Below are 72089 nucleotides of genomic sequence, written 5' to 3'. Positions count from 1 at the left end.
TACCCGTCCGCCCGAAGGTGATAGCTCACGTCCGGACGTGGAACAGATCCTGTCCGGACGATAAAACGCCGTATGTTCGGACTCCAAAAAAGGCACCGTTCGAACTGCTGAACTCCACCCATCTGGACGCCAAGAGAGACCGTCCAGACGCTCCACACTGAAACACCAGGAAAAAAACTGAGGAAAATTTGACAAAGATCAAATTTTCTCAAGTCAGTGTCAGAACATGCATGTATAATCAACTGATAACACAATCAGATAGCATCTCAAAACTAAACATAGATATAAAAGAGAGTTGAGATTTCAATTAGAACAAATATTTTTCCTGGTCATAGAAAATTCAAATAGACAACTTAACTCACTCAATGCATGTATGTGTGTGTGAAGACTCTTTTCCCACAAGGTATGACTTTCGATGACATGACATAGAGCAACTCGATTTTCTAGACAGGAGAGAAAATCAGTGACAGATTAGCCAAAAGTCAAACCTTATAACTTGATAGGGCCTAGCCACCCTCATCTGATACACTCCCCCTGAGATGCAGCACCTAAGTGATTTACTTGTACCATGAAGGACAGCGTAAATGCTTTACTTGCACGTAAAGGGCAAGGTATAAAGCAAATGTAGCATATAAGCAGTGAATATATACTTTAAAGTATAGAATTCATATGATTAACTGCTTGTTTCTTATGATGCTGCAAACTGTAGGGAGTGCCAGATTTTTTAGGCTCTAGGTTCAACTAGCATGAGGTCAATTTGGTCATCTTATCAAAGACTTCTTCTCTTATCCAAAATTTCTAAAAGCAAAAGGTCAGAGAAGGAAAGATGTACCTTTAGGGGAGCCCGGGATAGTGCACTTTTTCATCGCGTGAGGAAAGAAGCTATCCTACTTTTGCAAAAACAGGAAAAACACTTGGCCAATATAGTCATAAACTTTCAATTATATCTAAGCAGAGTAGATTAATGCTCACATAATTGAGATATCAGGTGAAAATACATACACTATCTGATAAGCCAGGAAAAAAAATATGCTGCAAATTCTCCCCATTTTTTTTTATTTGAAACAAAAACAACAAGCAATATGGAAATGACATCATATGCAAAGGCAAGATCAAACCTATGGATGCTCGATGATGCCAATATAGAAAAACAATCGCTCGACCTGCTTTTTCTGTCTTCCCCAAAAAATACCTGCAAAGTTCTCTCAAGAGACATAGGGGGCAAACACAACTGGTTCCTAGATTGCATATAAAGATGTATCAAGTTAAGATAAGCAATCAAACCTGATGCCATAGGATTAGGAACCAAATCCTAGGCATGAACACCCGAATCTACTAGGTGCGTCGGTTCCCCCTCATGGGGTAGCTGTCCTTTTCGACCCAAGCCTGCCTTCCATTGGGTGGTTGCTGGTAGGACTGCATCATCAACTCCATCATGTTCTGCATCCAGATAGGAGGCTCACTGGAGTATTGCTTTTCTTTCATCTTTTGAGGCCTTCTAAACTGCTTGGGTTTACTCTTGTAGGTGCCACTGTGATTGGCTGGTACAAACCGCTGCTGAGGCGGCTGATGCTGAGGAGCATGAGGCCAAGGGGCTTGATACTGATGCCTTGGTGCTTGTCCCCATGGTGCTTGGTAAGACGCCTGATGCCATGGAGTCTGATGCTAGACTACAGGTCTAGTGCCATAATGAGCTTGTCTGGGCACTTCTTTCTTGGCTTTGGCCTTTTGTGCTTTCAGGAGGGAGCACTGAGGGCGAACATGCCCACTGAGACCGCAGTGATGGCAAATGGGAGATCTTCTGATGGGATGAGGCTCCTGAGTGACTGGAACATCATCATTGACCTTTTCCTTCTTTTTATCTTCAATAGTGGGAGGAGGCTTTGGGACTGTAGGTTTCACAAACACAGTCTTTAAGGAAGAAGGAACATCAGAAGAGGGAGCTACATACCCGAGGCCAGTCTTGTCATTTGGGCTCTTCTAGATAGACAGCATACGAGTCAACTTCTCATCAGTGACTTTCTCTAGCTGGAGCTGCGTCTGTAGTAGCTTTTCCTCGAGCTCTTGTACTTTGAGCAGCAATGAACTCTTCTCGGTCTACAAACTATTCAAATCATTAAGGTGCTGCTTTCGGCCTTCCCTCAGCTTCTCATACTCTATGTAGAGTGTCTTGTAGGCCTCCTTGAGTTCTTCCTCATTATCGCTATGCTCCGAGTAATACGAGTCTTCTTCTTCAACATGTGGGGCTACAAAGGTCAGAAATTTTTCAAACTCTGGAGCTCCTTCTTTTGACTCATCACTGAGAGTCACATTGTATGCTTTCCCTTTGCCCTTTTTAAGATTCCCGCAATCAGCCAGGATATGCCCAAAGCCTGAGCATTCAAAACATCGGGGTCCTCTGGGATCTTTCTTATCTTTTTCCTCAGGTTCAGCTTCTCAGGGAGATTTCTTTACTCTTTCAGAAAACTTCTTCTTGAACCGATCATCTTTCATCAGTCTTCTGAAATTTTTGGCTAACATAGCCACAACCTTTTCTTCATCCTCAGAGTCATCTCCAGATGATGCTTTTACCTTCTTCTTGGAAGCCTTTGGAGCAATGGTCTTCAACTTCTTGACCGGGGGCAGAGACAACTCATATGTTTGAAGAGATCCCACCAGCTCTTCAATCTTCATCTCCTCAAGATCCTTACTTTCGTCAATGGTAGTCACCTTGATTCTGAAACGCTCAGGCAAAGATCTTAGAATCTTTCGGATGAGTTTTACATCCGAGATAGGTTTCCCAAGACTCACCATGGAGTTCCTCAGGTCACTCATCTTGGAGTAAAACTCTCCAAAGGTCTCTTCTTCCAACATCTTAATTTCTTCAAATCTTGAAATCAACATTTGAAGTTTGGCAGATTTAACAAGTTTCGTGCCTTCATATGTTGTTTCCAAGATTTTCCATGCTTCTTTGGCTGATTCGCAGTTTGAAATTTTGCCGAATTCAGAAGGAGAAAGTGCTTGGCATAGAGCATGGAGGGCTTTATCATTGGAAAGTCGGGCGTTTTTCAGAGGGACTGTCTCGAGGGTTGTATCCTCTGGTTTCAACAATACTCCAACAGTCAATAGATTTTAAAAAGAATCGCATCCGAGCTTTCCAATAGCCATAATTTGTACCATCGAAGGTAGGAACAGAATTAAGAGTTTGAGACATAGTAGCAAATAGAAGTCAAAGATAAATGACACTCAAGAATTTAATCTTCTCATAGTGTACCAAGCTCTGATACCAATTGAAAATCGAAATTGACTTCTAAAAGTAAAGTGTGTGCACAAGTGTCAACAAAAATTAAACACAGCGAAAAATAAAAGACACACAGATTTTTGTTGACGAAGTGGAAACTCAATCAAGAGAAAAACCACTCTGGGGCAGCCAAACCTAGGATTTCCACTATTCAGAAAACAAAGCTAGATACAAGATAGTAACACTCACATTAACCCGATGCAGTGGTCGTACCTTGCTCTTTGACGTGTAACCCAACACGAATGCTTCCCAACCAGGTCTCCTACCTGAAGGGGTCTTCAATGGAATCCTTTACCTTAAAGCCGACCTCTAAGATAGACTTCAGATGTAGCGCAACACACTTGTAACGGCTTCAAAGGGATCTTGAACTTCTCTGAGCTCTTGTGGAATTCAATATCGAATTCTTGTAGTTCTCAATGCCTAAGGGCCTCTATTTATAGGCTGAGGTGCAGAATGGGCGACTGCTATAATATGTACGGACGCCGTCCGGACGGCTCAGGTTCACCGTCCGGACGGACAACTGTGCGACAGGATTTTTCAAAAATTTTGCTGAAAATCTTTCCTGTTTAAGAGCTGCATCCGGACGGTGAGACACTGACGTCCCGACGGTCGCATGCCTGTTGCAAGTAATTTCCATATAAGGCTTAGCGCGTCCGGACCAAGGGGATGAACGTCCGGACGGCAATTCTTCAACATGCAATTTCCATATATGTTATGCGTGCGTCCGGACCATGAGATGCAGACGTCCGGACGGTTGAAGTCGAATCGGCAATTTCCTTAACTGATAAGCGCGCGTTCGGACCAATGCTGACTGACGTCTGGACAGTGATATTTGAATTGCGATTCTTGCCTTATGTATGAGTGCATCCAGACAGGAAACCACGTCGTCCGGACAGTGTATCAATCTTCCCATATCTGTACTTGGAAAGAATCTGAAGCTGATCGATCACTGGTGGACGTCCGGACGGGCTGCGAAGATGTCCGGACGGATGCAAGCTGGAACAGAAGCTTCTCGATACAGTGGAGGGTCCGGATGGAAAGATACGTCGTCTGGAAGGATGATGCTGGTCTGTCTGGTGTCCGAACGGACAGGATGAACATGTCGCCCGGACGGATGGAACAGTAGACAGATAGGCGTCCGAACGGGATGACACTTCGTCCGGACGGCTGACAGGGAATCTTCTATCTTCTAACTTTTTCATAGTGCAAAGTCTTCTAAAAATGCTCTGACAAGTGGAATCCCTGTTTACAGCATCTTTACACATAAGTCATTTTGTCCAAACACAGAATGAGGCCAAAATACTAACACAAGATACTAAGGACAAGATAGTCATTATCAAGAAGAGGATGGCAGTAGCACAAAGTGGACAGAAGAGCTACGTTGATAACCAAAGGCGAACATTAGAGTTTGAGGTGGAAGATCAGGTGTTCCTAAAGATATCTCCAATGAAAGGAGTGATATGATTTGGCAAGAAGGAAAAGTTAAGCCCTCGATTCATTGAACCATTTGAAGTCACCCAAAGAATTGGAAAGTTAGCTTACCAAGTTGCTCTACCACCAGATTTGGTAGGAACACGTGACATCTTCCATGTGTTGATGTTAAGGAAATAACCTCGATCAGGTAGTAGAATATGAGCCTTTGGGAATAGAAGAAGAGCTAACCTACGAAGAGAAGCCTGTACAAATCTTGGATCACAAGGAGCAAGTTTTGCGCACTAAGACGATTCCCATTGTGAAGGAACTATGGCGCAATCATGGGGTAGAAGAAGCATCTTGGGAAGCGGGGCAGGATATAAGGAACCACTACCCGCATTTGTTTGAGGATCATGTGTGTATTCTATAGAGGAGGAATGTTTTCTTGTCCAGGAAGCATAAGCAGTATGACGAGTATACCTATAGACCCAAACTGTGTATGCAATTACTCTTTTTGTGAGCTAATGATTTAGGAGTCTAGATAGATGGAGATTGGTAGAGTGTAGGCAATATCAATTACGATGCTCTTGATGACCTATGAGGTGATTACCCACACCTGTTCGAAGATGAAGCAACGGAGATACCACCAAATGGATGGGACAAGATTAGTCAAGAGACTACTGAGCATAGGGACAATGCGACTTTGGATACAAGGTAATATTACTAATTATCCTTAAGTATGTTTTTACAAAATTTTGAGGACAAAATTTTTATAAGGAATGGAGAATGTAGTACCCCAAATGATTATAAAGGATAATTTGGTCTTAAATTGGGATTTGGAATCTTTGACTTTTTAGTTGACTAAACCATAAACGTTCGTGGTTTTTCCCTCAGGAATGATCATGGTCCCTACCACGAATGATCCTTGATGTGTTATACTGTGTGTCTAAAAGTACATCCCACGCCTTCAGCGTGTGTGTTAGACCGTACAACAAACAATCGTGGCCATACGCTGAACACTTGTCTAACCTTAGCTTTTCACGAATGTTCGCGATACGTTTAGCAAACGTTCGCGAAAAGCCAGATCAATTGATTCTTATCCACTTCGACTTCTTCACTTATAAAATACCTCCCACACTAGCCCTCTTCATCTCATTTTCACCCATTTCAATTAGTAAATCCTTGAGTGACAGTGAGAGATTGTTTTGTAGGAGTTTTGGACAGAGGGAAGGAATTCTCTTGGTCTTTCACCTTCAAGAAAGGTAACCTCTTAACCTAACTCGTTTCTTATGTTGGCCATACACTGATTAGTTAGTTTCCTAGCATAGTTTACAGTTTTGGTATATCTCTATCTAGTTTTACATCATTGCTTAGTTTTTTTGGTTTAATGCTAGATTAACGTTTGATTAGTTTGTTTAGTGTACTTAGTACTCCATGGAGTTATTATGGTGGTTAGGACTCCGTTAGAGATCATGCTAAGACCCTAGAACTTGCTTAGAACCAGTTTTATGGCATTTAGGTTCGAATTTGGGATTCTGCCCAAATGATGAACGTTCGCCCTTCACTAGATGAAAGAACGGCGTCTGAGACAAACGTTTGCCATTCGTTGGATGAATGATTGTCAGACGAATAGAAACCTTAATTTAAGTTGTTTATGATTTTAAGACCTGGTTAGCTCGAGTTTAAGGCTGATGTTAGGTTTTTCTCAGATTTTGAGTTTGTTGAACCTCTAGGAGATTTGTTGGAAGAGCCATGCGGTACAAGTGAATACAACTCACATGGATACTTGTTATTGTTATTTTCCGCATAGCACCAATATTTTGTATATCAAAACTACATGTTTACAACTCACATGAAATGTCATTTTACTATTGTGAACTCTATTTTGTGAAAATATGTGATTAATGGCAAGATAATGAAATGATGAAATTATGAAAACATGCATGTAAAATACTGTGAAGACTAAATTGCATCGTATGACATAATACACCATCTCGTGCAGAAAAAGAGCCATGGGCTTACTATTATACGGGTTATTTTTTATGGTCAAAAGTTTATAATGTTTTATGATAGGCCTTGGATCCAATGGTTGTTTTGTGACTGGGGCACTATGCTTGAATGGGGGACACGGTTACGGCTTTGCTAGTAGCGTGGGCCACCAGAGGTCGGACTCTGTTACGTACCTAGAGTATGTGACAAGGGCATTATTGAAATTATATTTACGCCCTCTTTAATAGAATAATTAGGTTAGGTTTTTAAATAAGGCAAGAGTCGTAGATTATTATTATTATTAGGTAAATAAGGAGTATTGCTCATAAAACAATATCTCCAATAGGAAAATAAGGGATTTGTCTCCCTTTAGAATTAATGTTTATTATTTAGGGTTTGTAATATTTATTTAATTATCGTCCTGTAATTCAAGCTTTGTAACCCTATTAATAGGGGTATTGAAGGATGAAATGGAATCAAGAAGAAAATTATTATAATTCAGCCCTTGTAGTTGATTAGGAGATTTTTAGGATTTCTCGAATAATCCTAACTTTATAAGGCCTAGGGTACCTCGAATACCCTACTATCCCACGCATTTTCCCATCCAAATTATACACCATTCATCCCTCGTTACAAAAGTCCGTAACAACATGGAGTTTTTTCCAAGCGAGCGATGGACAGAGGAGGAATGTCGAGCTTCACTGGCGAAAGAGGAAGTTCGTCCGAAATTTTCTGGCCAAGGAAGACCAGAGATTGCATCCGTGATTTCCGGATTTTTTGGATTGGAAGAGGAGCGAAATCGGGTGAGGAGGGACAAGTATCGGGGCAGCATGCAAGCAAGGATATTGTTTGGGGGAATCAATGTCTGTGACGCTGAGTCATCAAATAAAAAAGAGGAAGATACCCTCCACGTCAGCAGCAATTGGAGCATATTTCTAGGACCTTGATGACAAAGTCCTTTTGAAGAGGGTAGGAGTGTTATGTACCTAAAGTATGTGACAAGGATATTATTGGAATTATATTTATGCCCTCTTTAATAGAATAATTAGGTTAGGTTTTTGAATAAGGTAAGAGTCGTTGATTATTATTATTATTAGGAAAATAAGGAGTACTGCTCATAAAGCAATATCTTCAATAGGAAAATAAGGGATTTGTCTCCCTTTAGAATTAATATTTATTATTTAGGATTTGTAATATTTATTTAATTATCGTCCCGTAATTTCAGCTTTGTAACCCTATTAATAGGGGTATTGAAGGATGAAATGGAATCAAGAAGCAAAATTATATTCAACTCTAGTAGTTGCTTTGTGAGTTTTTTAAGGTTTCTCGAATAATCCTAACATTAGGAGGCTCAGGGTACCTCGAACACTCTACTATCACACACACTTCCCCATCCAAATTATACACCATTCATCCCCCGTTACGGAGGTCTGTAACACCTTGGTATCAGAGCCGTCGTTCCTACAATGGCGGGTTACTATCTTCCAAAATTTGATGGTCAGAATCTTTCGGATTGGATGTACCAGATACAACAATTTTTCAACCATTACGATACTCCCGACTATCACAGATATATGGTAGCTTCATATCATATGGAATGTGAGTCTCTAACTTGGTTGGAAGAAATGGAATTGCGGGGAGTCTTTACAAATCTTAAGGATTGGAATAGTTTTGTTAAACTAATACAAATTAGATTTGGGCACCCAGCCAAAGATCCATCTTGCCAAAAAAATCTTCCAGAAAAACCACATCCCCACCAAAAATCAACCCATCAGTAGAACCACTGCCTAAACCCACAGCCCCACCAACACCTCCAAAAATTCCAACCATGTTCACCCATCACCTAACCATTCCATCACTCACAGTACCCACCCTCGAAACCTCAAAGCCCAGCCACCCTCTTCACGATTTGTTCAACCCAACGTTCTCAACACATCAAGACCGCCCACTGTCAGCCACAAAACAAAAGACCCAAACCAAGAAAATCACCCCCACCGTTGAGACCCTACCTCTTTCACACTAATTGGTCCAGAAGAAGGAAATGTGCAAGGTTCAAAACAAGACATTTCCTGGCGAGAAGAAAGCCCCTTGCAGTGTCTAAGTTCGGCGTGAATGGGTCAGGCCGTGGGAAGAAAGACCTGGGCTTGGGCAAAAGAGGACGGAAGAAGAAGAGGCAGGGGCGGCGAGACAACGTCTGGGGCTTCAAGGTGTCAAAAATTTGGCGTTTAGTGAGGAAGAGGCTCGAGGAGCAAACCGGGCCGTGGCTCAGATCATTGTTCCCTGGCCAACGGCAAGACCTAGAAGCTGGAATGATGGAGGGAGGTCCGACGGAGTGAGCTTCTTCACCGGGCTATTTTTCCCATCACCGGTGGCCACCCAGACGCCCCCAGACGATGATGAATCAAAGGACGGAGATTCTGGCATGAAGAATGGCAGCCCAGACCTTGCCATCCAAAACAGGGAGTTTCCTTTGAGAGAGGTGGACAGAGGCGCCCGTTCCGGCTTGACTGGCAGAAGAGGAATGAAGATGGGGTCGTCCGAGATTTTCAGATTTTCTGTTGCAGGAGAAGTGAAACTAGAATTTGCTGCTGGAAAAAAATTGAAAAGAGTTATGGCAATATCCGAGATTTTCGCTGGAGGAGGGAGGAATGCTTGTGGCTCGAGAGGCAGCATGAAATCAGGGCTTGTCGTAGAAGGAAATATTATGTCCAATCCATTTGCCCCTAAATGGAAGATTGTGGATGAGAAAAATAAGGAAGCCATGATTTGGGGGAAAATAATGACCCATGCGGCACTGGCTGAATATGGAAAATCTTTATACACTTTTTTTTTTCCAGTGCTACCCCCCATGTGGACCACATCGGCAGCTATGGGAATCATCTATTTAGGACCTTGGGACAAGGTCCATTTGAAGAGGATAGGAGTGTTACGTACTTAGAGTATGTGACAAAGGCATTATTGAAATTATATTTACGCCTTCTTTAATAGAATAATTAGGTTAGGTTTTTAAATAAGGCAAGAGTCGTAGATTATTATTATTATTAGGCAAATAAAGAGTATTGCTCATAAAGCAATATCTCCAATAGGAAAATAAGGGATTTGTCTCCCTTTAGAATTAATATTTATTATTTAAAGTTTGTAATATTTATTTAATTATCGTCCCGTAATTCTAACTTTGTAACCTTATTAATAGGGGTATTGAAGGATGAAATGGAATCAAGAAGAAAATTATTATAATTAAGCTCTTGTAGTTGATTAGGAGGTTTTTAGGATTTCTCGAATAATCCTAACTTTAGGAGACCCAGGGTACCTCGAATACCCTACTATCCCACGCACTTTTCCATCCAAATTATACACCATTCATCCCCCGTTACGAAAGTCCGTAACAGACTCGGTCGGGCTGCTAGTATATGACGGTATGCGTATATATTCGGGGTACTGGTGTTATATTACAGGTCCCTCGGGACAATGTCATTTCCTTCTGAGAATGGGTTAATATCATGGTAGACTATATGGAATTGAACTATGATATGATACTCTTATTATAAACATAGATACATTATAGCTATATTACATATACTATCATTTTGTGCAATGAAATAATATTCTCCTGCATGTGATTTGAACTTAAACTGAGTTCACCAAATGATAACCTGTGAACCATGCGTATTATTACTCACTAAGTCGTGAACTTACACTTGTATCTTTTCTACATATGAAACATGTATTATATTATAGATAGTTTTTGTGATGATAGGTTCAGAGTAGCATTTGATCCTGTTGGAGGGAGTGCTCAAGATCATCTTTGAGGAGTTAGATCCCATTTGGCTAGCGCGGATGTGGTGTGGATTAGTGAATCCCTCCATGATATGATAGATATCATCTTTATGTTGTATTTTGTTAAGTGTAGGCTTTGACCTTTGTTGGTGACTCTTAGACCTTTGGTTTTGGATTTGTACCTATTATTTTGATGACTGGTCTTTCGACTGTATTTTGGAAGCTTCAGTTGTTGTTATCTATGTTATGATGATGTTTTAAGGTTACTCTAGTTATTCTTGTGATTGTGGATTTTAGAATGCTATCTTTATTCCTTTAAGTGAAAGTCTTCCATTGGGACGTTACAAGAAATTAGTTAATTTTATTGGGACGTTACAAGAAATTACTCACACAACACAAGAGAATAAGGAATGATCTTCTCACCTTCCGGGGCTTTGAAAATCCCAACGCAACCTTTGGAACTACTATATGTTGCCTTTTTTGTTCTTCTTTCCGCTTCGCACTCTTAAAACGTACAAAAGGCTTAGGAAAACAAAATGAAGCCTAGGGTTATGTTAAAAAGGGGTATTTATAAGATACACCATCGTTCAAGAGCCCTAAAAATCACATGAAGTTGAGCCGAGAATTATGTCCTAAAAGATGGGACTAATCCGTAGGGTTTTTGGGACCTTGAGATCGATCCTGGGGTCCTTGAGATGTTTCAGGTCCAATCTTCCATCCGCTTAACTCAAACTTGATCCTCACTACCTCTAGTGTCCAAATTATTGATATCTTCTCCCTAGTTTTAGGCCAGGGTGTTACAAAATACCTTAACTAATCTAATCGTACTTTGTGGATGAGAGTCTTAACATGAGAAAAAATCTACCAAAAAATCTAGAGGATTTTCTCAAAATTAAAAAATATTGGTATCTACTTTCCAAATTATAAGTAAAGGTAAAATCTCCAAATTTTATCTATACAATCTTTTCTTTTTTTAAAGTTGGTTCCAATGTCGTTAAAATGAGACATTTGCATTTATAAAGAAGTGAAATGCCTTTAAACTTTAAGCATAGTGCTCTATACATTTGAATTAGAATATAAGAATTCTAAAGTTAACTATTACTAAGGTGGGGAGAGAAAGTTAGGCATTTTAAAAATAAATAAATCAAATCTATCAAGGATTTAAACCCATCACAAGTGACTAAATTAATAATAAGAATCCTTAATCCCACATATCATATATACACAATAGATTGACCCCAAATATCATATGCTTTCATTTTCTTTTTAATTTACTTAATACTTACATTATTCTTTAAAAACATAGCATCAAATGGATCCAAGATCATAGATTATCCTAGATCCCATTTCTCATCTATGCTTTTGTTTTCCTTTTTCTCCCTTCACATATTAGGTAGGATTTGATTTGTTGCAATTGATGCAAGGTAGGCTAAATAATGTGCTACTAACATTTTTTAAATTCCTCTCTTTGTAGGATTGATTAAATGTTTCCTATGAAGTGGGTACTCTAATTATGACATACACTTAGTAATCCATGATCATAATCTGTGATATAAAAAATGATTCATTTTGTCCAGACATCACAAAATCATGGGAGCCCAAGTGTTTAACTTAACATAGAGAAAGAGAGCTATTACCTTGTATGAAGGCTCCAAAGCTTGACATAAGTTTCACTAACCATAGCACAAATCAATCACACATACACCCATTAATAGTTGGATATCCCTTGATATATCTTTCAATGGTGATGGAAAAATCAAATAGAAAAGTCAATCGGATACTTCAAGGGAGCCAAAGCCTCCTAAAATTCATACAAGATGAAATATGTTGAATAAATTGTACGGTGCTCTTATTCAATAATTCTAAGGTTTTTCTAGAAAACTCCTTACAAGCTGTAAAGGTAATTAGGGAAAATAGCCCTAATTTTCTACATAGTTTTGAAGGCAAGATACTATCTAAATCAAGAGATTACACTATTACGAAGATAAGGATACTCCCCATTTTTCTCCTAATTAAAGATTTGATTTGAAAGGAAAAAAAAATACTTTATTCTAGCCAACTGAGCTTACTTTCTTCTTGCCAGATGAGCTGGTTGATAACAGAACTGGTGATATTTTCATCATTCATGTAGGGGACTTTTGTTTTTGTTAAAGCTAAAAGAGACATTGAAGCATAATTTTTCCTTGAGCATGCAGAATACCCTGTCACTTTGATTGTTGTTAACCATGTTGAGTGGCAAAATGTCAATGCTTTTCTCATGGAAAATGCGGCCCAAGGTCATGCTTGTAAGGATTGCAAGAATTATGAGAAGGAATACAAGTTTTAACATTATAGGAATGGCTTCTTAGGATGTCAAAAGGAAATTGTGTAGGATATTTTAAGATGATTATATGAATGGCTGTTCTGTGTGCCAATCTATTTATAGGGGAGTGGAAATGCTAGCTAATTTCAACCTCTTTTGAAAATGATCATAGTTTTTATGAAGACTTTAAAATAGCATTGTTCTTCATAAAGTTTGAACTTGGTTTAAGAATTTTATTTTTCGTTGTGCAAATATGTTTTTGCAAATTAATTCCCAACATATGATCCTCTCTCTCGCTGGCTGTGTTGTAGAGCATTATACCCACTAAATGTTCGGCGTGAGAGCTGTAAATGAGAGGCTGAGAGCTACTGGGGTGCCGCGCGAGAATTAAGAGGAGAGACCTAAGGGAAGAGAAAGAAAGAGAATAGGATAATAGGATATAACGTTATACCCTATACCAAAATGATGTCCTTTTGGTATATAATATATATATATATATATATATATATATATATATATATATATATATATATATATATATATATTAAAAAAAGGGTATGTGATTAGCAGCTATTATTGTCTCCGCCTTCGCCTACCCTTTAAAACCATTGACCGACTGATCGCACTGCCCTAGGTAGTTATATGGTTTTGCCAACCGCCTACCAAAGCGGTTATGTGGTAATATGGTTAAGAGTTATTAGCGGTTAAATAACCACTCCACTTGTACATCCTTATTTAAATCTTGCCCCCTCTTCTTTTTGTAACTCACCTCACAAGTCTTTGGCTGGTTTGGATTTTTTCAATTTTTATGCTTTATTTTTGCTGAGAACAAAAATACTACTTGTAAAAAATGTAGGTTTTTCATTTTAAATTGTTGGCAATGGTTTTTAGCAGCATATGTAGATTTTGGATGATTTTGAATCACTTCTCAATATGATATTTGTTATTGTCATTACATATTTTTGTACTAATTAAACATTGAAGAATATGTTTGACATTATTTTTAAGGTTTTAACCAAATAATAATAAATAAAAAAAATAGAGAAATGATACAAATCTATTTCTAGAGAATGGTTGTCTAACATGTTAAAAAAAAAAAAAAAAAAGATAACGATTTTTAAAATATTTTACTTTGAAACAAATGTAAGAACAAACAAATAAATAAATGCTCAGAAAAGAGAAGAAATCGATTCCGTTTGTTAACACACTCTTTTTCTTTTTTCTTTTTTTCCTGTTTTCTATTTTAAAAATATATATATATTTTTTTCTTTATATCACATTAAAATACCTTTTCAACTCAAAAATAAAAAACCACAAACACTTAATGTTGGTATAGTTTTCGGTTTGTTGACGTGTCGCCTTTTGATTCGCTTTTTCCAAGATCTGCAGAATAGTAAACAACTTGTTAGGGGTGCCGACTAATCCCACTCCGATGCCTGAGTCAGGTTCTGGTAGACAATTTCAGGGAGTAACGAGAGCAGGGTAAAGTTGAAGAGATTAGAATTAATTTCGTAATTGGGTACTAACCAATTTATAGGCACACAATTATGAGATAATTTGAGTGTTCTGATACAATTCAATTTGGAGTCTCATCTCTAGATTGTATGAGATCAAACTTATCTTCCCCAAGAGTCCAGTTCGAGTAGGATACTTCATGTCAGCTGATTTCATATAAGTATCAGGTATCGTATTCCATATTTTATGGGATAAGGGCCTATCCCTGGAAACCCGAAATAGAGTCATTCTGCGCCTTGTTAAGTATTCTGGGATAAGACCTTATTCCATAAATCCCGGCTGTAATTTCTGGATGAAACATTTCAACATGTTTCATCCATATTGCCTCGTGGCGATCCCGAGAAAGTCATTCCCGAGATTAAATGGATATGGGCCTTTGGTATGTCCTTCTACCATTCTCGAGACGATGATGTTCCGGGATTGTTTGGGTGTTCTTATTCCCGGTTCCTGTGACCAAGGACATTCATAAGATTTTGCAATGGATATTCGAGACCCTGATGACCGAGCGGGTCTTACCGGGTTGGTTGGATCAAATGGGCCCGAGGCTCGGTTGTGGGCCCACTTAGCTTTGGAAATGATAATTTCTCCAACACTTTACTAAACATAATTTACGTTGTTTCCTATAATTTTTTATTATTATTATTATTATTAATTTTTTTTTTTTTTTTTTTTCTTCAGTAGCCTAAGCTCATAAGCACTAAAATGATAGGCATTTTCCTAAACCCCCATGCGATCGCTCGTGCCCATAGAAAAATGTTAGAGCACTAGCAACAATTTTTCTAAATTTAGGAAAAATTCTTAGGAAATCATTTAAATCAAATTCATTTGTTGTTTCATAAACTAAGGAAATCAAAATTTGTACCCTAAATCTAAGGAAGCAAAATGGTTTCCTTAACATTATTTTAATATAAAAAATTTTCTATTTCCTCTCTCATTCTTCTGGTATTTATTTGAAATAATATGTAAATGATTATCTTTCCTCTCTTTTTCCTCTACCATTTAATTTAAAGAATATTTAAATGGTACATGAAAATGATAATAAAAGTTATTGTTGAGTGCATTTAAATAAGAAAACAAAAAGTGGTTTAAGTTCCTAAATCGAAGAAACGTTTAAAGGAAACTGCTGCTAGTGTTCTTACATGCACCTGCAAATATATATTTTTTTACGTGACACTGAAAATCACCATGAAATTTTAAATGAATCTCAAATTAGTTTTAAATTTAGTGATAATTTTCATTTGTAATATCAAAGAATATGCACTTAGCAATAAACACTTGAAAATAATATAATCGCAAAACTTATTGAGAAATGTTACATGTATTTAAACTTTTACAAATGGAGCATTACTAACTGATGCGAAGCTTATTCATTGAAGATGATAAAAATAATTAATAAAAAGAAATATTACAAATACTAATAAATAAGCCCTACATCATCTTAATAAAGACTTTATTTATAAAAAATTTATCACCGGTGGTATTTCTCAAACTTATTTGCCGTCTCTTTCTCTCTCTGGGTCCTACCGAAAGATCCGACTTATTTGCTGTAAAATAAATAAGAGGAGATGTTCTGTAAAAATAATTTTTAAGCCAAACGACACCTACTGACGTCGAAGCAATTCACGCCGTCACTCAAAAACACTTCTGGCGTTCTTCTTAAAATTTCTCTGTTTTTCCTTACAAAGACCGAGGGCGGCAGACTGCTGAGCATTGACGTGAAGCTTCCATTCCACGCTGAAGGCCTCATTTTTCCATCTTTCTCAAGTCTCTCTCATCGACTCACAGCCTCACAAGCGAGAGAGAGAGAGAGAGAGAGCTCACTTCTTCTTCTCTTTGAATTTCTGGTTTCTTTCTTCTCTCTAAAGCTTCAGTTCTGGGATATGGCTAACGGCGACGACGTGATAAGATCTGGAGCAGAGCGAGCGGTTGAGTGATCTCATAACCATCGTAATTTCATATAGCTCTCTGAATGAGGAGGAGGGAGGTGTTTTGAGTGACGGCGTGAACTGCTTCAACGTTTTCTTACCCCTAGACCTTGTCGTTTTGCTTAGAATTTGTAAAATATAATCTAGACCGTTCATTACTTTTACATTACTTCAGTGAACAAAAAAGCACAAGACAAACTAAGACCCGTTTCTCTCTCCACTGCTTTCTCGCACGGGAAACCTCTCCCTTCGTCTACCAGAACTGGGGTTTCATCCGAAACACCTAAAAAATGGTTAGTGCTTCATTTTTTATTTATTTTTTTAGTTTTTAATTTTGAGTTGGTGATCCGAGTTTTTGAGAGTTTTGGTTTTATGGGATTCTTGTATGTTTTGTCATATGTTTTTTCTTTGTGTCAAATTTTCAATTGAGACGTGCCTGGTTTTGTGAATTCTACTACTTCTTTGCCCTACTTTGCTGTGCAAGTTTTTTGGTTTAGGGATTGTAGCTTCGCTTATTTTGGTTTGATTCTCCTGCGGCAGCCTCTGTTTGCTTGCTGTGACTACTGAGGGAAAGAAAAAGACAAAAACTATAGTTTGATGAAACTTTCACCTGTTGGGTCTTGTAATTTTGTGGCTTAATTAGTTGAAAATTTCAGTTTTTGCTGGTGCAGAGTCCTATTTTATCTCAGATTGATTATATTCAATTTTTTTTTCTTAATGATATACTAGTTTAGGCGCAATTGGTTATTAAACTAGGAGATACTTTTTGGTGGTAATTCTGTGTAACAAAACTACAGTTTGAAATTTTTCAATATGGTTCTCTTTAGCAGTAGCATGCTTGTATCCAGTATCTCTGTGTGTGTTTCTGCGAGCGTGCATGCATGGGTGGTCTATGAGCTGTTTAAGTACGTGTATGTGCTTGTGCTTATCTATATTATTAGAAAGAGGATTCTTTATATTGGTATGATCTTTTGAGTTTCCACAAATAACCCTCAATTTTTTTTTTTTGATAAGTAAAAAATATATTAAAGAGGTAGATATGATTGGGATGGAATTGTTAAAAAAAATAATAATTTAATTATCACACTTGCTCAACCACATTCGTAGATGTATGCATAGTCATTATATAGATGTATGCATAGTCATTATATAGATGTACTCATAGTCTTTATATTGCTTTATATTTCATTCACCTTCAATTTCATACCCAGTGAAGTTGGCACACTCTATGTATGCATAGAACCTGTGTGAGTTTGTTTTTAGTTGTTCCATTTAAGTAGCACTCCAATCTATGTTGATTTTTTCTTGTGGGATCTTTATGTGATTATTAGTGTCATAATGTATGGATGCGTGCTATGGATTTTTTCTTTTTTGACAGCACAAATTGGGTAGAGGCCACCGTGACAAACTCCAGCAGTTTATGACAATCACTGGCGCAAGGTAAGCTGATAATAATATTCAATTTTACTGCTGCTGAGTTTTATATTTCTTTGCATAAACGAGAAATTGTTGGGTGATGAAATAATGGGCACCCTGTTGATGCACTAATCACATTATCATGTTTTGAAATTCAGGAAAAAAATAAAAAACGAAAATGCCTGTTAGTCATTAGTTTATTGCTTTGCTAATTTGAAATTTGCTGAGAGGAAACTAAATTAATAATATTTTTTGGATAAGTAATTGAAATTTCATTAAAAAATGCAATGGCGCAACCTAAGTACACATGAAGTATACAAGAAAAAAACCTAACCAGAAAAAGAAAAGGAGCAAGAAAATCATAAGCTAGAAATATGAAAGTAATCATAGGCAAACGTCCAGTGGCAAAAGGGTATTAAAGAAAAAAAGCCGCATTATGAAGACTACCAAACTAACCCCTCCAACAGGCAATGAGGTCTACCACTTGTCTAGGCATAACCCAGTCTAACCCAAAAAGACTGAAAATAGAATCTCATTAGGCACTAGAAACCTCACAATGGAGTAAAAGATGATCAACGGACTCTTTACACTTCTTGCACAAACAAAACTAATCTACCACTATGATACGCCGCTTCCTTAAGTTATCCATAGTGAGGATCTTCCCTAAAGCGGCTGACTAAGTAAAGAATGCCACTTTGAAGGGAACCTTAATTCGCCAAATAGTCTTCCAAGGTAAAATAGTGCTATCAAGTGGAGATATGACATTGTAGAATGATCTAAAATCGAACAACCATCTCTTGGAAAGGCCCAACAAAGCTTCTTTTCTCTGCCTTGTCTCAATCTGAAGGAGTATAATAGTCATGCGCCGTTATGATAAAATTAACATTCCACTGATTAGATTATCTAGAAAACTCTAAATGATTTGCAACGAAAGCATCCTTAGAACGAGCAATATCGAATAGCTTCAGGAAACCTAACTTAAGACTAATCCCCGCACAACATGTTTTGCAAAAATCTAATCTTGGAGTCGTCCCCACCTCAAATCTAGTATGACTAGAAAACACCCTCAGCCCCTTTTGATATTTTTTCATAGGCCGACTCCATACGACTCATGAACATCATTAGAATAACACCCAGCGCATCGGCTGCCATATTTAGTATTCACTACCACCCTCCACAAAGCCTCTCTTTCATGCACATAGCGTATAATCACTTCCCCAAGAGTGCTCAATTGAAAAAATGTAAATTTCGGACCCTCAAACCTATCCAAGATCAGAGAACAAACCTTAGAGCAGCTTACTAGATGAACTTTGAACTCCACCTATACCACCCCACAAGAAATCTCATTGGAACTTCTTTGTGTGATTGGCAACACCTGCAGGGAGGGAAAAAGGAGACATGAAAATAAGTAGGTGAATTAGATAAGGTGCTTTTAATCAAGGTAATCCTCTTTATTAGAACACCTCTCGCACAAGACTCAAAGTCCCAGCAGGAGTCTTGTGCGGCTCAATCTGTGGAGGTGTCCAACCGGGACTCTACTAAGAAGTCCTCTACTTCTATCCAAAAGCCGAGACATGTTATAGAGTCCTAATGCAATAGTATCATAGCTAGATAAAGATTTCAAGTGTTATAGTTTGAATGTATTTAGAGGTAGAAACTGGTTGCTAGACTAGAGTTAGTGTTTAACTTAAACTCTGTAATGAAACTCTATATATGATCAATGAATGCTCGGTAAAGAGCAAGGTTTCAGCTTCCATAATTTCTATGTTCTTTCATGGTATCAGAGCCATCTCAAAGACACACGTCTTGAGCTATGGCTCATTCTGATTCCGAATCCAGTGCTTCTGCCAGTTCGGTGGCTTCCATAGCCACTCAACCTCATCTCCCACCTCCCCAACCACAACCGGTTGTCTTTACCATACCCAACATGAATCCGAATCTTCATATCAAACTCTCCAAAGGAAACTTTATGGCATGGAAAACACAGACTCTCGCCTACATCAAAGGACAGGACGCCTACGGCTTTCTTGACAGCCCATCTCAGCCTCCACCTCAAACGATTCCGAATCCTTCAACTGATGCTAGAGCGCCTGCCACAATTGTCAACCCAGAATTTCTTGCGTGGAACCAGCGTGATCAGATGATACTCAGCATCCTTATATCCACATTAACCGAACCCTACGTGGCTCATGCAGTTGGCAGCGTCTCCTCGGCAGCTCTCTGGTCCACTTTGCTTTCCATGTTTGCATCTCAAGCCCGTGCTAGAGTCATGCAAATATATTTTCAACTTGCCACAGTAAAGAAAGGTGGCAACTCCATTACAGAATACTTCCAAACCATCAAGACTCTTAGTGACACTCTCGCTGCCGCCGGACAACCTCTCAATGACTTTGAGAGCGTCTCTTTTCTCCTCAAGGGTCTTGGCTCCGAATATGACCCGTTTGTGACCTCTGTCACCACCAGGGTTGATCCCTTATCCATAGATGAACTTTATGGTCATCTACTGGCTCACGAGATGCGCCTGGACCAGCAGACCTCTGCCCTTGATCTTCCTCCGGCTGCTGCAAATTTTACAAATCGCTCCTTCCCACCTCGAGGCAAGGGCTACCGTAGCCGTGGAGGACGACCCTTCAACCGTGGTCGTGGCTATTTTCCCAACAATCGTGGCCGTGGCTCCTATTTTTCTCCTGATGCTACTACCGGTTCCCGTCCTACCTGCCAAATTTGTGGGAAAATCGGCCATACTGCCTTTCGTTGCTACCATCGACAGGAGTCTATTCCAGATCAGCAACCTCCCCCTTCTCCACAGGCCTACTACTCAACACCAGCCCTACCGGCAGAGGATGTTTGGTATCCGGACACCGGTGCTTAACATCATGTCACTAACGAGCTACAACACCTCAACTTATCTCATGAGGAATATCACGGCCAGGATCAGATCCGAGTAGGGGATGGAATAGGTTTGCCTATTTCTCATGTTGGTTCTGCATCATTCATCTTTTCTCGGCGTAAATTTATCCTTAACCAACTCCTTCGTGTTCCATCCATCTCTAAAAATCTTATTTCAGTTCAGAAATTTGTCTTTGACAACTCTGTCTTTTTTGAATTTCACTCATCTTATTTCTTGATTAAGGACATTCAAACCAGGGCCATCCTCCACCAAGGGCAAACTAAAGATGGTCTCTATCACCTTCATCCGTCAACCAGTTCTTCATCAATAAAACAAGCCTTTGTCGGTGAATGCACTTCTACAGCTTCATGGCACAAGCGCTTGGGTCATCCTGCCTTTTGCACAGTTCAGCATGTTCTTTCTCAGTTCAACCTTCCAGTTTCTTCAAGTAAAGCTTTCTCCCCTTGCTCTGCATGTGCACAAGCCAAGGGTCATCAGCAGCCATTTAGTTCTTCTAGTGCTTCAATTTGTAGTCCTTTACAATTAATTTACTCCGATGTATGAGGACCTTCTCCAACATTATCAATAAACAGAAGTCGGTTTTCTGTGTCATTCATTGATGCCTTTAGTCGTTTTACTTGGGTTTTTGCTCTACAAGCCAAATCAGATGTCATGTCTGTCTTCCTTAAGTTCCAAGTTATGGTTGAACGGCTCTTAAACACAAAAACAATTAGTGTGCAATCGGACTGGGGGGGTGAATATCGTAATCTTCACTCTTATTTTCAATCTCAAGGCATCACACATCGTCTTTCTTGCCCTCATACACACCAACAGCAAGGGTGTGCCGAACGCAAGCATAGACACTTAATTGACACCACTCTAGCCCTACTGGCCGAGAGTTCTCTCCCTCAAAAATTCTGGGAAGATGCTTGCCTTACCTCCTGTTATCTCATCAACCGAATGCCAACTCCATTGCTCAATAATCAGTCCCCCTTTGATTTTTTTTTTTTTTTTGATAAGTAAGAAGAGAATTTTATAAAAAGTATTTCATCAAGTTCCTGATTACAAGTTTCTTAAAGTATTTGGGTGCGCGTGTTTTCCAAATCTCAGGCCTTACAACACTCATAAATTCTCCCAACGCTCCAAAGAATGCGTTTTTCTTGGGTACAGTCAACATCACAAAGGCTATAAATGCCTTCACATAGAATCTGGCCGAGTGTACATCTCTCGGGATGTCATCTTCCATGAATCCCGATTTCCTTATGCTTCTCAAGGTTCTGCAACTCCTCCTAATTCCACTCCTGTTCAGGCTCCTATTTTCCCTCCTATTCTTTTACCTCCACCCACTCCATCTTCACCACAACCTCCTACACCACCACCTTCATCTTCCAATTCTGCAGAACCACACGGCTCTTGTTCCAGTTCCTATGAGGAAACTCCTCCTGCCCGAATACATCCCATGCATACCAGGTCTATGAACAATATCGTTCAGCAAAGACAGCTCACAGATGGCACTGTCCGATATCCTGCTCCTCGGGGTTTATTAACACAGCATGCCTCAGCCACTCAGGAACTGACCTGTTTCTCAAATGCTGAGAGTATTCCAGAATGGAGAAATGCAATGCAACTTGAGTTTAATGCTCTTCTCCATAACTAGACATGGTCACTTGTACCTCCACACGACTCCCAAAATCCAGTAGGATGCAAATGGGTGTTCAAACTGAAAAGAAAAGCTGATGGTTCCATTGAGAGACACAAAGCTCGGCTGGTAGCCAAAGGATTCCATCAACAAGCAGGTGTGGACTATGGAGAAACTTATAGTCCAGTTGTTAAGCCCACTATGATCCGAACAGTGCTTTCCCTTGCATATTCCGCTGGATGGTCAATGAAATAGATTGATATACATAATGCTTTTCTTCATGGTCTTTTGTCCGAGGATGTTCATATGGTTCAGCCATCGGGATTTACCAATCCTAACTTTCCTCATCATGTGTGCAAGCTTCACAAGGCTATATATGGCCTCAAACAGGCGCCTAGAGCCTGGTTTTCCAGGTTAAGTAACAAGCTCATCCAACTTGGTTTTGTCGGGTCCAAGGCCGACTTGTCACTTTTTCTTTACAAAACACAGTCAGTCACCGTATTTCTGCTTATTTACGTTGATGACATCATCATCACAGCTTTGGATCCAGCTGCCATCCCGGATTTACTTCACCTCCTTAATGCTGACTTTGCTGTTAAAGATTTGGGTGATTTACATTATTTTCTTGGTGTTGAAGTTCTCAAACTGAACTCAGGTCTTCTTCTCTCTCAACGGCGCTATATTATGGATCTTTTAAAGAAGACAAACATGCATGAAGCAAAGCCTATTACTTCTCCAATGGCTTCCTCGTCCGTCCTCTCTGCCTTTTCAGGGGATCCAATGGAAGATCCGTCTCTCTATCGCAGTACAGTCGGCTCCCTACAATATCTATCTCTCACAAGACTAGACTTAAGCTTTGCTGTAAACCGCGTGTGCCAATTCATGCATCGACCACTTAAACCACATTGGCAGGCCGTTAAAAGAATTCTCAGATACTTGCAGTATATACTGTCTCATGGGCTCCTTCTTCATCGCTCATCTTCCAATGTTCTTCAAGCTTACTCGGATGCTGATTGGGCTGGATGTCTAGACGATCGTCACTCCATTGGTGCATATTGTGTTTTTCTTGGTTCAAACTTGGTATCTTGGAGCTCACGCAAACAACCCACTATCTCTCGGTCATCTATAGAACCACAGTATAAGGCTGTTGCAAACACCACAGCTGAACTCTTATGGATCCAGGCACTCCTTCAAGAACTTGGTGTTCGGACCTCCTCTCCCCCAACTCTTTGGTGTGATAATATTGGTGCCACCTACATGTCCGTTAATCCGGTATTCTATGCTCGTACCAAGCATGTGGAAATTGATTTCCACTTTGTCCGAGATCGCGTTGCTGATAAGTCCTTGGTGGTTCGGTTTGTTCCTAGCTCAGATCAGCTTGCCGATGTCCTTACAAAACCCCTTGTTTCGGCCAAGTTTCAACAACTTTGTTGCAAGCTCAACGTGCGATCTCCCCCGTTGAACTTGCGGGAGGGTATTAGAACACCTCTCGCACAAGACTCAAAGTCCCAGCAGGAGTCTTGTGCGGCTCAATCTGTGGAGGTGTCCAACCAGGACTCTACTAAGAAGTCCTCTACTTCTATCCAAAAGCCGAGACATGTTATAGAGTCCTAATGCAATAGTATCATAGTTAGATAAAGATTTCAAGTGTTATAGTTTGAATGTATTTAGAGGTAGAAACCGGTTGCTAGACTAGAGTTAGTGTTTAACTTAAACTCTGTAATGAAACTCTATATATGATCAATGCATGCTCGGTAAAGAGCAAGGTTTCAGCTTCCATAATTTCTATGTTCTTTCACTCTTGCACTTAGACAAGTACCATCCTCTTTTAGCCAACCAAATGATGCTCGATTTTCTCAATAATGCCATCTCAAATAGATTTGACTTTAAAAGAATCTCCCAACGGAAGACCTAAATACTTAATAGGCAAAGAAAAGACCCTGCAGCCCAGAATACTAGCTAGACCATCAGCAATGGTGACGTGGGCAACATGGACCAATTTTGGTTCAACCATATTAATTCTCAAACTTGAGACAACTTCGAAGCATAAGAACAAGCAAAATAGGTAACAAAGGTGACAAACAATAAAGGAAACAAATGGTCTCCCTATCTCAGGCCATGAGAACTACTAAAATTTCTCGTCGGAGTACTGTTCATTCAAATAGAAAAATGCGCCAAAGAAATACAATGCGCTATACAAGTAAGCCATTTCTCTCCAAAACTGCACCTTCTTAGCATATACAGCAAAAAATCTCAATTAACATGACCATATGCCTTTTCAATATCCAATTTGCAAAGCACGCCTAGCTCCCTAGATTTGATCCTACTATCAAGGCATTCATTAGCTATACGAATGAAATTTAGAATTTGCCTACCCCTCATGAAAGCATTATGAGGATTGAATAAAATCTTATGCATAACCATTTTCAACCTGTTTGCTAGAACTTCGACAACAATTTTGTAAACTCCCCCCACTAGGATAATAGGTTCGACGACCCATCCCCAATGACATAATATTGTCTGCCTTTGGCTCATTTGAACCAGACTTCTTAAGAGGTCACCCATATCGGTACTACTCTCGTAGAAGTACGCTTAATTGAGAAATTCTGATAGGTTCAATGGCCATCACGGCTTTAAAACGCATTGTGTCAAGAAGGGTGCACATATACATATAAGTATATCCCCATTCCCATACCTAGGCGATGTAGGACATCACAATCACCCCCTCTTGGAACCCAGCGTCCTTGTTGGTGACCCTCGTGGGATTCCCCAATTCTTGGCCTTCCAACGAGTGCCCGCTAGCGACCCCCATGGGCTTGTGCACGCTCCCCCCCATCTCAGGCTGGGCAATGACCCTGATACCAGTTTTAACGACCCACTTCCAACGACACAACATTGTCCTGTTTTGGCTCCTCCGATCCAGACTTCCCAGGAGATCACTCATCTCGGTACTACTTTCGCAAAAGCACACTTAACTGCGGAGTTCTGATAGGTTCATGGCCATTACGGCTTTAAAACACGTTGTGTCAAGAAGTGCCCAAAGATACATATAAGCACATCCTCATTCCCATACCCAGGCGATGTGGGAGGTCACAGCAAAAATCCTTCATATCAATACCCCCCGATCTTTGGAATAAGAGCTATGATAGTAGCATTAATACTTCTTTCAAACTTGCCTCTAGCATGAAAATCATGGAAAATATTCATTATATATTTTTTAAGAACATCCCAATAAGAACATCCCAATAAGCTTAGAAGAACGCCATAGTTAAAGTGTTAGGGCCTAGGGCCTTATTGTTCATAATTTTCACCACCTCAAAGACCTTTTCTTCCTCAAATGCTCTCTCCAACCAAATGGCCTCAACCTCACAAATGGAGTCAAAAGAAAGGTCATTCAAGTTAGCCCACCAACTGAACTATTCGGTAAACAAACTATTATAGAACTACACAATGTGTTCTTTGATCTTGGTAAGATTGGAAGACATTGTACCATTAATCAACAAAGATTCAATGGAGTTATTTCTTCTATTTGAGTTGGCCACTTGATAGAAAAACTTTGTGCACTTGCCACCCTTTCTTAACCACAACACTCTCGATTTCTGCTTCCAACTCACCTCCTCCAAAAGAGTAGTCATCTTTAAATCACTAACAACTTTATCCTTCCTTAAATTCTCCTCATCATACAAAGCTCTCTTTTCTTCCAAATGATCAAGAACTCGTAATTCATACAAAAAGTGTTTTATATATATATATATATATATATTTCCTGTCTCTCTACATTGCCAAAAACCTCCTCATTCTAAACTCGTAAATCAGCTTTCATTGCCTTAATTTTGCAAGCCAAAACAAAACTTGGGGAGCCCTGAAAGCAGTAAGATGTCCACCATTGTTTCACCCTATCCACAAAACCCTTTGATTTTAACCACATATTCTCGAATTTGAAATGCCTTCTACCTTTGTAAAAGCCTCCGCAATCCAAAAGAATAGGGAAATGATCCAAGCAAATTCTTGGTTGTCTCTTCTACGACAATTCACGAAACTGAACTTCCCAATTAAGAGAGACAAGAATTTTTTCAATTCTATACCAAGAGGGAGGATCCCGGTTATTCAACCATGTAAAAGTACTATTTTTCCTTCCTCAGCTATTGCCAGAGAGAAGACAGAGACGATAGTGGCGCATGAAGTGCAGGTTGCAGAAGCTCTACCTTCCATGGCGGAGCCGCCAACGAATTGTTTGCAGCTTTTGGCCCTCCTCCCCTTGTCAGAATCCGCCGGTGTGATGGCATAGTTGGGTTCTTTACCTCCTAGACTATCTTTGTCGAATTGTGCCACCGTTGGTAGAACTGGTTTGTCAAGAGGTCTGCCTTTTCCATTCCGACGGGCTTGTTCTTTTGGGAGTGGGCTTGTTGCTAAGCGGGGTAAGCGGGTTCAATTGCCAAACCTTCTCTCCAATTCTTCTTCTCCCTCCCTCAGAGGTATTGTAGGGGTACTGTTAGTAAGGAGATGGAAGAAGGCTCTATATTTGTTGTGTTGATTGGGTGTGGTGTGGGGGGTGTGGGTAAGGAGTGATGCTTTGGGTAACCCTGCCTAGTCTAGATCCGAATAGGTTATCTGAGGAGGAACCCACTCCGTTGAGATCTGTTTTGACATTGGCTAAACAAAATAAAGTAGGGTCAATGCTTTCGAGTTGGGTGTTGCAGACAGTGAAAGAAATCCGTCATTTCGTGGGGCTTTTGTGCAAGGCTTTTAAAGATGAGCTTTTGGCCTTGTTTACGGCCATTAAAGCAAGTCACTCTGTTCAGGGGTAAGCCTCTTGCTCGAGTTTGGGTAAGAAAAGTAATAGAGAATTAAGAAGGTTATCTCGTTCCATTAATTATGATGTAAGCAACGGCAGCGTTAGCCGTGATAGAGTCAAGGAGAGGGTTGCAAGTGGTTATTTATGAAGCACAAGTTGATATCATGGAATGTGAGAGAGGGTTAAATGATAGGGATAAGCACCTTAGAGTAAAAAATTTACTTATACAGTGGAAGGCACATATAATTTGTTTGCAGAAATCTAAATTGGAGCTTATCTCCAAAAGTCTAGTGCGCTGTGTGTGTGGGTGTCAACATGTGGATTGGTGCTACTCAGCTTCTAGAAGGGCCTTCGGTAGAATTCTACTTATGTGGGATAGGAGGGTAGGGGAGAAGATCAAAGAGTGTGGGGGGAGTTTACGATTGCCTGATCCTTTAGAAATGTCGAGGATGGTTTCTCTTGGGCTTTTGCAAGGGGTTTGTGGGCCAAATTTTGATTGTGATTGAAGGTATTTATAGGAGGAATTGGCGGTTTGATCAGTTGGTGGAACTTGCTGTGGTGTATTGGGAGAGACTTAAACGTCATCTCTTTCCTAGTGAAAGATCGAGTAATGTTCATTTTTGTCCTTCTATGTTGGAGTTTTCTGATTTAATTTCGGAGCAATGTCTTATGGATCTCCCCCTTGTAGTGGGACTTTTACGTGGTTTAACAATCTGGACTTCCCTTTTTGGTCAAGGCTCTATAGGTTTCTTGTTTCCATGGATTGGGAAGCTAAGTTTTATGATTTATTTCAAAAAATGATGCATAGATTGTGCTCAGATCATTTCCCCATTCTCCTTGACTGTTATTGCGATTGATAGGTGATGTATGTGTGAGAGGGCTGGAGAGTCTGTTATGGGAGGAATTGGTTGGTTTGATAAGTTGGTGGAACTTGCTGTGATGCATTGGGGGAGACTTAAACGACACCGTTTTTATTTTTTTATTTTTTTAATAACTAAGCACAGAATTTTATAAAAACCGTTAAGGCACTCCTAAGCATACATAAAGTACACAAAAAGGACACCAAAATAGAACCCGCAAAACCTAAAAACAGGAGGAAACCTAAGCACCATAATAGGAACCAGCCCACAAAACCCAGAGAACAATACATCACAACAAGGGCTCTCTTGCCTTTTCCCAGCTAGAACCAAAACCCTAACATCATAATTAATCGAGCACTCTTAAGTTCTTCATCTCTCTACTTCCTTTAAACTTAAGAGTGGAGATTGAAAATTCTTGAAGTTGTTCTTCATCAATTTTAGACATTAAGTCCCAAAAGCCCTTCACATTTCCTTCGTGGGAGACCCCCAGTGTTTGAAAACATAAATCACTAACCCCTTCAAAATCAGCTCCCCTCGAAGGTTCACTCACCTCTGAGGAAGACGACAACAAAGGAGGGCACCCAAACACTGGAGAGACCACAAGCCTTGACAGGGCACCAACATCTTCTCACCCACATACTGGGACAATGGGAGAGAAGACCCAACCATTTCATTCGAAGGAATGACCACACCGCTTGGGAGAAGGAAGCCACGCTGAGAAAGAGGCTTACAGACCTCATCAAGAAAAGATGCAGGTGCCAGAGAAGAGCGAGGACCTAGAGATGAAGGAGGGACGTTGATCGCTGCCACAGCCTTGACGATCAAGTTCTCATTCATCTTTGCACCTTTCAGCTTCTGAGAATACCTCAACAGCTTCTTGGATTCTGACGGGTAAATAGGTGTCCCGGACTTCGACATCACAGGGAGAGAGAAACGAAGTCTATTACCCAACTCAGCCGCCTTAGAAGATGCCGAGCCACTAACATCCTTCCAAGACCGGGAAGGAATTGCTTGACTCAAAACCGTCTCCAGAGGAACACACCGAGTCTTGGTCTGCAACACAAGCAAATTGCTAGCACTGGGCTGGGGCTCTGGACCCATCAAACCTTGACCAGTCAAAACCACCTCAGAAAATGGTTTGTTGGGCTTAAAAAGAGAAACCTGGTCTTGGGCTTAAGTTGAAAAGAGCACCCTGAATGCTTGCCAATGGAGGGCCTACGTTTACGGGAGAGCCCACCACATGAAAAGCCCAACTCCAAAAGCCTTGCAAGAAACCGCTACACAGCCCGCTCCACTTCAGCCTTCGCCCTTCTCGCCCAAAAAGGAGAAAGCTTCTTCTCCTTTTCCACGCTACATCCAACTCCTTCAAATTCAACATCAAAACAAATGCGCTACAAACCTAGATCAGAGAGCTTCTCACCAGACCTTGAAACTCCAATAGCACGCTCCTCCATCCCTTATGGATTGGACCCCAACTGAGATTCAAAAAAGTTACCCCACAGATCTCCATCAAAAGCCTACTCAATACCTAGTGGACCAAGATGCATAGCTGTAGAAGCCTCCACTCGCACTGTCGCCGCGTACGAAGGAAACTTCGAACCAAACTTCTCCCCTGACTCAGGAAAGACAGAAGAAGAAGAAGAAAGAGAGGGAGCAACCATGGCTTCAAGAAAAGCCACCACCTTACTAACTCCCCTGCAAATAGAGCTCAACCTTTCCCGTCACGACCCTTCAGCAATAAGATAAGCCCTTGCCGACCCCCCTTACACCGCCGGTTCCAAGAAACAGCCGACCTTGTTCTCACCTCTGCGAACGATCAAGACTTGCTGAACCTCCCAGAAGGATTTGACGAAATCCTTCATCCCAGTGTTGCTCAACGCCACCTCCATCGTTGCAACCAACCAAACTGCACATGGAAGGTTTTTGCTAGTGTAGTGTCTTTGGGTCTTCCATGTGCAACACCACACTGGCAAAAACCTTCCTTCTCTCTTCCAACCGTACCACCACATCTTCCTCCACCAAGAAGAGAAAGAATTTCGCATTGACAAAGAAACGCCACTCCATACCCTCTCACAGAAACCACCACCCCCCGCGACCACCTTCGAGGAGGATGCTCCTGATGCACCTCCACACGTCGCTCACATTGTCCCCGGAATAGGGGATCTCAGCCGAATAGACCCCACCAAGAACAACCAGAGATGGGAGACAACAGACTAGAACCACTAGAACGAAGGAGTGCCTACCAACATCGGTAGAAACCCATCGACAAACCTCCAGTGGCTTTCTGAGCAACCTGAGAAAGGCCTACAAAGATTGGGAAAAGGACGAAAACCAGTAGTAAAAGCTTGCCTACCAAAAGGGGGCAAAAAAGATTGATGACCTCTCTCTCTCTCTCTCTCTCTCTCTCTCAGTGGAGTCCAAACATGATATGTTTGGGTGCACGTTAGATGAGTGGTAATGTTCATTTTAGTCCCGTTGTGCCGGAGTTTTTTGATTTTATTTCGGAGCAGAGTCTTATGGACCTCCCCCTTGAAGGGGGGACCTTTACGTGGTCTAACAATCAGGAGTTCACAAGTATGCCACTCTTTTATTTGGTTTAGGGACACTCATTCTTCAGTTTTGGAAGAAAGCCTCCGAAAACTGAGAGTTGAAAAACTTAGCAAAGATGATGTTCAAAAGATGCAATGGGAGGTTTTAGAGGCCAAAAATTGGGAATTGGATTCATTTCATGCGTATTGCTGTCAAACTGCTTATGGTGGTAAGCATTATAATATAGGACTTTCTCGATGGTGAGTTCTTCGAGCTAGTGGTTGGTTGAGTCAAAGGAGTTTGCTTTGTCGGTTGTGGGTGGTTTCACAGGCATTAGGATCCATGAAAAACGCAAAGGAGTGACGAGGTCCATTCTTATAGACAAAGATGAGGCTGCATGGTTACTTTAAGTTTTTTCATGATCTGGTAACCTTTCATCCATAGAGTGTTCTGGAACCAATCCGTTTCAGGCTTTCCGCAGATTCTTGCGCAGTAATGCTCCAATAGGCATGGTTTCTTTCTGATCATAGAAGAATATGAGGGTAGAAGAAGGAAAGGTTTTGTCTTGGTGCCTAAAGGGAAAGTTGGTGAAGGCGAAGGGTGGAAGCGTTTCGGGGAGGAGCTTCATTTTGCTTTCAACAGTCTTCATGCTGGCAATACTAGCTACTCGAAGCATTTGCATGTAAAGGAAGTATCACAACCTAAGCCTAAATCTGAGATGAGGAGGTGCTTTGTTGAAGTTCTGAGAGCCTCTTTGCCAAAGTTTGAAGAGCCCGTTGTTCCTCCCAACCGCACTCCTGTGCTTGTCGGGATTGAGTCGACATATTCTGTTACGGAGAAAGATATCCAAGCCCGTGCAAAGTCTTTGGCGAAGATAGATAAGATGGTGAAGGCTTTTCCGGCGAAGGATATTTTACCGAAGACAGCTCCGACGTCTCTTTCTACTTTGTTGGGAAGAGGGTCAGTTTCAGGCCTAAGGGGTAGGGCGGCTGGCTCAAGCTCCCCTATGTTGCCCTCTACTTCACGCAAGTCACATTTCGGTGATAGCCTAGATCTTCTCAGCATCAGGAAGACGTTGGAGAAGCTACATGTGGAAATCATGTATTGTCTGAAAGGTTTGCACTTGTTGGAAGATGATTTGCTAGGTAGTGGACCTAAGCTTCCTGGTCCTGGCTCTTTACCCAGGACCTAGACTAATTCATTGGGCTCTAGACTTCCTCGGCCCAAATCCATTAAGCCCTCTTGCCCCTTATTGGCCTGACGTCCTTCAGAGCCAGCCCAACTCTCAAAAGGTAAATTCCCTTTGAGTTTTCCCATCAAGAGGCCCAAGCTTATGGTTAAGGCTAAGGCTGGTTCGGTTCTTCATCCCATTCCAACTCCCCATTTCTCGCTGGACTCCGATGCTTCTACTTCCGCTGTGTAGTTGGTGCCGATAGGTCTGGGTTTTGGAAATTCGAAGTCCGCATCTAGACCAGGTTTTTCTGGCTGGGTTTATCAATGTCAAAATTTACAAAATCATCAATCTTCAGCTATTTGGAAAGTTAAGCAGGGGCAGGCCAAACTGAATGCGGGTAATAGTCAGAGCTGGGAGAAGGCTGCGGTTATTTCGATGGTTGGAGATGAGGACACCTTTTTGGCTTCTGAGGATGTATCGTGCGGTGGGGGTGGAGAGCCAAAAGTCTTGTAGTTAGCCTTAAGACAGCCGGAGGAGCTAGCAGTCGCATATCTAGGGTCGGACTCAGATAGCTCTCGTCAGTCTGGGTTTAGCTCAAATGTAGCTAGAGAGACCACTGTTTTAGGGGAGAAGGGTCATGTAGGTAAAGAAGGATTTCTTTGGGTTTGTCGAAAGCTGGTGAAGGTTTATTACTGGCCCCTCAGGTATCCACTTCGCAGTTGTGTGTTGTCTTGGTTTATTCTGGGTTTGGTGTAGATTTAGTGGATTAGAGGCAAGAAGAAGGCAATCTTGAGCTGGTATTTTTTCCACATAAGAGGGCAAAGTGGGCCACACAACAGAAGCAATTTAAGTGGGATCCCAAGTGGAGAGCTGTCTCTGGGAAGGATCAGGAGACAAAATGGAGTTTGGGTCTACTCTTAACGGCGTCGTGGCTGAGGAGGGAGTTCATCTGGTATGTTCTTTGAATTTGCAAAATCTCAGTCCTAAAGGCCTCTTGCTACAAGACAATGTTAGGGATGGTAAGGGGGAGTTAGAGAGAAGTGAGCTGATGGTAATCACTCCACTGGCAGTGGAAGGTGGAGACGGGCAGAGGGTGTCACCTAGATGGGTGGTGGAAAGAATCAAGAGATTTTATCCAATTATAGGGCTATCTTGTGGTGGTTTCGAGGACAGATTGTTGGCTTTATTTGAGGAGATCGGCGCTGCCAAAGACAGCTCTTTGGTAGAACCTAAGACTAATTATCTGTCTTCACAAGGGGTGAAAAGGCAGAGGGAATTAAATAAGTTGGCTTGGTCCATTAACTATGAGAAGAAAGGGGTTCACTCTGATAGAGGCAGGCATAAGGGTAGGGGTTCATCTCGCTTATATAACGCCTAAAATATTTATGTGGAATGTTAGAAGGCTTAATGCGATTGAGAAAAGATTGGAGATTAGAGGGCTTCTAAGGGATTCGAAGGCAGATATTGTATGCTTGGTGGAGACAAAGATGGCAGTTATCTCAAGGGAGGTAGTGCGAAGTTTATGGGGTTGCTATCATGTTGATTGGTGCTATTTGGGTGCCAATGGAGCTTCGGGTGAGATTTTGCTAATGTGGGATAGAAGGGTGGTGGAGAAAGTGGAGGAATGTGTAGGTAGATACATCGTTGCTTGTTCTTTGCACGACACTGGAGATAATGTAGTTTGGGCTTTTGGTGAGGTTTATGGTCCAAACGATGACAGGGATAGGAGGGATTTGTGGGTTGAATTAGCTGGATTGATGAGTTTGTGGGAGTTGCCTTGGTATATTGGGGGGGATTTTAACGTGGTTTGTTTTCCTAGTGAGAGGTCTAGTGGTGTCGGCTATTCTGCTGCTATGGAAGAGTTTTCAGACTTCATTTTCATGAATAATTTGGTGGATCTACCCCTTGAAGATGGCCAGTTTACTTGGTCAAATAATCAGGAAGATCAAATATGGTCTAGAATCGATAGGTTCTTAGTTTCACCAGAGTGGGAGGAACGCTTTCCTGAGTGTCTCAGGGGAGATTGCTAAGACTTCTCTCCGATCAATTTTCTTTGTTATTGGATTGTGGGGCACCAAGAGGGAGAAACAATTATTTTAAATTTAAGAACATGTGGTTGAAATATGAGGGTTTTGTTGAGCAGGTAAAAACGTGGTGGATGTCTTTTGAGTTTTCTGGTTTGCCAAGTTTCATTTTGGCTAATAAATTGAAGGCTTTGAAGACAAATTTGAAGAAATGGAATGAAGAAGTGTTTGGTGATTTAGGGAAGAAGAAGAAGAAAGAATTATTGGAGGGTATTTGAGAGTTGGATTTAGTTGAAGAAAGCTGTTGCCCAAAGGAGGACGAAAAGGTTCGAAAGGTAGATATGTTGAGAGAGCTGGAGAAGACTCTTCTTTTTGAGGAAATGAATTGGAGGCAAAAATCTAGAGCTCTGTGGTTGAAGGAGGGGGACAAGAACACAATTTTTTCACAGGTTGGCCAACTCACATCGTAAATTCAATCAAGTGGACTCTTTGAGTATTAATGGTACAATTTCCAGGAATCCTACGGATATTAAGGAGCATATAGTCCAATATTACAACAATCTGTACTTTGAGAATTGTTCTTGGCAGTCTAGGGTGGAGGGCCTATCTTTCTTATCCATTGATGTGGATGAGAGCTTTTGGCTAGAAAGAGCGTTTTAGGCTAAGGAGGTGTGGGATGTGATCAGGGATTTGAATGTAGACAAGGCACTGGGTCCTAACGGCTTCACTTTGGCTTTCTTTCAGAAGTGTTGGGACTTTTTAAAAACCGACATTATGGTTGTTTTTGTAGAATTTCATGCTCGAGGCAAGTTTGAAAAGAGCTTTAGTGCTACTTTTGTCTCTTTGATTCCTAAGAAGGCTGGTGCCATGGAAGTGAGAGATTATCACCCTATTAGTTTGGTAGGGGGGATCTACAAAATTATTTCAAAGGTCCTCGCGAACAGGTTTAAATCAGTTTTGGGCAAGATTATCTCCAACTCTCAGATTGCGTTTATTGGTGGTCGACAAATATTGGACTCGGTGCTTATTGCCAACGAATGTGTGGATAGTCAAATTCGATCAGGGGACCTTGGGTTGCTGTGTAAGTTGGATCTGGAGAAGGCTTATGATAATGCGAATTGGGATTTTTTGCTCTATTTGCTGCACTGTTGTGGTTTTGGGGAAAAATTGAGGGCTTGGATTCGTTTTTGTATTTCTACGGTGAGATTTTCTATTCTTGTGAATGGAACCCCGTTAGGTTTTTTTTTTTTTTAGCTCTCGTGGTTTGCGACAAGGAGATCCTCTTCTTCTATATTGTTTGTGGTGGTTATGGAGGCTTTGAGCCGGATGCTGATTGCCGCTTTGGATCAGGGCAACTTGACAGGGTTTTCAGTAGGATCCAGTGAGTTCGAGGCTTTAGTTGTGAATCATTTACTGTTTGTTGATGACACATTGATTTTTTGTGGTGCGCAAGAAGAACAGATTCGACATTTGAGGCGTGTCTTCCTATGCTTTGAGGCAGCTTCGAGCTTAAGGATTAACTTAGGAAAATCAGAAGTTGTTCCTATTGGTGCGGTAGAGGATTTCAATAGGTTGGCTCAGCTACTTGGATGTCGGGTCGCTTCTTTGCCATTGGCATTCTTGGGTTTGCCATTGGGTGCTTCTTACAAATCCATGTCTATTTGGAATGGTGTTATTGAGAAAATGAAAAGGAGGTTGGCTGGATGGAAGCGTATGTATTTGTCTGAGGGTCGGTTGACTCTTCTTAAAAGTACGCTCCAATCTTCCTACTTATCTCTTGTCGTTGTTTCCTATTCCAGTGAGGGTGGCTAATCGTCTTGATAAAATTCAAAAGGCTTTTCTTTGGGGTGGTATTGGAGATGAGGCCAAATTTCATTTAGTGAAATAGAACAGGATTTGTACTCCTTTGTCTTCAACTGGGTTGGGAGTTCATAGCTTTATCCAGTTTAATCAAGCTCTTCTGGGTAAATGGTTGTGGAGATATGGTAGGAAGAGAGAGGCTTTATAGCAACTGATGATTGACGCAAAATTTGAGTCTAAAGGGTGGGTGTTGTTCGAAAGAGGTGCCAGGTTCCTTTGAAGTGGGTGTGTGGAAACATAGTACGAGGAGATGGGAGAAGTTTTGTAATTTTATTCGTTTTGAGGTGGGGGATGGGTCAATATATTAGTTTTTGGCATGATTGGCGGTGTGAGGATAGACCTTTAAAGCAGTGCTTTCCAGTTCTGTTTAGCATTGTGAGGAATAAAGATGCAATGGTTGTGGATAACTTGGTCGTTCATAAAGGAGTTATTCAATGGAATGTTCTTTTTATGAGGCATTTCCAGGATTGGGAGATAGAGATGGTTCTTTCTTTCTTTGAGCAGCTTTACTCCACTTCGGTTCAACATGGAGAGGGCGATAGGTTAGTTTGGAACCCTTTTAAAAGGGGTTTTTTTGAGGTGAGATCCTATTATGGAGTGCTTATTAGGAAAAATGGCTCATCATTTCCGTGAAAGAATATTTGGCGTGTTTAAGGCTCCGACTAGGGTGGCTTTTTTTGTATGGTCAGCAGCTTTGGGTAAAATTTTGACTCATGATAACTTGCGTAAGAGGAATGTCGTAGTGATTGAGTGGTGTTGTATGTGTAAGAAGAATGGGGAGTCTATTGATCATATGTTGCTTCACTGGGAAGTCGCTCGTGATCTTTGGAGTTACATTCTTATCTTATTTGGGGTAGAGTGGGTTATGCCACGAACGGTGTTGAAGTTGTTGACTAATTGGTGTGCGTTGGTTGGGTATGGTCGTGCTAAAGAAGCTTGGCGGTTAGCTTCATTATGTTTATTGTGGTGTATTTGGCAGGAACGGAATGCGCGGCTCTTTGAAGATGTTGAGACATCAATGGTGGAGCTACGGAAGCGTTTGCTTAATTTGTTATATATTTATATAGCGTCCCATCATTGCTTAAATGATTTTACTTATGTAGACTTTTTGAATTTATTCTCTTCTTGTCCAATTTATGGGGCTCTCTTGTATACTTCCCGTGTATAAGGGTTGCGCCCCTCGGTACTTTTAATGATTTGAATTACAATTACTTACAAAAAAAAACAATCAGGATTTCTCGGTCAAGGCTTAATAGTTTTCTTGTTTCTTCGGATTGGGAAGCTAAGTTTCGTGATTTATTTCAGAAAAGGATGCATAGATTGTGCTTAGATAATTTCTCCATTCTTCTCGACTATCATTGCGATTAGTAGGTGTTGTATGTGTAAGGAGAATGAAGAGTTTGTGGATGATGTCCTTCTCCATTGTGAGGTTGCTTGTGCCTTATGGAGTGTCCTTTTCGGTCGCTTTTAGCTGTATTGGGCTATGCCTAGCTGTGTAGTTGACTTGTTCGCTTATTGGTGGACTGCTGGTAGCGCTAGGAGTGTTGTTGTGTGGAAGATGGTGCTTTCTTACCTTTTGTGGTGTCTTTGGAGGAAAATGAATGATAGAAGTTTGAGGATCCCAAGAGGACGTTAGAGGAGCTGGAGTATAATATTTATCTTTAGACAGCTGCTTTTGTTTATCCTATGGAGTTGTAACGACTTAAGAAAAAGCGCTAACTACATCTGCGCTATCACCTCAAAATGACTAGTCAATTTAGAACTTCTATTGAATCTCTTATAAAGCTCGGTTTTAACTAGTAACTAAGTAATGTGAGACTTTTTTTTTTTTTTTTTTTTTTATTTTTTTATAGGTAAGCAGAGAAATTTATGAAAAGCGTAAAGGTGCCCCTAAACATACAAGAAGTATACTAAAAGGACACCAAAACAGGAGGGAAAAAAAAAAAAAAAAAAAAAAAACCAAACACCCCAACATGAATCAGCCCACAAAACCCAGAGACCCTTACATCACAGCAAGGGCCCTCTTGCCTTTGCCTCGACTAAAACCAAAACCCCTAGCATCATAATTAATCAAGTACTCCAAGTTTTTCACCTCCCTACTCCTTTTAAACTTAGAAGTGGAGACTAAAATCTTTTCACATTCCCCTCGTGGGAGACCCCTAGAGTATGAAAATAGAACCTAACATCTAGCACGGCCTTGGGAGACCCATCAACCCCTTTAAAATCACATCCCCTCAAAGATTCACCCACCTCTAAGGAAGATGACAATAGAAAAGGGTACCCAACCACAGGAGAGACCACAAGCCTCAATGAAGCACCAACGCCCATCATTTTCACACCCACAGACTGGGCCGAAGTGAGAGGAGACCCACCCAATCTAGTCGAAGGAAGGGCAACATCGCTCAGGAGAAGGAAGCCACGCCGAAGAAGGCTAGCCGAAGGAGACTTACTATTGTTCCCCCACCAAGCTTCTGCAAGGACCAGACCAGGGTCCTGACAAAAGCCTAAGAAAAAGCACCAAAAGGTGGCACTATCAGAGCATTGATCGTTGTCAAAGCCTCGTCAATCATAGAAGCATCCAACTGAGCTCCTCTGCCTACCTTCAATCTTCGATAGTATCTCAACACAGATTTGGACTCCGATGGGTAGATAGGAGCCCCACACTCCGACATCACCGAAGGAGAAAAGTGGAGCCTTTCACCCAAAGCAACCGCCCCCAAAGAAGTGGCCCAAAGGAGCCTGACCCATCTACATTTGGCACTAGAGAAGAACCCTCAGTAGCCGAGTCTACCTTTTCAGCAAGTGTTGGTGCAACACCTGGCAAACACCCCAAAAAGAATGTTTGTGCATAAGGTTGCACAGAGGAAGCTTGACCGAAAGGTAGAGGATTTCAGTCTAGAAGATGCCAGAACAGGATCAGAGGAACTAAGAATAGGACCAGAGGAACTCAGAACAGGACCATTGGCAGTCGTCAACGACGTCAGACCTGGAAACGCACGATTAACCAAGACCCGCCCATCAGCCACTCCAAAACTTGTCGAAGTCTCAAAGCTCGAATCCAAAACTGGGTTAGAGCCCACCAAAATAGCCTTCTTAGTATTGGCCTTGGAACTCAAGTGACTGGACTCCTCCCAAAACCAAGCCCTTCTAAAAACGGCCTCAGCTCTCTTGAGCATCTGGCCTATCGCAAAGCAACTCGCCTTGGGCTTAAGCCCAAAACACTTAAGGACCAACCCCGACATAATCCTGCGAGCCCAATTGATCCACTCCCCAAAGAGATCGAGAAGCTTCCTGATTACTCCATCCTTTTCCTGAGCCTAAAGGTCAACGTCACCCTCTGCAACCCTATAGCGCGTTGAACTGAACCTGGTGCTATCAGAAACACGAAGGGTATTACCTATGGGACTAAACGATTGTTTCTCCAAAGCGTAACAATCCACCGGTTGCCGAACCACCGTGGAGCAATCCTGACGCATTGGAAAATTCCTCTCCTAATTGCCCCAAGCCATTGCCTGTCGTGCTTCTTCCAGCTTAGGCACAACGTATGCACCACTGCGCTTCTTCCCGCAGCCCTTGACAGAGACGAGAGCCGCCGTATGCACCACAACACCACCTTCGCGAACAATAGAGACCCAGCTGCCTTACCCATCGTCTTCAAGAAAAGCCAAGACTTTAGACATCTCGCTTGTAACACGGCTCCAGCGCCGCCCATCACGGCCTTCAAGAAAGAGAACCGGGCCTCTTCGGCCACCTACAATGTAGGCTGCCACCTCCAAGAAACGGCCAGACCTATTCCCACCTCTCTGTACGAATGTCACCTTAGACCCCTCCTTATAAGAATTGACGAAATCCTCAACCCAGGATTTCACAAAGCCTCTTCCACCATGACAGCGTCCACACAGTACATCGTGAGCCCAAAAGGATTACCCCTGTGAAAGCTTTCCTCTTCTCCACTACCCTAAGCTCTACATACCCTTGCCCCATCGAGAATAGAAAAGATTTAGCCTCCACAAAGAACCGGCTCTCCATACCCAACCACATGGGACAACCCTCGAAGGGGATTGATCCAAACCGGCCACCACGTACCACTCACATGATCGCTCTCCAAATTGTCGCCAACAAACTACCGGCTGAGAACCACCTTGATAGAAACACTCCGACGAGACCAGAACAGAACTAGAAACACTTCTTAGTATGTAAATAAAGCAAGTTGAATGAGGTTTACAATGTGGGACTTAACACCCATAAGTATCTCTATAAACCATTAACTCTACGTGGGTTACTCATCTTTTACCAATATGAGACCGAGATGTTACAAATTCTTCTCTTAAATTCCTTATGTCCTTGTCAGAGCCATGTCATGCAGTGCTCTAGTACGAGATGGCCTGACGTTACCAGGTGGCTTTGACACCATTTAAAAAAAAATGCAGGAAAAAATGCTAGCTACATCTGTACCATCACTCCAAAATGACTAGCTAATTTGGAGCTTCCCTATAATGCTTTATAAAACTCAGTTTCACCTAGTAACTAAGCAATGTGGGATTTAATACTCATGAGTATCTTTATAAATCATCAACTCTATGTGGGCTACTCATGTCTTCTCAATATGGGACCGAGATGTTATAGTTGCTTCGTTATCATGATTTTTTTGTTCTTTTTTCCTCCTAGCGAGCTAGGTATTTTATGTTGTGTATTTCCTATGTATTTAGGTGCGCCTTATGCTTTTAATGATATTTCGATTACTTATCAAAAGAAAAAAAAAATGAAAATTGAACGTTTTATACAAATGCTTTGTTGGAGATTATGGAGTAGTGCGTGAATGTGTGTCTGCTTGCCCACGTGTTTCTGTTGTGTGTGTGTGTGTGAGAGAGAGAGAGAGGGTGGTTTTGTTCTTGTATGGTTTTTAAATTAAAATTTTACCTGTACAAGTATCTTACATTCTAATCCAATTGCAGTGAAAAAGTTGCCCTTCAGACTTTAAAAGCCAGTGACTGGCATCTTGAAGGAGCTTTTGATGTATTCTACAGCCAACCCCAGGTCAAAACCTTTACTGACTCTAGACATTTGGAGGAGCTCTTCAATAGATATAAAGGCAAGCTTTACTTGTACACTTACTTCTGCTGCCCCATCTAGCACTTCATTGCCTGTCTCTTTCTTGGAATTATGAAAAGAATGGAATGAAAATAAAAAAAATTCAGTTCTAGATTACCTTATGTTTACAACAGTGCTCGTCAGTACCAACTTGTATAGAGCTGATGACTTTTTTTGTCGTTTTATTCTTTTTGATGAGTTTTAGACTAGTTTATCTTGTGATTTTTTACTTTTTTTAAAAAAAAAAATTAATTTTTTTTTTATTGGATGTCTACTAGTATATTATGAATGGCCTTAGTGTGAAACTATGGTTTTGCTCCTACAATTCTCTTAACTCTAGTATTCAACATAACAGTAAGCAAGAACTTATGACTCATTTGGTGTGGAAAATTTAATATGTTGGTTTTCAATGGGAATGGGTCTATTTAATGTTGGTTTTCATGTTGGACTTGTAAGGATTGGGCAGCGCAAATGACTATTGTTGCTTAATGGCTGAAATATCTCTTTACTAAAAATTTTTATTCTAATATGCTTTTGCAGATCCATATAGTGATATGATACTGGTTGATGGTATTACTCTTCTTTGCAACGATATTCAGGTAGCTTTTGAATGCCAGTTAGTTGATACTGTTTGATGACTATAAGGTTAAAAAATTGCAATATTTTAGTTAATTTTGAGCTCTCATATGCTGTTTGTACCTTATGGGTTATCTTTTTTCTACACTATTTATTTATTCAAAAATTGGATTTTTTAATTAATTTTGAGCCCTCATATGCTGTTTGTACCTTATGGGGTAATCTTTTTTCTTCACTATTTAGTTATTTTTTCAGTAAGAATTGGGTTTGTTCTCCTTAGCTTGAGTAAGTTGATTTTCACAGTTAAAATGTTGTTCTTTTGGCAGGTGGATCCGCAAGATATAGTTATGGTATGTATAATAAGACTTTGAAGCTATTTCTGTAAAAGGCAGGCATACCTAAATTTATTTTGATTGTTATGTATAAATTATCCTTAATGCTAGATTTAAATTTTAGGTCTATAAAAAGTCTGACTCTTTAGTTGCAAAAAAGTTGCGATTTAAAATTCAGCAGTTGTAGAAATTTTTGGAAATCTGGCAAGAACAGGAAGTTTATTGTTGGATTCTCTTCACCCCCGCCCCCTCTCTTTCTTCCACCCCCTTTCCCCCACATAAAGCTAAAATAATAATAATAATAAAATAATAAACTAGGGCCGTTTCATAGAGTAGGAGTAAATTGTAAGCGATGTCTAGATAGCGTATTACATTATTTTCATAGTTTCTGCTTCATTTGTTTGTCATTTGTCTGTAATGCTTGTTTGTTTCTTCCTCTTTTTCTTTTCTGTTGTTATTTATGCCTTGAGTTAATCAAGGAAGCTGCTGAGATACAAATTTTAATACTTCTAAATTTTTCATTCACCCTTGTAGATGAGTTTGATTGCTGTTATTTTTCTATTAGATGCAATTTTTTTTTTAATAAGTAAATCATCTTCAAAAAGCCGTGAGGGACGTAACCAAGTACATAGGAAGTATACAAGAGAGACCCCCAATTAGCGAGAAGTAAAAAAAACACGAATCCATAAATTCTAAGAAACTAGAAAAACGAGAACTGATGTAACCTGCCGGGTAACATGTAGAGATTTGAACTCTTAACTCCAATCTCTCACAAACTTCAAAATTCCAGGCATTGCGCTTTCTCTAAATACAACACATTAAGTACAAAGGAACCAACCTCCAGACTTCTAAATTGCTACAGCTTTCAAACTAACATCTCCAACTAGCTAACAACTCTACCACCCTTTGGGGCAAGTCCCAATCCAATAAAAAAAAAAGGCTAAATCGATACCCACAAAACTCTATCCATTTCATAGTGGAGCAGAAGATGATCTATGGTCTCCCTACTCTTCTTACACATCCAGCACTAATCCATCACTATGTCATGTCTCTTTCTCCGGTTATCCGAAGTTAAGATCTTCCTTAACGCCATTGTCCACACAAAGAATGCCACTCTTGAAGGAGCCTTATTTTTCAAAATGCAAATGTTCAAAGTTGCTAAGTTTACAAGGTTAAGTTTTTTCAATTAGAGTTTAGGAAAAAAGAGAGGCTCAATATATTCATTGCCCTCTCAATACTTTATTATGATTAAAGCAACAACAATATCCTTTTCCCTTTTAATACAATAACATCAGTTTTAATGCTCCCCCTCAAGTTGGAACATGCATATCATATAAGTTTTGCTTGGAATGTTCTATTAACTTTGATGCTAGCGGCATTGGTTCTAGCCGGAGTAAAGGCAGGGCTTTTTTGCAGCTTTAGGGTTTCTTTTGTTGGTGTCTTGGTGTTTCTCTCCTTTTTTTTTTTCTTTTTTTTTTTTGGTTCTTCTTTCTGTTTTTTTGCTTTGGTGTTTCTTGTGTATACTTTCTGTATACTTAGAGGCGCCTCGTGCTTTTTTAATGATATTTGCTGAGTTTTCTTGGAATACATAGACTCCAACCGGTTACGACACAAAGATTTTGTAAACATATCAACAAGCGAGTCTCCATACTTAACACTGCCTTTAATCACCCCTACTTGATGCAACACACTGCCGTCAACCAAGAAACCGATTGGCACTAACACATGAACAACCCCTAACCACCAAAATGCTAGTGACAACCAAAGTTGACCGACCACCCCGAACACGACCAGTGACGACCATACCAGAGAGTCTCATCACTTAAGCAGACAAACTTTGTTGGCCACCACACAGCCACTGAGAGCCTGAATCATTCATCTACTCAGGGAAAAACCGACTGCCACAGTAGCCGTGACACGGATCTACTGTCAACTACCTTACCACTTATGAGGATGACAGCAGCAACATCTAGGCTGCTGAAGTGAAGTGATGATGGGGCCATCGGCCTCCAACCACGGGCATCAAGCCTAAGCCCACAATATCAACACTATTGCAAAACCAGAGAAAGAAGACGGAGGGCTAGGTGGAGAGAAAGCTCGCAAAACAATGAAAAATTTGTTAAGCCCTCGGATCTTACTCTGATATCATGTCAAGATTAAAGTTTACATAAAAAAGAGAGGTTTAGCATATTCTGTGACCCTCTCAATAACACCTTTTTTGATGAGTCTGTACTTAATCAAAGGAGAAAAATAGGTTGTTCTTATTATTATTATGCTTCTAGATTGAGTTTATTGTAGTTAAATATTGAATATTTATATGTACTTTGGGTCTGTCGTAATGAGTTGTCATGAACATGTGATAATGAGTGGTGACTTGGCTATATTTGGTAACATGTGCTTCTGCTGTTATTGCAGTTAGTTGTTTCATGGCACATGAAGGCTGCCACCATGTGTGAATTTTCCAAGCAGGAGTTTATTGGTGGACTACAAGCACTAGGGTAAATATATAAACAGTTATGTTTGCTTTAATTATTTTTAAGTCAAATGATATAGATTGGGAGTTTGGGACTACCATGACCAAATCCTGATGATGGCTGTATATTCTGATGGCAGGATAGATTCTTTGGAGAAGTTCCGTGAAAGGATACCATTTATGCGCTCTGAGCTGAAAGATGAACGTATGTGCAATGGTTCATGATTTTTGGTATTTACTCAAATTTAGATTATAATATTATATTTCATGTTGCTTTTAGGGGAAAACAATCCTCAATTTGATATATTTATTGAAAAATTCAAAGATATTGGTTTGATTAGCATTTTCTGAGTCAGAGATACAACAATTTTGTCACTGAAATGATCATTGCTTCTTGTAATTGTAATTGTCCAGAAAAGTTTCGTGAGATATATAACTTTGCATTTGGCTGGGCAAAAGAAAAGGTACTCTTTTCTCTGCATAAAAGCTTTGATTTTTACATGTTCTCGATGATGATTATCTCTACTGCTAAAATAAGTACCTTTTGATAGATTTCATTTTTCACTTTTGTCAGTTTTTTTAGTGGCACCAGTTAAATCCAGGATGAGTTTTTGCTTTCCTTATCAAGTTTACTGATTTGTAGTTGACCTCAATTATCTCAAGGATATGCACGGATTATTTCTCTGTGTGTTTCAGGGTCAGAAATCTTTAGCATTGGATACAGCTATTGGAATGTGGCAATTACTGTTTGCTGAAAAGCAGTGGCCGCAGGTTGATCACTGGTGCCAGTTCTTACAGGTAGCTTATAATTCTTATTTTGACCTATTTTTTGAAGTTTGTTAATATTTTTATGAGAATGGGTAGTGAGAATATGGCACTCATTAAGTGTATTATATAATGCGTCATAGATACCCAGATACCCTCTTTGGATCTATCTTTAGGTCTCTGTAAAGATATAAATGGATGTATGCATAAATGACCCATAGGCATTTATGGCGTTACATTTTTGTTCTTTTTTTTCTTTTTTTTGTTTTTTGTTTTTTCCCTTAGCCTCCCAAAAGAATTCATTTACTTCTCGTATGCCCCCTCCCTGCTCCCCCCCCCCCCCCCCCCCTTCCCAAAAAAAAAACCAACACAGAACATATATTCTCTTTATTTAGGCGACTGTGTACTCATAAAAGTCAACAGAGAATATGGTCTATCACATGAGGTTTTTTTCTTTTTCTAATAAAATCTTTTACTAAACAACCCCCCCCTCCCCCCCCCCCCCCACAAAAAAAAAAAGGAGAATGTGGTCTAAATTTTTTCCTTTTCAATCATTTTATCTTTATTTTAGTGGTGGGAGCTGTATTGCTTCAGTTTAACTATTTGTGCAGTCATAATATTAATTTAAATTGCTTGCAATTAGTCTTTACTTGTAAACGTGCAACTTAGTTGCATGCATTTAAAGCACAGGGACTCCTAATCGTGACTTTCCACAACCAACTAATGCTTTTGTATTGGCTGGCATTCAACTATGTGGAGAATTTTTTAGTGACCCTTTATGGAGGCAAAATAATACATGTTAAAGACTAAAGAGTACCAACCATGATACCTTAAATTTTTGTGATCCAATTGAATGTTGGCTGGTTGGGTAATTGCATTCTTGGGACCCTTTGCTCAGCTAGGCCCCTAGATTCATTTGTTTTTTAGAATTATTTAATCCAATAAACAGCTTGGTGGTTGGTAGGTGGCTGAACATCCAGCTTCTTATTTTTCTAACTCTTCTGAATTTGTGGATTTTTGTTCTTCTTTTAGCCTTTAGTGGGGACTATCTTTATATACATCCTGTGTACTAGGGTTGCGTCCCTCTGCACTTTTCAATGAAATGAATTACTTATAAAAATAAAATAAAAAATAAAAAGAATTGTCGCTGAATATGGCCAACATTAGTGCCAGTTCATCAGCGTGCCTGTGACAACCTTTGGCCAATCTGTAGGTAAACTCTATAATTGCAAATTTCCTACATATGATAAAAGATACCCTAAAGTGGAAGCTTTGTGTTTTCAAAACGATTTCCTTGTTAAGTGTTTTCTGGATAGCTGATGTCTGGTTAATTGTTCTTTTCTGGGTGATTGATGTCTGTTTTTTTTTTTTTTTTTTTTTTTCATCAATGGATATGTATGTAGTATAATCTATATGAATTTTCCCTTTAATGGGTTTGAATAGATTGATGTTATGAAGTCCATGAGGATATGATTAATTATTCAATTATTTTTTCCTTTGATTTTTTATTTTTGTTTTGTGTTTTGATATCGTTGACTCAGGCTCGTCATAATAAAGCAATATCTAGGGACACATGGTCTCAACTTTTGGAGTTTGCAAGGGTAAGATATAAAGCATTAATAGATACTTGCTGGCTCATTGTTTTAGGATGCAATGCCCACAATTCATTTGGACCTGCATGTCTAATTGATATCCTTTTCAACTGCTATTTGTTTACCAAGTCCACATGATTAATATGATAAAGCGTGTGCATGTAATGTGCCACCTGCCCTCCCCCCACCTTTTACTTTTTAGTAGCTTTCTTGGTTTGTGCATCAAGAGAAATATATGCTTGCAGATGCACAGGGCAAGTGAGAGAATCTTAACTTCATTTTGTTGATTTTTTTTTTCTTATTTTCTATTTCTTTTTTATTTTGTCCCCCCCACTTGGTGCTATCCTTGTTCTTTTTTTCCATGTATTCTTTATTTTAGGATCATGAGCATGTATATTATATCATCTTGGCATTTTTGCTAAAGCTTATATATGGACACATTTCATTCTTCGACTCCCCATCCTTGCTGTTGTTTATTTTCCTCATTCTTACCGTCCCAGGGTAAACAATCCTATTCATAGCTTGATTTTGTTTTCTGCATCTTACCATCTGGAGAACAATTATGCTGCACTCATCAGCAGTCCCTATTAATCCATAGTTTTCTGTCTATGACATGGATATGAGGTATACAAGTGGCAGCAAGATAATTTTTGTTTGTGCAATATGAAACAAGGTCAAGAATAGGCTATTGTTTGGCAAACATTTTGAAATGTGTTTTCGCTTTTCTCACACTGAAAAACACTTTTTAGACAATAGTTATCAAACAGATTTTCAGATGTGCCCCCCACCACAAACACTTTCTAAAACAAACTACAAAACACTTTTTTCAATAGAACAAAAAACATAAAACAGATTCTAGAAAACTTCACACGTCTTTATATAGGAATGTTTTGAAAACCCACGCTGATTTTTTCAGATATAGAGACTGGCCTTGTTAAAGATAGTGGAGGCTGGCCTCAACCGGTGGATCCGGTGACATTGTGGTGGCTGCCGAATCTGTGCAGCAGCCATAGAATTTGTCTAGCAACCCTGTGGTGGCTGCCAGATCTGCTTGGCAGCCCTGCGGTGGTGCTGATCTGTCTGGTGATCTCGAGTTGGCCACTGCGAATCTATTTGGTGGCCTCTACCCCTCACAAATGACGGGTGGAAACCTCCATCTGTGGAGGCTATCCTCCAGTAGGCCTCAAATTTTTATTTTTTATTTTTGGTTTTGTTTCCAATCTGATTGGCGGTTTTGCGGTGGCTGCCTAATGTGTCTGGCAGCCTCCACCCTCACAAACAAGGGGTGGCAGCCTCCAAAACATGGAAATGACTCAAGACTCGAAACACAAAAGCTATCATGATATTCATGGCCATCAGAGGGTGTGTGTTTTTGAATCCTTTTTACTTCTCTAATAAGAAAGGAAAGAAAAAGAAACATCAAAATTGTGTTTTCATGAACATTATGCATATCAAGGTGTCTTGCAGGTCTTGATGCCAGTCTTGGCACTACTAACTTGTGTCATGCTTTGTATATGCAGATGGTGGACCCGACATTATCAAACTATGATGCTGAAGGTGCGTGGCCTTATCTTATTGATGAATTTGTTGAATACTTGAATGAGAATGGCATCATCGAAAATGGTGAGTTGGATGATTTGAGCCAAAAACGATGATGGGGTGCTGGAATGGTGACTTGGTGGTGCTTTATCATCCTTGTTTAGCGGTTTGAATCTAGATGTTCTGTGACTGGACTTTGTTATATCTTGAAAAATGAGAAGCCATGGTTTCTAGTTCAACCTTTGTTTCATACTGACTATTCATATTCTACTTTTATATTGATTGGACTGTTGATGTGGTATCTACATTTTCCTGTGAGTGACAATAGCAAACGGTTTTGAATTTTCTCTCGTTGAGAAAGTTCTTCCCTCTGTAATCAATTGGTATTTTGGGATTTTAAATGTCTCTTGATTGTGAATGTATTATTTTGGATTCATGGTGCTGCTGAACCTATTTAATGCATTAGTAAAAAACAGTTCAGAATACAGTGTAAATGGATTCAGAATGGGAGAATGCTGATCGATTTGGGCATAAATCTCAAAGATGGATGATGTGTGAGGTGATTGTCTGGGAAATAATTATTCTTGTATTTCCTACAATGACTCGATATCGTTAAAGTTGCTTTCCAAATGGGCATTGCAGCATCTTTCACACTCATCAATTAACGAGGGCATTCTGTAACAATGCAAGAAAAACCAGATCATTCACCCTAGCCATCCCTACAAAAATCTTTCCGGCAACCTTTTGCATATTCTTAATTGAGGGCTGCTACACTAACACCCAAACTTTAACACTCAAATCCATTCTTACACCTTGACGTGGCATTACCACATTAGATTTTATTTTATTTTTCCTTTTTTCTTTTGTTTTCTTCTTTTGGAAGCCAAAATCGGTACCACCAGCATCCCGAACCACCCCGGCACTGACCACCACGAACCACGCTGGATACCCACACACCTCGACCCACCAAACCCTTGTTGGTGTGTGTGGGTTTCCAGCTGGATCTCTCTTTCTCTCTCTTTTTCTGGGTTTCCGGCTGGACCCACCAAACCAATGCCGAAAATCCATCTCTCCCAATTGTCGGCCATTACTTTCTCTCCTCTCGCCGGCCATTCAACGAGTCCGACACTCTCTCTCCAGTAGATCTCGTGGAGATCGGCGATCAATTGGAGGCGGGGCTTCGGATCCGAGGCGAGGACGTCCGGCCGACGACTAGAGCTCGGGAACAAGCCATGTATCGAGAGAGAGGGAGAGCGTTGGTTCAGGGAGAGTTTTTGTTTTCAAAAAAAAAAAATATATGACGTGGTAATGCCACATCAAGGTGTAGGGATTTGAGTGTAGGAGTTTGGGTGTAAGCCTAGCATTTTTCTTCTTAATTTTCCCTTTTTCTACAACCGATAGATGTATCCTTTATCCCCATTAACACCATAAATCTTTCCCTTCTAATGTTATCTTTGCATGAGCTGTGGCATGAAGAGATAAGCGTGTCCCAATGTGGAGTGTTTGTGTTTGAATAAAGCAGTAGTTGTTCATGTTTACCTTATCAGCCATTTATCTCGTAGGTTAGGTTGTCATTAAGATGGTAGTCAGCACTCATCATTGAATAATGAATTATTGTAACGGAGATATGATTCCCTACCAACTTTTCACACAACTAAAAATATAACTATCATATCTGACAAGGAATCATAGGCTCTTTAAAAAATAAGGAAATCACAACTATCTTATGATTTCCTGTAACATAGGATAGTTGTGTTTTTAGTTGTGTGAAAAGTTGGCAGGAAATCATATAAGGAGGCCTTCGTTACCTCTAATAATCTACCGCTTAATTACTTTGTTAATCAAAATAGGGAACAAACGCAGTCATGATCCTTGTGGATTTACTCGTTCTATTAAGGAAGGCCAAAACATTTTGGTATTAGAGCTAGGATTGTGTAAAATGTGATGAGAACTGTTTTGGTTAAGTTATCAAAACAATCCCACATTGTCTTCTGGCTCCCTTTGGGCTGACTTTAGCTCCACTCCTACACCCTGTTCAAAAGTGTGGAGTTAATGAAACCTAATGAAATGTATACCTGCGCCAAGTGGGTACACAATCCTGCATTAATCGACCAAAATAGGAAGAAACGTTAGCAAGCAAGAACAACCGATGTAGAGATTAAGGGGAACAGAACAAAACAAAAGTTTCTCTTCAGAACAAAAATTCCCTAGTCGACATATGGTGCTCAGTCCCCAGAGCAGAGTTCCAAATGATAGAACAACTAGGGCTGTAAACGAAAAAAGTTATCCGTGAGCGAGCTCAAGCTCGACTCGAGCGTGACTTGCTTATAAAAAGAACTGTTCGTGGACACGAAATTATACTTGATTATTAAACGATATATACCCATTTAAAACTTAACTCGCTCATTTAAAGTTTGTGAACAAACTCGTATAAGGTTTGGCTCGCTTATTAGGGTGACTCGTATATATTTATTAATATACATATTTATACATATATTGATAAAAATAACTTATATGATATATTACTTATTAATGCTCCGTTTGTTTCGGCATAAAATGATTTTTGGAAAATGATTTCGGCATTTTCTGGTATTTGGTAGGAGCGAAAATAATAGTCAACCGGAAAATGATTTTTTTTTTACCAAAAATGCTTAGTAAATTTCGGAAAATGATTTACGCTTTTATTTTCGGAAGACGCCAGACGCAGTCGATCTATTTTAAACGGCACAGTCGACCTTCACGTTCAAGCAGCCGACCACCATCGAAATATTGCCGGTATCGGAATCCAACATCCGGTTAATGTCGCCGGAATCTGGCGACGGAATCCGGCCACCTTCGCCGGAATCCGGTCAGCCAGATTCCGGCGACCAATCTGACCGGAATCCGGCCATCTGGCCGGATCTGGCCAGAGAGCCGGATTCCGGCCGGCCCTGGCCAGAGAGGCCGGTTCCCTGCCGACCCTGGCCAGAGAGGCCGGGGCTCTGGCCAGATCCGGCCTTTTGTGCAGGAATCCGGCGAAACTGCCGGAATCCGGCCACTTTCGCCGAAATCCGGCTATCCCAAATTCCAACGAAACTGTCCGGATTCCGGCCTTTATCTCGAATTCTGGTTATATTAGCCGAAATCAGGTAAAAATAGTCAGAATCTTGTCGGTCAGTGACCGAATCTCGTCATTGATGATTTTTATATCATTTTACATTAATATTTTTATGTTGTGAATAAAAATTGATTTTTATAAGTTAATATGATTGAATAAAAATATAAAAAAAAAAAATATTTGCGATTTTCCGTACGCGCCAAACACCGGAAAATGCTTTCGACGGAAAATGGTTTCCTGAAAAATGACTTCCCTAAAACCATTTTACGTCGAAACAAACGGAGCATAAGTAACAACTAACAATAATTAATTGCTAAACAATATATTATTATATATAATATTAAAAGATAATCATATGGTTTTATCTTATATGATCTAACCATTAAGTATGAGAAATTAAACGACTTCTATATTCACCGTGTGTGTGTGTGCACAATGTGTTAACAAAAATATAAATGCGAAATTTAAGAGACACAAGAATTTTGTTAACAAAGTGAAAACTCAATTAAGAGAAAAATCACTCCGGGACAGCCAAACTCAGGATATCCATTATTCAGAAGACAAGACTAGTTACAAAGCAGTAGCACTCACATAACTTTATGTAGTGGTCGTACCTTGAACTCTGACATGTAACACAACATGAACGCCTCCCAATCAAGTCTCCTACCTGAAGGGATCTTCAATGGAATCATTTACCTTAGGGCTAACCCTTAAGATAGACTTCAAATCAGTGTAGCAACAGCACACAACGACAACGGCTTGAGAGAGACTAACTCAGCACAATAACTCTAAAATATAACTCTCTAAGCACTATGAAATTCAATACTGAATTCTTGCAGTTCTCAAGCCTAGGGACCTCTATTTATAGGCTACAGGTTCAAATGAGCGTCTGGCTTGAAAAACCTAGGCGCCGTCCGGACGGTAGACATAAGGCGTCCGGACAGACAACTGTGCGATCGGCTTTCCAAATTTTGCAGAAATTCTTTCCTGAATTAAGCTGCATCCGGACGGTGTTGCCCTGTCGTCCGGACGGTCGCACCTTAGCTGCACGCAATTTCCATATCAAGGCTTCGTGCATCCGGACCATAGAACATGTCGTCCGGACATCTTGATTTTGAATGCACAACTTGCCTTATGGATGAGCGCATCCGGACGGGAATCCACATCGTCCGGACGGATGATGCTTGGACAGTTGAGCTTCCAGACGGTATGTCACGTCGTCCGAACGGCTGCCTGGGATCCGATTCACTGACTTGTAGACTGTGCAGAATCTTCTAGAAGACCTCTGAATAGCTGAATTCCTGTTTAAATGCATTATTACATAGAAGTGATTTTGTCTAACAGAATATAGCCAATTACAAACTAACAAACTCCCCATTTGACCATTCTGGGACAAAAATCACTTGACCAGTTAAAAATACAATCTCAGTCCAAATCAAAAAATCAAAAATTACTCCCCCTTTTTGTCACAAAGGGACAAAGGGTAAAACAGAGTAATGAGAAAACCACACATGAATTACTCCCCCTAAATGTCTCAGAAGGACAAGGGTAAACAGAGTAATAATATCCAAAAGCTTAACAAAATATCCATAATAGAAAAACATAATGTCTCAAAATACAAACAAAAAAAAAATATCAAGATGCATCAGCCATCGGCGCATAGTCCTCATCATCACTGTTGGACGGATGATGATGCCTGAGACACTCCTGGATGTCCAGCTGGCTCTGCTCCACCCGGAGGTTGATCGAGTAAACCTCTTGCTGCAAAGATGAAAGTGTCAGCTGCATAGTGCTCATGCCGCTCTGAAGTGTAGCTAAAGCCTCCAAAATCTGAGCATAGCCAGCATCCTGCTGTGGAGGTGGTGGAGCAGTTTGAGAAGAAGATGCCATGTCAGGTACTGCTACATGGATGGGAAGGGGCTGTGGAGCATCATCCAGATCATCACGCCTCAGTTGGGTGTTAGACTTCATCAGCGTCTGCTTGCTGATGGGATTCTGAATCTTCATTTTCGTCTCTCCAGTGACATTGATGCTTGACTGTAAAATAATCTGAGTGAGTAGGCAGCCAAAAGGGAGACTGGTATTGTTCTCATCACAAGCCTCCAAAATAACTCCCAAAATATGCTTGCACAAACAGAAAGGCAAGCGAAGACAGATGGCATATACGAACTGGGCCCTCTTCAATATCAGATCACTGCGCCTAACAACTGGTCAGAGGTTGTGCTGGACAATCTTGGCAAGCATACGGTGTGGGGCAGATAGGGCACCGATCCCAATGGTGGTGGCACGCTCCTCTCCCTGAGGGACAACATGAAAAAATTCTCTGAGATCATCCGGAGAGGGATGTAATACCATCTCATAGTACGGGCTGCTAGAGATCTGGAGCACAGGCACCCTGATGAACTGACTGATGATCTGAGGATTAACAGTGATAATATGCCTATCCACAGTGGACTGAAGTACCATCCCGCAATCATCATCCTGAACAACCTCGAGATTGGCATAAAACAATCTGACCAGCCTGGTGAGCACCACACAGGCACAGTTGTAAAGATAACCCCAGTGGTAGGTCTGGATGATATCGTGGATGCTGTCTAGACGGGCCACCATAATATCTGCACGAACCACGTTCCGTTTGGCAATGACAGATCTGTTCATAATTTTTGCTCTTAGGGCTACCAACTCTTCGTCTGTCCCCTGTCGGACTCTGCGTTGTGGACTGTCAGCAGACATGTTTCTGCAAAAATAACCAACATGATTTTCCAAAAAAAAAAAAATATATCAAAGAGATTAGATTCTTGTTAGTTTCAAAAGAAAATTTGACATTATAACGGCAGTAAAAAGGACTTTTCCAAAAGTTACAATCAGCAAATATCACAATACAATCCAAAATGATACCGAAACACAAAGTCCCAACACAGCAGATATCACAAATATGCAATTCATATTCTCAAAACATATTCCCAAAAGAGTCAATATTCTAACATGAAAAATTAAATGGACTTCTAATTTAACAAGTGTGTATGAACAGTGTGCAACAAAATATTAAATGCGGAAATTAAAGGAGACAAATATTTTGTTAACGAAGTGGAAACTCAATTAAGAGAAAAACCACTCCGGGGCAGCCAAACCCAGGATATCCACTATTCAGAAGACAAAACTAGTTGCAAAGTAGTAGCATTCACATACCCCTAATGCAGTGGTCGTACCTTGAACTCTAACGTGTAACCCAACACGAACGCCTCCCAACTAGGTCTCCTACCTGAAGGGGTCTTCAATGGAATCCTTTACCTTTGGGCCAACCCAGACTTCACAGTTGATCAAATCACACACTGGCAAAAGCTAGAGAGCTAGCAAATCTTCAATATCTCCCTAAACACTCTCTCTAAGCTATAAGGAATTCACCACCGAATTCTGTGTCGAATGCATGCCTAGAATCCTTTATTTATAGGCTTTAAAAGCCCTAATTCGAATAAAAAATGGAGTCTCTGGCACGCGCGTCCGGACGGTAGCCTTGGCCGTCCAGACGAGCAACTGTTTCCGTGTCCGAAAAGCAATTCTCAAATTTTCGCAGGGCCGTCCGGACGCTTGATGTTTCCGCCTGGACGATTCTATTGGCCATCTGAACCATCAATTTACATTATTTTTTGTTAACTTTCAAACGACGCCAATTTCGTCCCAATCCGATATTTGAGTAAAAAGTTATGACCAAAATACCGGAGGGTGTCCAGACGACTTGACCGAGCGTCCGGACGGTCAACTGCAACCGCCTTTCCAAAGTAGCACTGAAAGCTTCCATAACAAGGCCGCGTCCGGACGATGTTTCCCTAGCGTCAGGACGGTTGCACTTCGGCTGCACATAATTACCATAATAAGGCTTTGAGCGTCCACACCCTGAAGGCTGATGTCCGAACGGTTGAATTGGTGCACGCAATTTCCATATATGATGCTTGATCGTCCGGACCATGAAGACTGATGTCCGGACGGTTGAACTTTGTATGCACGACTTGCCTTATGGAGGACATCGTCTGGACAGGATCACACATCGTCCGAACGGTTGCAGCCGTCTTCCCATAACTGTGTCTTGAGGCAGAAACCCTAATGCTTGTCAAACACTAAATGGCGTCCGGACGGTATAGCCACGTCGTCCGGACGGATTCACTGGAACACTGGGATCTTCTCAAACTCTGAAGATAGTCCGAACGATTTGCCATTACATCCGGACAGATGCAAATTTGAACTGTTCGAAGCTTTTAGACACTGAGGGCGTCCGGACGGAAAGTTCTCGTCGTCCGGACAGATGTTGCTGACTGAAGAGCGTCCGGACGGAATACCACGTCATCTGGACGGATGCAAGGGAACTGAACTGACTGATTTGAATTCTACACAGAGTCTTCTTGAAGCTCATAACTGAAATGTACACTCTGAATAAAACAACATCCCTGAGAAAGCAGCAACATTACATAGAAGTAATTTTGTTCAACAGAATGCAGCCAACACAAAAACTACTATAACAATTAGCAAAACACTGAAAAGAATAAAGAGGATTCAAAAAGATACCTGGAATGGAGAGAACTAAGCACAACACTAACCCACGATAAAAGCGCACAAAAAGACAAAATTTTAAGAGAAAAACGAGTGGGGTATGCTTGAGATGCGACGGCTAGGGTTTTTAAAACCTGTGGGGTCCCCATCCTGACAGCTTACTAACCCGTCCGGACGCGCGTTGCCACATAAGCATGCGGCATGCCGCGTGCGTCCGGATGTGTAACCCTACAGTCCGGCCGTTTGGGCCACACCAGTCCGGACGCAAGAAGAGACAGTCCAAATGCTTCACACTGAAAAACGGAAACTGTAGGAAAATTTGTAGAAAATATTTTTCCTAATGTCAGCTTCAGAACACGCATGTATAATCAACTGATAAAGCAATCAAAGAGCATCCCAAAACTATGCAGAGATATAAAAGAGAGTTCAGAGTTTAATCAGCACAAAATTTTCCTGTAGACAGAAAATGTAAATAGATTACTCAACTCATGCAATGTGTGTGTGTGTGTGTGTGTGAAGACTTTCTCAAAATGTATGAATTTCACCGATATGACAAAAAGCAACCAGATTTTCTAAACAAGAGAGAAAATTAAAGAAAGATCAGTCAAAAGTCAAACCTTATGATTTACTAGGGCCTAGCAACCCTCATCTGATACACTCCCCTTAAGATGCAACACCTAATTGTTTTACTTGTACCATGAAGGACAAGGTAAAAATTTACTTGCACCATGAAGGACAAGGCATAAAGCTAATTCAGCACAGAGGTAGTGAATATAAGCATATAGCACAGAAAACTGAAGTATTACTGCTTATTCTTGTTGGTGCTGCAACCTAGTAGGAATGCTAGAATTTTTAGGCTCTAGGTTCAACTAGCATGTCGGTCAATTTGGCCATCTTATCAAAAACATCTCTCTTATTTAGAATTTCCAGAAGCAAAATGTCAGATAGAAAAAGATGTACCTTAGGGGAGTCTTAGATAGTGCACATTTTCATCGCATGAGGAAAGTAACTATCCAGCTTTTACATACACGGGAAAAACTTGGCAGAAATCTAGTCATAAACTCTTAATCATATATAAGCAAAATTAATTCATGCATAAAGAATTGAGATATCAGGCAAAAATACAAGTAATATCTGACATGCCAAGAAAATAAAATAAAATTTCCTGCATTTTCTACCGATTTTTTTTTAAAAAAATAAAAACAAAAACATGCTATATGGAAATAACATCATAAAATAAGCATACAAGGCAAGATCAAACCTTTGAAGGCTGTTGCCAATACAAAAAAATAGTCACCCAACATGCTTTTTCTGTCTTCACTAAATAGTACCTGCAATATTCTCTCAAGAGAAATAGGGGGCAAATAACAAAGGTTCCTAGATTGCACAGCAAGTATAAGATATGACAAATAAAAAATCATGCAATCAAACCTGATGCCTTAGGATTAGGAACCAAATCCTAGGCATGAATACCTTCACCTACTAGGTGCGTCAATTCCCTCTTATAGGGTGAATGTCTTCTTTCTTCTTGGCCCAAGCCTGCCTTCCTATGGGTGGTTGTTGGCAGGACTTCATTTGCTGATCCAACCACAACATCATGCTTTGCATCCAAATAGGTGGCTCCCTGCAGTATAAATCATCCTCCACCTTCTGCAGCTTTTTGAAGTGCTTGGATTTGTTGAACTTCAATTTGCCCTTTTGATTTGCAAGAACAAATCTTTGCTGAGGCCGCTGATGCTGAGGAGCCTAGCGCCTTGGGGCATGATGCCTTGGGTCTTGATGCCATGGGGCTTGATAAGGAGCTTGATAAGGATCCTGATGCCATGGAGTTTGATGCTGGGCCAGAAGTCTTGTGCCGTAATTTGCTTGTCTGGGAGCTTTTTTCTTGACCTTTGCTCTTTGAGCTTTGAGGAGGGAGCACTGGGGTCGGACATGCCCTTAGTCCGCAGTGATGGCATATGGGAGATTTTCTTATGGTAGGGGGCTTCTGAGTACTCGAAACATCTCCATTAATTTTGTCCTTCCCTTTATCCTCAACAGTGGGGGGAGGCTCTGGGACTGCAGGCTTAACAAAGACAGTCCTGGAAGTAGAGGGAATATCAGAAGGAGAAGCTACATACCCGAGACCACTCTTGTCAGTTGGGCTCTTTTGGATTGATAGCATATGAGTCAGCTTTTCATCGGTGACTCTCTCTAATTGGAGCTGTGTCTCTAGTAGCTTTTCCTCTAGCTCATGTATCTTGCGCAACAATGAACTCTTCTCAGTCTGCAAACTATTCAGATCATGAATGTGCTGCTTGCGACCTTCCTTCAGTTTTTCGAACTCTACATAGAGGGTTTTATAAGCCTCCTTGAGTTCTTCCCCATCATCACTGTGCTCTGAGTAAGAATCTTCCTCTTCTACATGCGGAAGGCTAGAAATTTCTCTTGCTTAAGAGCTTCTTCTTCTTTGGACTCATCACTGAGAGTCGCGTTATATGCCTTCCCCTTACCCTGCTTGAGGTTCCCACAGTTAGCCCGTATATGCCCAAACCCTGAGCATTCAAAACATTTTGGGCCTCTGGGATCTTTCTTCTCAGCTTCCTCAAGTTTAGCTTCTCTGGGGACCTTCTTCGTTTTTTTGGAAAACTTCTTCTTGAACCGCTCATTTCTCATTAATTTTTCGAAATTTTTGGCCAGCATAGCCACAGCTTTTTCTTCATCCTCAGAGTCGTCTCCAGATGAGACTTCCACCTTCTTCTTGGAAACTTTCAGGGCAATGGTTTTCAACTTCTTAACCGGGGGCAAGGACAGCTCATAAGTTTGAAAAGATCCCACAAACTCTTCATTCGTTATTTCTTCCATATCTTTGCTTTCCTCAATTATAGTTACCTTGATCCTAAAACGCTCAGGCAAAGATCTTAGAATTTTACAAATGAGTTTTACATCCGAGACGGTTTTCCCAAGACTCACCATTGAGTTTCTTAGGTCGCTCATTTTGGAGTAAAACTCTCCAAATATCTCATCCTCCAACATCTTAATTTCTTCAAATTTAGAAATCAATATTTGAAGTTTGGCAGATTTAACAAGTTTGGTGCCTTCATATGTTGTTTCTAAAATTTGCTACGCTTCTTTAGCGGATTCACTATTTGAGATTCTTGTGAATTCAGATGGTGAAGCGTTTGACAAAGAGTATGGAGGGCTTTATCATTGGAAAATCGTGCATTTTTCTCAGGGACTAGTCCGAGAGTTGCATCCGCTGGCTTAGTCTAACCAATTTCAACAATACTCCAACAGCAAATAGATTTTAAAAAGAACTGCATACGAACTTTCCAATAGCCATAGTTCGTACCATCAAAGGCAGGAACAGTATTAAGACTTTGAGACATTTTATCAAATAGAAGTCAAAGAGGAAATATTAACACTCAAGAATTGAATCTAAATAGAGTGTACCAAGCTCTGATACCAATTGAAAAATTAAATGACTTCTATATTCACCGTGTGTGTGTGTACAATGTGTTAACAAAAATATAAATGCGGAATTTAAGAGACACAAGAATTTTGTTAATGAAGTGGAAACTTAATTAAGAGAAAAACCACTCCGGGACAGCCAAACCCAGGATATCTACTATTCAGAAGACAAGACTAGTTACAAAGCAGTAGCACTCACATAACCTTATGCAGTGGTCGTACCTTGAACTCTGACGTGTAACCCAACACGAACACCTCCCAACCAAGTCTCCTACTTGAATGGGTCCTTTACCTTAAGGCCAACCCCTAAGATAGACTTCAAATCAGCGCAGCAACAGTACACAACAGCAACAGCTTGAGAGAGACTAACTCAGCACAATAACTCTAAAATATAACTCTCTAAGCACTATGGAATTCAAAACCGAATTCTTGCAGTTCTCAAGCCTAGGGACCTCTATTTATAAGATGCAGGTTCAAATAAGTGTCTAGCTTGAAAAACCTAGGCGTCATCCGGACGGTAGACATAAGGCGCCCGGACGGACAACTGTGCGATCGGCTTTCCAAATTTCGCAAAAATTCTTTCTTGAATTAAGCCGCGTCCGGACGATGTTGCCCTGTCGTTCGGACGGTCGCACCTTAGCTACACACAATTTTCATATCAAGGCTTCGCGCGTCTAAACCATAGAACATGTCGTCCGGATGGTTGATTTGATGCACGCAATTTCCATATATGTAGCTTGCGTGTCCAGTCCATAGAACATGTCGTCCGGACGTCTTGATTTTGAATGCAAAACTTGCCTTATGAATGAGGACAGGAATCCACATTGTCCGGACGGTTGCAGTTGTCTTCCCATATCTGTGTTTTGGAAAGAAATCCCATAGATGATCGAACACTGAGTGGCGTCCGAACGTGCTGCTGAAACGTCCGGACGGATGCAAGCTGCAGCAGTTCGAAGCTTCTTGACACAAAGGAAGGTTCAAACGGAAAGTTCTCGTCGTCCAGACGGATGATGCTTGGACAGTTGAGCGTCCGGATGGTATGTCACATTGTCCGGACGGCTGCCTGGGATCTGATTTCACTGACTTGTAGACTGTGCAGAATCTTCTAGAAGACCTCTAAATAGCTGAATCCCTGTTTAAATGCATCATTACATAGAAGTGATTTTGTCCAACAGAATATAGCCAATTACAAACTAACAAAGTATCTAATGATCGTTGAATTAACAATTTAAATTGTTAAGCATATAATTTAATGAAAATTCTGATACTTAATGATATTATTCAAATAATCATATCATATACAATGGAAATGTGATGGGTATAATCCCAAATTAAGTGTTTAGCATTAAAAATCGGCAATGTATTTCTTATAATCACAAATTAAGTAAAATTTATATCCAATAATCATATAATTTAACAATTTATGTGATATTAAATCAAGTAATATGACACATTGTATCTTTATTATATAATGTAACAACCATATCAACAATAGTACAATACTTGCATTTTTTTTTTAATCATTGTATGATTAAGTATGACCTAACAACAATAAGTGATATGATCTAACATTTCATATGATTAAATTTAAGTATGATCTAATATTGTAAACACATAATTTTGATTAATATTTATTGCTCATTTTAGCTTAAGTATAGAATAATAAGTAAGCATGATTATTATTATTCATATAATCATATACAATAATAATGTGATTGATATACCGTATAATCTCAAATTAAGTTATTAGCATTAGAATCAACAATGTGTTTCTTATAATTACAAATTAAGTATTGTTAGAGTATATTTGGATTACCCTGAAGTTAGGGATTTGATGAGAATTGTATTGCCATTGATAAATATTAAATTACCTTAAATTTAAGGATTTGACGATATTGAATCACCCTAAATTAAGGATTTGATTAGGATTATATTTCATCTATAAGCTCTATAAATAGAGTCTTTTGTATTATAAACTCATTGAGGAATAAGAACAACAATGTAGTCCTTCGAGCTTTACTCTGTGGATATGAGTAATTCTATTAGTCTATTAAGTGTCCATCAAGTGTCCATAAAAAAATGAGGTGACTTTTAAAATCATCATTTGATCAATCACACGCCCAATGATAATTTTAAAAGCCACCATCATTTTTTGATGGATACTTAATGTACTGATAGAATTACTCTGTAAACATAAGTCATAGACCGAACCACGTAAACTCTTCGTTATTATTTTCTTTATTCCGCATTTCATTTTATATTTCTATAGCATTATCTTTTATTTCAACGTATCAAAGCTATAGGCAAAAGCAAGTTTCGATCCTGCAGAATTTCAATTTTTTTTCCTCATCGATTTGTGTCCGATCTTCACATATATCAAAGAACAAATCCATCTATGAGTCTACATATTTTTGTCTTTTTGCCTATCGTAGTCCTTTTCGGTTGGTGAAACTACTAGTTGTATGTTTAGGGACTCCATCCAGGTTGCTTGTCAAATCAATGAGAGTTACATTCTTTTGGAGCAGATTTCTTGCGGAGTTGCTGCTTATGTCGCGACCTCCTTAGTGAAGAAAAACATAATGAAGATTTGATTATGTTACAGACAACAAAGCACATGCAAGCATTCAACGTGATCCAGCAAAATAAGGGATGCTCATCAAGTATCGATGAAGATTTGATTGCTATTAATATAGCAATTACACCTTAAGGCAGCATTGACATTCCAAATTCCTTATTTTGCTTTGTATCCATTAGTTGTCTCTCAATAACGTCTATCTGCCTTTGTAGTTCTCTTGGCTACATGTGTAGGACGAAGTTGGAAAGCAAAAGCAAATTCAACAAAAAAATAAAAAAAAAATCAAAAGAGACCAAGTTGCCCATTTCAGCCAACAACGGCTCTCATTTCAGTCTATAGTTGGCTCCTATTTTGGCCCATAATTGGCCCATTCTTTTGGCCTTTGTGGTATTGTTTAAAGACCCAGGCCTAACTTTTGTGATATTGTTTAAAATCCAGGCCAATTTCAGTCCATAGTTGACCCATCTTTTGGCATTTGTGGTATTGTTTAAAACTCATACCCTTTTTCGCTCATAGTTAACTATTGAAATTTAAGGCACATCTCCAATCACCGTCGCCGACCGCCTCCAGTCATCGCCATCGACCATCATCGATTGTTGTCATCTCCAAAAGAATAAGAAGAATAATTTATTGCAAACTCAAGCTTCTAGAATATTTGCACCTTGAGTTTGAGGGTGAATGTTAGAATATATTTGAATTACCCTGAAGTTAGGGATTTGATGAGAATTGAATTGTATTTGATAAAAATTAGATTATTTTGAATTTAGGGATTTGATGATATTGAATCACCCTAAATTAAGGGATTTTATTAGGATTATATTTCATCTATAAGCTCGATAAATAGAGCATTTTGTATTGTAAACTCATTAAGGAATAAGAACAACAATGTAGTCTTTTGGGCTTTACCATGTGAACGTATATCACATAGAATCTTTGCTATTATTTTGTTTATTCTGCATTTCATTTTATATTTCTATAGCATTATCTTTTCTTTCAAGTATTATCATTAGAATTCATATCATAAGGTGATATGATCATATGTATTATCATTAGATTTTATATCAAATGATCATGTGGTCTAACAATTTATATGCTAAATTATAATTATAATGCTTATATAATTATATTATATGATCTAAGTATTATCATTAGATACTTGAGAGAAATCTGATTCATAATTATCATATCTTATTATAAATAATCTCATATCATATGATATGAATCATAATTCATAAATATATTAATATAATTAAAAATTAAGCTATAAATATAAATTATAGCCACATAATGACTTATCATAAGTCATTAGTATACAATTCATACTAATATAATGATTAAGTATGTAGTTGCTTAGATACTCATACAATGATTAAGTATGATATTAGATTCTAAGTACATAATTTTGATTAATACTTTTAGCTTAAGTATAAAATAATAATTAAGTATGATTATTACAAATATAGTTGAAATAGAGAGGATCATATTCCATGATTAAGTGTAAATACTAATGAATTTATGATTAGCAGATCAAGTATAATTGTATAATTATATCAATACGTAACTTATAATTAATTATTTTTAGGTATAAATTATAAATGAATAATTAACTTATAGCACAAAAATAGTGTATTTTCCACCAAAACCCAATGTTTTGGTTGAAAACAAGTTAAAAATTTCAACCAAAACACTGCGTTTTGGTGTGAAATGTGCAAGCTAGAGCAAAAATTTTAACACTGGCACAGGCGCGAACATCAGGACCTGACAAATTTTTTTTTTGAAAGTTGAATCATCAGATTAAAGTCTGACCGTCAGATCTTTTTTGTTAATAAATTTAAGCCATTGGATGGCTAATGTGCATTATAGTTACGACTTACACTGAAATTTATTCAGTGTTTTCGCACGCATGCTATTAATTAGATTCAACTTCTATGATTGAATCATCAAGTGTAGATTACAACTATTGGTCTATTGTTGATCATAATTCTCTCTCAGGAATGCAAAGAAGCAAGATGTGTGGCTCAAATTTTTTTTCTTATTGTTCCCATTATTTACTTTTTGTCCTCCGCTTTAATTATTCTCTACATTGAGCCACGCATACACAATCACACTACAATCAAAGCAACATTCAGACATTGAGGCCCCGTGCACCTTCTTTTCTATTAACTTTACATTTTCTTCCCAATCTTTGCAGGTCCTCTTCTTCTCATTTTTGCTTTCAAAGTCTCTTTTGTATTCAAATCTACACGAACTTAACTCTAGTTTTGTTTGATTTATCTCCCTTTTTTTTTTCCCCTTCTTTTTTTTCTTTTTTTTTCACGGATGCTTCAAATCTACCACTTTTACGATAATCGTTTGACATTATCTCTTCTTACCTTATAAAACTCTACTGCAAACATTATACGCCACATCCAACACATACTTTTTAAACTTTTCTCAGTGTCTCTCTGCTAAAAAAAAAAAAAAAAAAAAAAAAAAAAAAAAAAAATTGTTGAGCGTCTCAGCCGTAGGTTGCAACGCCTACGCACTCAGCTAATGACTGAGCTTGAGCTTGAGCTCGAGCTCGCACAAGAATTTTCCCTTGGCGAGCCGAGCCAAGCCCAGATTTTGATACTCGTCACGAGCTCGAGCTCGAGCTCTTGACTAATGTAAACAAGTCGAGCTCGTGCATGCGCTACTCGCCCAAGCTCAGAATTTGCCAACCATTTGGCATTAGTTGTTGAGTGGGGGTTCAAATCAAAACCCCTTAAGGGGCCAAGGTGACCCATTAAAATGATTGCACAAACCAATTATTTCGGGCGAGAGAGAATAAGAATCCTAGCAACAGGGGCAGGAATCCAATTATGGTATTCCCTTTAGCCCACATGCCATTGGTGAAAGAGAGAAGTAGGAAACAATACTCCATCCTTTCATACTCTCTCAAGTCTTCCTGAGAACCATCTCCTTCTAAGCTCCGTCTACTGACTTGAGAATCGAAGTAATCAAATCTTCGTGCTTGGTTTCAACTCTTTCTTGCAAGTTCTCTACATATAGGGCTCAAGCGCAATCAACTGATTCTTTAAGTTTTGTCATTTCATGGAAGCTGTGAACAAAACTTTTGAGTTGAAGTTGGAGAGGAATTAAGGATTCTCAATTCAATGTTGCCAAATGAGTCATCTTTTTCTTTTTCTATAATGATGTGCTATATATGCTGGGCATGATGGGATTTGATATAGTTCTCCTTTTACAGATGGACTCGTTAGTCGCAAAATAGAGTAGCTTGTATGAATAGAGCCATTGATTAGATCAATACATTAAAGAGATGCACAGTTACACCCTACAGTTTATGCATTAGTGGGTGATGTTCGATATTGGATTTTAATTTACCCAACCCACTGTAGAATCGGTTAACTTATGGAATAAGCTTAGAGATAAAAGTCCAATGAAACTAAGCATTAGTTCTTTCATTGGTTTCAAGTAGATTTTTGCAAACATATCCAAGTTATGCATCTAATCTACCTAATATAAAATCATATGCTTGTTTAGAAGATCTAGCATGTAAAAAAGAGAGGAAAATGAATATATGTGTTTCATGAAAATGCCACTTATTTTCATACTTCTCTGAGGACGGATGGTGCTGTAAAAAAAAACTACAAGAGATCTCCTGTAGTTTTTTCAAGGTTCAGATTTTTAATTCCAAATTTTATGTAAGAAAGAGAAAAAGTGAAACTACTGAAAAAACAACATGAGATTTCCTGTAGGAATTTTTTTTTTTTTTTGCACCACCTAAGAATTTTTACTTAAACTAAGCATGTACATCCAATAAGCTTTCAAAAATAGACAATGTTGTTGCATTTAGGAACATGCTATACCAAAGGCCACTATTACAAACATCTGATATTTCCATTTCACTGTTCTGTTAATTTTTTTCATACTGGCACAATAAGACATTTTATATTTTATCAGACTAAGTTTATATTTCCAACTCAAGCAATCATATATCCTTCTGGTATGCTTGTTTGCTCGTCTACTGCTTCGGTTTTAGTTTCAGGGAAGCACTGCAGGATTAGTCATATTTAACATCAAGTCAATTATAGCAATAAATATATGGGGTAAAAAGAAAACAAACCAGATGAACTATTTACCTATTGATACAATAACGCTTTCCTGTGGGAGGTGGGCCATCATCAAAGACATGGCCAAGATGGGCATCACAAACAGCACAAATAACTTCCTGGCGAGGCATGAAAATAATCGACAAATCTAAGTTCGACGTGACATTGTTTCCAATAGGCTGGTAATAAGAAGGCCAACCAGTTCCACTATCAAATTTTGTAGATGATCTGGAGGAGAAAGTACAGAATACAGATCAGTCAGTTTTGGAGGAAGTTCTGTGAACAAAACATTTTAGTTCCAGTGAGAAGTCTCCTTAAGAGTTGAATACTCACTCGAATAAAGGTGTGTCGCAACATATGCAATCGTAAGTTCCAGGGGTTTTCTTGTTCCAATATTCCCTGAACATGAAAAGTAAAAATAGCAGATGAATTAGGCAAATGGTAAATCAAAAGAATCAATTATCTTGACAGCATTAGGTCCACTTTTACTTGTGCATAAAGCATAAGAAGCTTCTCTTGTCCACCAAGTATGTATGCCTCTCTCTGGAAACTGACTTATTGATATGTAATGCTCTCCTGATCTATGCAGAATATTGCAGTTTATAAAGATGGTGGCTGTAGAGTGGGATCAACCAACATAGATATTTAGATTGTTTGTAAATCTGCATACTAAACATGTATGGCAGTAGTTGTATTTATAGAAGAATCTGAAACATCTAGATAATCACTAGATGTGTTTTACTGAAACAAACTATCTATCTAATCTGAACTTCTAACTCTTGAGTCCTAGTAGATTACATTCACAACTAGTCTAGAGTTAATCTAAATAGAAGTCTAACTAGAAGAGTCTTTATTTAACTCTAAAGCTTTATCAGAATCCTTATTCAAGTCTATAACATTATCTTTAGCCGAATAGGATTCTGATCCAATACGCCCCCTCAAACTCAACGTGGGAGGATGCACGTTGAGGCTGGACCGTAGCATCCCGAACCGGACAGCAGGAAGAGGCTTGGTGAGGACATCAACCAGTTGATCTTTCCCAAAGATGAAGCAAACATCAAGAAGTTTCTTAGCAACCATATCTCTAACAAAATGATAATCAATCTCTATATGCTTTGTGCGTGCATGATAGAGAGGATTAGACGTGAGATATGCGGCGCCAATGTTGTCACAATGTAGAACTGGTCAATGTGGAGAAGTAACACCAAGTTCACTGAGTAAAGACTAAATCCATGCTAATTCGGCTGCTGCATTGGCCACTGCTTTATACTCGGATTCAGTACTTGAGCGAGAAATGGTTGGTTGCTTCATTGAGCTCCATGACAGAATATTCTTACCAAGTAAAACACAATAACTGGAGGTGGATCTTCTATCATCCGGACAACTTGCCCAATCTGAATCTGAGTAAGCTGTGAGTTGCTTGGAAGAATTCTTGTAGATGCAGAAATAATAGGAGATTGTAGACTTTAAGTAGCGCAAGATGCGCTTCACTGCCGACCAATGTGATTCCCTAGGATCTTGCATAAATTGAGAGACTTTATTGACGGCATATGCTATATCAGGTCGAGTAAGAGATAGATATTGAAGGGATCCCACTGTGCTTCAGTATAAGGTTGGATCTGTGATAGTTGAACCTTCAAATCTACTAAGTATGGTGGAGGCGGGCAAAGGAGTGGAAATCGGCTTTGCAAGCAACATATTGGTCTTAGTGAGGAGATCATTGATGCACTTTTGTTGTGAAAGATGAAGACCATCTTGATGCCATGTAGCTTCAACACCAAGGAAAAAATTGAGTCGGCCGAGATCCTTGAGGGCAAAAGATGAGTGAAGATCATTGATGAGCTAAGTGATTGCCATTGAATGTGAACATGTAATTATAATGTCATCAACATATATGAGCACAAAGATAGTGATGCCGTGAGCTTTGTAAATGAACAAGGAGGAATCCGATTTGGAACTAGTGAATTTCAAATCAATCAACCGAGCACTTAACCGAGAAAACCAAGCGCATGGGGCCTGTTTTAAGCCATATATAGCTTTGCAAAGTTTGCACACAGCAGTTGAATATTGAGGATGCTGAAATTCAGGAGGTTAAGCCATATACACTGTCTCTTGAAGAAGACCATGGAGGAACGCATTACTGACATCAACTTGCCGAATCTCCCAACCTGCAGAAACAGCTATGGAAAGCACAGTGCGAATGGTGATCGGTTTAACAACTGGGCTATATGTTTCAGCATAGTCAATCCCAGGTTGTTGGTGAAACCCTTTGGCTACTAGACGAGCCTTGTACCGTTCGATGTCCCCATTTGCCTTCCTTTTAATTTTGAAGACCCATTTTGATCCAACTATGTTCATGGATGGGGAGAAGGGAACAAGAGACCATGTTCCATTTTTTAGAAGAGCATCAAATTCAGTGTTCATTGCTGTACGCCATTCCGGATGTTCGTTAGCTTGAGAAAAACAAGTGGGTTCATCTTCATGTGCAGCTATGGAAGCAATGAGAGCTTGAGGAGGTGGATACTTCACTCGTCCATCAGTAAATGTGTAAGGTTTGTAAATCTGATTCTGAGACCGTGTGGTCATGCCATGGACTCGAGTTGGAAAGACGGACAGTGGTTCAGGTGAAGAAGCTAACTCAAAATTTGAGGAAGGGTCAAAAGAAGCAAGGGGTTGAAGATTAGGAGGAGTAGTGGTAGTTGTTGATGGAGATGTAGAAGTGAATGAATTTGGAGATGTAAAACTTGGTGTATTTGGACAAGATGCAGAATATTGAGAAGGTAAGGACGGAACACAAGGAATCAATAAAGACGAAGGTGTTTGAGGAGAAGAAGAGACTCTGTTTGGTGATGAAGTTGAGAATGGAAAACTGTTTTCATTGAAGACAACATGTCTTGCAATGTACACTCTACCGAATGGGATATGAAGACATTTGTAACCAAGGTGATTTTTGCTATAGCCAATAAACACGCAGGAAGAGGATCGGAAGGAGAGTTTTAAAGATTGATATGGGCGTAGGAAAGGCCAGCATTCACAACCAAATATTTTTAAGTATTTGTAATCTGGAGTGAGGTGAAAAAGACACGCATATGGGGACTTTTTCTTTGTTACTTTGGAAGGAAGATGGTTTATGAGATATGTGGCTGTTTCAAAGGCTGTGTCCCAAAAGGTAAATGGAACACTGGCAGTAGCAAGAAGAGAGAGACCAGTTTCAACTATGTGGCGATGTTTTCGTTCAACGGTTCCCATTTGATGATGAGTGTGAGGACAGCTTAGGCGATAAGAGACTCCCATGGAATTGAGTGCAGTTTGGAATGGACGAAATTCGCCACCATTATCACTTTGAACAGATCTGATTTTAGTATTAAAGAACGTTTCAACAAGTTGTTTGAAACGAAGAAAAGTTGCACACACTTCAGATTTGGTAGGAAGAGGAAAAAGCCAAGTATATTTACTAAAATCATCAACCACACTTAAATAAAATCGGTTGTTGTTTACAGAGGTTGTGGAGGCAGGGCCCCATACATCAAGAAACAACAATTGAAGAGGTTTATTGGAAATAGAAGGAGAATAACTAAAATGAAAACGATGACTCTTGCCCTGTTGACATGGAGAGCAAATGGAGGAAGACTTTGATGGAGACACTGGCAACTTTTTGGACTGAACAACTTGGTTGACAATAGGAGAGGCAGGATGACCAAGCCTAAGATGCCACTTATCCAAAGAAACCTTTTCACCAATGAAGGCAGCAAGAGAACCGGAAGTTGAGGCAACAAAGGATGGCCATGGATAGAGACCGAGTTTACTCAGGCCTTAAAGGAGGAGCTGACGAGTTCGAAGGTCCTTAACATAGAAACAAGTAGGATGAAATTCAATAAAGACATGGTTATCACGTGTGAATTGATTAGCTGAAATAAGATTTTTCTGTATTTGAGGAACATGAAAGAGAGAAAATAAGTGAAAATTACGTGAGGGGGTGGGTAAGAGTCCACGACCAGAATTTGAGATATGCAAACCTTGCCCATTGCCTACTTGGATTTGATCAGTACCCGTGTAGTCCTCAGCAAGTATGTTGAGGTTGGAGAGTTCATTAGTGAGATGAACATTGGAATCGGTGTCATGATACCATTGTGGATCTGATGCAGAAGGGGCAGAAGCCAGGTTGGCAGTCAATGATGGATTTTCTGCCTGATATCCTTGCTCGAACCGAAACCAGCAGGTTGCAGCCGTGTGGCCTGGCTTGTGACATACCTGACAGATTGTACGTTGGGACTATCCCGGGCCATAGGAGTACTGCGGAGATGATCCTCGACCACGGCCATGCCCCCTGCCACGAGAGAAATTGAAGTTTCGATAGCCGGAGTTGTTGCCACGATTGTTCCTCGGATAGGAGGGGCTCTGTCGTTGAGCTGTGTTTGCTGTGGAGATGTTCAGTTCAAGGGCTGATTTGTGGGTCTCAAGGCGCTGCTCATAGGACAACATGTAGCCATAAAGATCCGTGAGAGGGATGGAGTCTTGTCTTGTAGTAACCGAAGTGACAAGCGGGTCGTAGTCGGCACCCAGGCCAGCAAGGATGTGGGAGATTAATTCTGAGTTGTCGATCGGCTTGCCAATGGCAGCCAGGAGATTTGCAAAGCCTTGTGCTTTTTGAAAGTAGGCTGAGACAGATTGAGCGACTTTCTTCAGATTGGAGAGTTGTTGCTTGAGTTGTAGAATTCGGGATTGAGATTGAGCAGCAAAGAGAGTCTCCAGGGTGATCCAGACTTCACATGATGTAGAGAGACCGATTACAAGAGGTAATGTTTCCACAGACAAGGTGGAGATGATGGCGCTAAAAATCATTCGATCTTGATGATACCAGGGTAGATAGGCTGGATTGGTAACAAGAAGACCTGAAGTGCTGTCGGGAATGAGCTTGGGAGGCTGCAGAAGAGTGCCATCAACATAGCCGAACAAGTTTTGTCCTTCTAAAAAAGGAACCATAAGAAATTGCCAGAGAAGATAGTTTTCTTGGGTGAGTTTTTCTGAGATATGGTGATGGACATTTTGAATAGGTATTGACGCTGCAGGGGAAGCAACGGTGGTGGAGATAGGAGGAGGGTTGGAGGTTTGAGTGAAATCAATTTCAGATGTTGGGATAGCCATTGACGTTTGTCATGAAAGGCTCTGATACCATATAGATATTTAGCTTGTTTGTAAATCTGCATACTAAACATGTATGCAGTAGTTGTATTTATAGAAGAATCCGGAACATCTAGATAATCACTAGATGTGTTTTACTGAAACAAACTATCTATCTAATCTGAATGTCTAACTCTAGAGTCCTAGTAGATTACATTCACAACTAGTCTAGAGTTAATCTAAATAGAAGTCTAACTAGAAGAGTCTTTGTTTAACTCTAAAGCTTTAACAGAATCCTTATTCAAGTCTATAGCATTATCTTTAGCCGAATAGGATTCTGATCCAATAACCAAGTGCACTACACATGAATACATCCTGATGCATCTGTGCTTATATGAATACTGGGATAAAGCCAACTTGTATCCTCACCTCTAGTGAATGCTAAGCAATAATCTAACTAAATAGGTTACATTTTCCTGTTGTTGATGCAGTTTTGTCCAACTTTATGAAGCCGTCAAGAAGTAGGTTACTCCATGTGCACAGTGGGCCTAAATACATGCCTCATAACAAACATGCATGACCTGCCTCCATTTTGTCACCCAAACAGCTACATATGAAAATAACAAGGAAAAATACTGTTCCAGTCTCTAGGGTTTGACCTTCTATCAAATCACTCCGTGGGGTTCAAAATCGATCAAATCGATTCATAAGGTTTATTCCGTTCTAAAATCACTCCCTCCATCAGACTTCTGTTAAATTTTCTGACAGAATACCAGTTCATACCCAATAGTATTGCAACACATGTAAAATGCAATGTCATTAAAAAATACCCCATCGACAATGATGAAAAAAAAAAATTGAAGGTCTGCTGTGGGAAGGGGTGACTGCGCGGTCAACCCTCCCTCAATTCTTTTTTTTTTTTCACATGATGCTGATCTAGCCTTTTTAATGACATGGCGATCTACCAAGATATTTGTCTGACGTGGAAAGCTGATTGTGCAATATGTACACATGTCGGAATACTATTGGTTATGATGAGGCACTCCGTCAAGAAATTTAATGGAAATGTGACAGAGGGAGTGATCTGATAACAGACTAAACCTTAAGGATCAATTTCAAACCCTAGAGAGTGATTTGATAAAAGGTCAAACCTCCGAAACTGGAACAATATTTTTCCCAAAATAATAAAACAATTCCCTTTGCATAAATTCAAAATTGAAATGACTACATAATTTTTAAATGGTTTTTTTTTTTTTTTTTAAAAAAAAAAAAAAGAAAAAGAAAAAAGAGGAAGAAAAGAAAAAAGAATCCATTTTTTGAACCAGTTTGACAGTTTTCTTTCCATTGTCCTTATCTTACCCTCACTATCATTTGTGGACTAATTGACATCCTCGCAATCGTCAACAGGCAGTTATTAGTATCTTAAGTGTCTCATTTGACTTGCAAGATATTTT

General features: G+C 39.8%; 2 protein-coding genes across 3 annotated transcripts in view; one reads left to right on the top strand and one right to left on the bottom strand.

The window, feature by feature from the left end:
* Positions 1-15973: 15973 nt before the first annotated feature.
* Positions 15974-48192, top strand: LOC133874989 (uncharacterized). Of its 2 annotated transcripts, XM_062312949.1 has the most exons (11): positions 15980-16494; positions 17580-17641; positions 40344-40480; positions 41020-41078; positions 41382-41405; positions 43803-43885; positions 44001-44065; positions 44275-44324; positions 44557-44658; positions 46167-46226; positions 47738-48192. In XM_062312949.1, exons 1-11 carry the CDS (start codon positions 16492-16494, stop codon positions 47870-47872), a joined length of 780 nt encoding a protein of 259 aa, XP_062168933.1. In that variant the 5' UTR covers positions 15980-16491; the 3' UTR covers positions 47873-48192. The 2 variants fall into 2 exon arrangements, with proteins under 2 accessions (XP_062168934.1, XP_062168933.1); XM_062312950.1 differs by lacking the exon at positions 41382-41405 and having other exon boundaries at positions 15974-16494.
* A 17032-nt stretch (positions 48193-65224) lies between these two features.
* Positions 65225-72089, bottom strand: part of LOC133875862 (peptide methionine sulfoxide reductase B1, chloroplastic) — a 9382-nt gene continuing 2517 nt past the window's right edge. The window contains exons 3-5 of the mRNA XM_062314115.1: positions 65848-65913; positions 65545-65742; positions 65225-65457 (exon numbers count right to left, since the gene is read on the bottom strand). Coding sequence (XP_062170099.1) covers positions 65427-65457; positions 65545-65742; positions 65848-65913 — 295 coding nt within the window. The 3' untranslated portion in view covers positions 65225-65426. The remainder of the gene's footprint in view (positions 65458-65544; positions 65743-65847; positions 65914-72089) is intronic.

This window comes from Alnus glutinosa, chromosome 8 (genome assembly GCF_958979055.1).
Source record: "Alnus glutinosa chromosome 8, dhAlnGlut1.1, whole genome shotgun sequence".
Lineage (NCBI taxonomy): Eukaryota > Viridiplantae > Streptophyta > Magnoliopsida > Fagales > Betulaceae > Alnus > Alnus glutinosa.
Note: the sequence above shows the minus strand (reverse complement) of the source record. Positions and strands in the feature narration are given on the sequence as shown.

Excerpts from the sequence above, each read along its gene's own strand:
- LOC133874989 (XM_062312949.1), top strand. Across the intron at positions 17,642-40,343 it reads ATGACAATCACTGGCGCAAG|TGAAAAAGTTGCCCTTCAGA; the intron begins GTAAGCTGATAA and ends ATCCAATTGCAG. Across the intron at positions 41,406-43,802 it reads ATCCGCAAGATATAGTTATG|TTAGTTGTTTCATGGCACAT; the intron begins GTATGTATAATA and ends CTGTTATTGCAG.